Source organism: Muntiacus reevesi, chromosome 9 (genome assembly GCF_963930625.1).
Source record: "Muntiacus reevesi chromosome 9, mMunRee1.1, whole genome shotgun sequence".
Taxonomy (NCBI): domain Eukaryota; kingdom Metazoa; phylum Chordata; class Mammalia; order Artiodactyla; family Cervidae; genus Muntiacus; species Muntiacus reevesi.
Genome location: NC_089257.1, coordinates 4,295,462 through 4,367,550, shown reverse-complemented (window position 1 = coordinate 4,367,550; position 72,089 = coordinate 4,295,462). Strand labels below are relative to the sequence as shown.

General features: G+C 39.4%; 4 protein-coding genes and 3 pseudogenes across 4 annotated transcripts; 2 read left to right on the top strand and 5 right to left on the bottom strand.

Moving 5' to 3' along the window:
* Positions 1-9,044: 9,044 nt before the first annotated feature.
* LOC136175322 (olfactory receptor 4C46-like) lies at positions 9,045-9,974 on the top strand. The gene has a single exon (XM_065945656.1). The coding sequence runs from the start codon at positions 9,045-9,047 to the stop codon at positions 9,972-9,974; it is 930 nt and encodes a 309-aa protein (XP_065801728.1).
* Positions 9,975-25,472: 15,498 nt separating this feature from the next.
* On the bottom strand, positions 25,473-26,405 carry LOC136174094 (olfactory receptor 4C16-like). The gene has a single exon (XM_065943920.1). It carries the CDS (start codon positions 26,403-26,405, stop codon positions 25,473-25,475), a length of 933 nt encoding a protein of 310 aa, XP_065799992.1.
* A 5,023-nt stretch (positions 26,406-31,428) lies between these two features.
* LOC136175321 (solute carrier family 25 member 3 pseudogene) lies at positions 31,429-33,512 on the bottom strand (annotated as a pseudogene).
* Positions 33,513-37,220: 3,708 nt separating this feature from the next.
* Positions 37,221-39,282, bottom strand: LOC136174252 (TP53-binding protein 1 pseudogene; annotated as a pseudogene).
* A 5,412-nt stretch (positions 39,283-44,694) lies between these two features.
* Positions 44,695-45,621, top strand: LOC136174255 (olfactory receptor 4C6-like; annotated as a pseudogene).
* A 7,736-nt stretch (positions 45,622-53,357) lies between these two features.
* LOC136175320 (olfactory receptor 4C13-like) lies at positions 53,358-54,302 on the bottom strand. Its single transcript, XM_065945655.1, has one exon. It carries the CDS (start codon positions 54,285-54,287, stop codon positions 53,358-53,360), a length of 930 nt encoding a protein of 309 aa, XP_065801727.1. The 5' UTR covers positions 54,288-54,302.
* Positions 54,303-61,087: 6,785 nt separating this feature from the next.
* On the bottom strand, positions 61,088-62,020 carry LOC136174254 (olfactory receptor 4C16-like). The gene has a single exon (XM_065944268.1). The coding sequence runs from the start codon at positions 62,018-62,020 to the stop codon at positions 61,088-61,090; it is 933 nt and encodes a 310-aa protein (XP_065800340.1).
* Between the last annotated feature and the right edge of the window lie 10,069 nt (positions 62,021-72,089).

The window sequence follows — 72,089 nt, the reverse complement described above, 5'->3', positions numbered from 1 at the left end:
ATTTACCAAAGAATACATCTTAAAAATTAAGCATGGCTCATGTAACTGATGCCAGGAAATGTTTCCTCACATGGAGAATACAAATCTATGCTCTTGTTGACATCCTCCTAAATATACATTATTAATATATGAGTATGTGCATGTAATATGTATCATCCTATTTTTAATTGGCATCATTCTAGCATACAATTCTATCCTCTTTTCACTTTAAAACAGACTTTAGATGGCATTGCTTATATATCTGCTTTGTTTTTATGAATGGCTCTATCAATGGATGGTATTACTGTAAGCATCCTTATTCATTAAACTCCTTTCAGATGTGTTTTAAGTCATTTTTTATCTTTTGCTGCCTTAGAAAGTGTTGCAATGATAGCTATTGTCCTTGTGAGCAAGAGTATCTGAAGGGAATCAAATTACTAGATCCATGTCTATGTGCAGTTGTAATATTATAGATGGTGAAAATTACCTCTTAGGAGATTGTGCCCAATTACACTCCTACAAAAGTGAGGCTGACTAACACCCACAACTCATCAGCGCCCTATGTCAACAGACGTGCACCACAAAGGACACTTCATAAAAATGATAGATGAAAATATCATCTAAATGGACATTAAATTTGAATGTATTAACTAGTGAATACAAATGAGCACATTTTCATGGGGTTAATTATCTGATTTTTGTGACCCCATGGACTGTGGCCCGTCAGACTCCTCTGTCCATGGGATTTCCCAGGCAAGAATACTGGAGTTGGGAGCCATTCCCTTCTCCAGAGAATCTTCCCAACCAAGGGATTAAACACTGGTCTCCTGCACTGAAGGCAGATTCTTTAACATCTGAGCCACCAGGGAAGCCCCTAATTATATGTAATAAGGAGAAAAGACTCTTTTAAAATGGATTATTTTGCCTATGATTTATTTTGTCATATTTTAAGCTTTAAAGTGAAATCCATTTATATTTGATAATTATGATCTTTCTGGCATATAAGTAGTAAACATACTTTTCCAGTTTGACATTTGTAATTTGCTCTTACCTTCTATTCGAATAAAATAAAGGTGCGAATGCATGCTCCTTCCCTTAGTCGTGTCCTACTCTGTGACCCATGATCTGCAACTCACCAGGCTCTTCTGTCCATGGAATTTTCCAGGCAGGAATACTGGAGTGGGCCATTTCCTTCTCCAGGGGATCTTCCCAACACAGGGATTAAACCCACTTCTCTTGAATCTCCTGAATTGGCAGGCAGATTTTTTTACCATTGAGCTACCCAGGAAGCCCTAATATAGGGGACATAAACCAATTTGTCTAGTGTTTGGCATTTAGCTAGATATGATAAATAAGAATTGCCTTTTAATTTCCATATTCTGTTACTTAAGATGAGAGTACAGGACTTTTAAGATATTTATCACACACACACACACACAAAAAAGATATACATCACAAAAATGTTAATGAAAAATTTCAGGTATGATTGGAGCTTCTTGGGTTCCTTTTATAAATTCCTGATGTTTGATTTTAAACCTGAACATTGAAACAGTGTTCTGATTTATGGGAAATGTCCTACTTATATTTTTCCTTCATTTTAGATTCACTGAGACTCTGTGTCTTAAGAAAGCATATTGAAAGACAAAAAAATAATGAAGTGGACAGCATATAAAGATTTTACATGTTAATAATAGGAACTGACTTTAAAACTGTAAACAACTCGAAATGTTTGAGACATAGAATAAAAAGGAAACTTAGTCAAAAGAAACCTATTAAAATAGGTGACATGATGGTCTGGACCAAATTACTGTGTATTCATTACTAAAATTTTATGTTTCTTGTTTCTTTCTCTCTGTCTCACCCTCTATCCTGTGTGTGTACTTATTATGTCTGAAGAATAATTTATTTTTCATTGTTTTCCTATTTCTTGTATTATTATTTTCACATGCAATCAAGGAAATAAAGTATTATACATTCCTTTTCATTCAGATAAAAGTAACACAGAGCAGACAAATGAGTGCCCACTGAATAGTGGCAGTCCCACATTATTTGGGCTCTGACCCTTGTATTCATAAGTACCTTTCCTGTTCTGCTTTGCAGAATGTTTTTCTAACCAGTGTCTTCCTCTCATCAAGTGAAACAATGCTGCAAAATAACAGTGTAACTGAGTTCATACTGTTAGCATGGACAGAGGATCCTGAGACAGAAAATGGTGCTTGCAATCTTCCTCATTTTCTATTTTGGAACCGTGGTGGGGAATTTACTTATTATCGTGACCATCAAGTCTAGCCGGACACTTGGGAGTCCCATGTACTTCCTATTTTATTTGTCCTTGGTTGATACCTGCTTTTCAACTTCCATGGCTCCCAGATTAATTGTAGATGCTCTGTCTGCAAAGAAATCATATCATACAATGAGTGCCTGATTCACGTCTTTGCACTGCATTTTTTTGGCTCCATGGAGATCTTTGTCCCGTCCTCATGGCCACTGATTGCTATGCAGTCATTTGCAAGACTTTGCACAATCCTACCATCATATGCTGGAAAACCTGCATCATCTTGATTGTTCTTGCATGGATAGTATCTTTTATACATTCTATGGCTCAGATTATCCTGGCCTTGAGATTGCCCTTCTGTGGATCCAACTTGATTGATCACTATTGCTGTGATATGCAGCCTTGTTGAAACTTGCCTGCATGGATCTTCATGTGATTAACCCACTGGTGGCGTTTAATAGTGGGTTCATTTGCACACGCAGTTCTGTAATTCTGATAATCTCATATATTGTTATCCTGCATTCACTAGGAAACCACAGGGCAGAAGGGAGGAAAAAAGCTCTCTCCACTTGCCCTTCCCACGTCATTGTTGTTGTCTTATTTTTCAGGCCATGTATATTTATCTATTCCCATCCCCCGACCACGTTTCCCACAGACAAGATGGTGACGGTATTTTACATGATTGGAACCGCCTTCCTCAATCCGCTCACCTCCACACTGAGGAATGCAGAAGTGAAACATGCCATGAGAAAGGAATGGCGTGTGAGAATTACCTCAGAAAGCGAAAGATGAACGGAGGGCCTTGCTTGATTATTTATTGAGTCATGATTTGACTGTACAGACATATGAGAGTATGTGTTTATGTGGGAATGATATATTCTCTCATAAAGGGTTATGAGCTGCTCCTTTACCTAGTTCACAAGTAAGATGAATGCCAAAGTTTCTCATTCTTACATGGACCAAACTTAACAATGCTAACCTTGTTCTCCTGTTTATTTTGAAATGAATTCAGTAAAATAATATGGGTTTTCTTTTTCTCATTTTTTTTAAAATTTCCAAGTCAATACAAAATTGACTGACCTCATATCATGCATAAGGAGGGCCATATATTATAAAAAATATTTTTAAAGCATTTTATAAAAATTAAAAATATATATTATAAAAAACAATAACGATTTAATCATAAAATCATCTAATTTACTCCTGTACAAAACCAGCACACACATATATACATACAGACACTGTACAGGTTGTCATGGTTATTTGCATTTTATATGAAAGAATGATGATGTTAAACAGATAAAGAAGAAAATAAAATCAATTAGCATGCAGGTGAAAAATAAAGTTAAGAAAATAGAATAAGAAGTTATACAAGGAAAGAAAATTTAGGATTTTTTATGTGTTTCAAAAGTATTTCTAGTTAAAATTTGGAAATAATGCAATTTTTAAACAAGTTTTAGAACATAATATACACACAATGCATGATTTTGAATATTCAGCTGCCCTCAAAAGTGAGTCAGAGAAAAGAGAAACTGTGACCTCTTAGCATCCTTTCACTTCTTTCAGGAAGATGTAGAATACCTGATATATATCCAGTGCTTTTTTGTTTTCATCCTATGTCTCAAAAAATATTACAAAGTTCTATATGCCTATTGAAAATATACAAACAGAAAATCTGAAGTTCAGAGAAGTGAACATACCCTTGAGGTTGCTCTAAGAAGTACCAGAAGGAAGACTTTAAACCAGATCCATATGTATTCTCTGTAAGAAATAAAAGCCTCTAATCCACTTTATCCCTTAATTCACACATCTTCAACATGACCTGCAACACAGGAAAAGCCAGGAACTGATGACGTGGTCATGAACTGTTTTTATTCTACCTTAGAGATGAGTAGTAGAACGCTATGATTAAGAGCATGAGCTTTGAACTCAGACTCTGTGAATCTAAATCCTGTCTCTACCATCTTATGGTCCTTCAATTTCAAGGAAAAGAGATGGAATACTGGGCCTCACTTTTGTGTGTAGATTGAAAATGAAAATAATTCCTATATTATAGGCTTGCTGTGAGGGTTAAACAAGTAGTATAAACATGACAATTTAGTAAGTCTATTATTTTCATCATAAAGTGGATTTTTTTAAAAAATCTACTAAAATTTATAAATTTTAATAATAGCCATCATATATATTTACCAATAATAGTTCTATTTCACTCAGTGAATGCACTTTATAATTATAAATGTTCACTAAATATGTCAGTCCAGTATTGTTAACAGTATTAAATATAAATCTAAGAGAATGTTAAACATATTGCTAATGCTTAAGTAAGACATAAAGAAATCTGTAGGGAACAAGCGTCAAGCTTTATAAATTTTGAGTCATCAGCTTTAACTATGAGTTAATGTGGAATCTGAATAAAAACCAAAACAATAGCAGAAAATAGTCAACTCACAGATGAATGGATAAAGAAGTCGTGGTACATACACGCAGTGGAACAATACTCAGTAATGAAAAGGGACGTATCTGAGTCAACTCTAAGGAGGTGGATGAAACTAGAGCCTAAGCAGATAGAAGTGAAAAAGAGAAAAACAAACATTGCATATGAACACGTATATACATGGAATCTGGAAAGATGGTACCGATGAACCACTGTGCAGAGCCGCAATGGAGACAGACACGGAGAACAGACTTATGGATGAAAGCGGGGCTGGGGAGGAGGGAGAGGGTGAGAGGCGTGGAGAGAGCAGCCTGCAAACACAGAGGCCACCGCATGTAGAACAGGGTCAGTGGGGTTTGCCTTTGGCTCAGGGGACTCAGACTGGGGCTCCGTGACAACCTAAAGGGCTGGGAAAGGGTGAACGTGGGAGGGAGGAACGTATGTACACCTATGGCTGATTCATGTCTGTGTATGGCGGAAATCAAACCCATATTGTAAAGCCCTTATCCTTCAATTCAAAATAAATTTAAAAAAATAGTCACCTCATAGAAACAGAAAATAGAAAAGTGTGTGCTAGGGGCTAGGGCTTGAGGAAATAGAAATAGGTTGATGACGCTCTGCAAGCTTTCAGGGACAAGATGAAAAGTCTTGAAGGTACAACGCAGCTGAGGATGACTGCAGTTGCAAGCACGGTGACTGACTGCATCACTGGAATGTAGGAGGATAGAACTTGGACACTCTCAGCAAGAGAGAGAAAAGGAAGCTGAGGGTACTGAGGGTACGGATGCGTTACTGAACCAGACGGGAGAAGTCATTTCACAATTTATTGCCCTTGTTGCCGTCGTTGCTAAGGGCTGAACTCTTGCTCGCCGTGGACTGTGTCCGCCAGGCTGCTCTCTCCATGAGCTTTCCCAAGCAAGAACGCTGGAGTAGTCGCCCTTTTCTCCTCCGGGAGGTCTTCCCTACCCGCCAGGGGTTGAACCTTCATCTCCTGCAATGGCAGGTGAATTCTGTGCCCCGACTCACCTGGGACGCTCAGGTTCCTCTGTCCATGGAACTCTCCAGGACAGAATACTGCAGTGGGAAGCCATTCCCTTCTCCCCGGGATCTTCCCAACCCAGGAACTGAACCTGGGTCCCCCGCATGGCAGGTAGGCTCTTCACCGTCTGAGTCACTTCCACGGTCCTCTGTGTGTGTGCTCAGTAGCTCAGTCCTGTCTGCCTCTTTGCAAATCCATGCACTAAAGACCACCAGCCTCCTCCGTCCGTGAATTTTTCAGGAATTCTGGAGTGGGTTGCCATTTCCTCTTCCGTGGGATCTTCCAACTCAAGAATCGAACCCATGTCTCCTGTGTCTCCTACACTGGCAGGTGGATTCTTTACCTCTGTGCCCCCATGGGAAGCCCATGGAACCCTCTAATGTATGAAACAGATTTTGAATTCAAGTACTTTGACGTGGCTTCCTTCAATTTTATGCTTGCGCTGCAGTCTGTGACTCATGTCTCATGCATTGGCAGCCAGATTTTTTAACACTAGCGCTACCTGGGAAGCCCAGTCAATACTAGATTTCCAGAAAAGTTTTAAAGTTGAAAAGAAGAGAGGAGTTCTCTCTCTGACATGAGTGTAGAAATTAACTACACTGCAGATCCCACACTAGAATTATGCCATTGCTGCTATTCACACAGAAACTCGGTTCCGATAGAGGAAGGGAATCCACATGCTTACGTTGCATGGGCAGGGATGCAAGTCACTACTCAAGAATGGGTGTTTTTCAAATATGTCTCTTCAGACCAGCCTTTCCATCAAGGAAGATAATTAATTCCTTGGAGAGAAAAGGAATCTATAAGACAAAGTACTTGAATCTTAGTGGAAAACTCTTTAAATATCCATGCATTACAGGCAACAAAGTTTCCTTAGCTTGCTCTCACCTACAGAGCAAGATTCACCAAGGGTGAAATGAATCCCTTGGTGTGTTTCCACCACACATTTTGCCTCCTGTCCGTGAGATGAGAGCCATCTATGGAAGAACATTTCTCCATAGTGTTCCAGCTGAATTCATTACGAAGTGAAGTTCCAGGTTTTCTGTGAAAGATTTTTGATGCTTTAGGCTAGAAGTGAAGATTTAAGCCTTATAAAATGACCTACTTATCCACTGCTGATGTGGTACTGAATTGTATGAATACTGTCTTTCTGAGTGTGTCATAGTTTTTGTACTGAAAGCTGTTTATCCCAAGAGGAGGTCTGTTTGCAAATGGGATTAGTTCTGAATACCCCCAAATATCACTAAGATCATAGAAAATCTGAAGGTAAGTTCTTCAATAGTGCTGATTCTTATTAAAGATTGTTAGTTTCCATATATAGTAATGACTATGTTTCATCGCATTTCAAATAGGGTAATAGAGCATTTAATCTTCACCCCATTCCTCTAAAGAGAGTTAATGAATATAATTAACCTAAATTAGGAGATGAAGAAATAATTGAGGCTCATAGAGATTAAGAAATTTGTGGGACTCAATTCTCTAACACCAGATGCTCTTCTTTTGCCAAGAGACATATCTTTTAATAATTAAGACTAATCATGAAAATGAAAACAAATTTTAAACACACTTCACACTCAAGACTTTTACATTTAACAATGTAAATACTAAAGAATGTAAATCATCATTTGTTTAATCCAGACATGAATAGAAAGAACTCTTCCTGTAATCAATCGTTATGGATAATGTGAGTCTCTCTGGTTTTTTTAAAAATAAAATTCCAAATGATTATTCCTCAGTTTATTTCATGGTTAAATATCTATTTGTATTATTGATCAAAATACCAATTCTGTCTGTCTCCTAAGTGCATAGACAGTCATAAAAATAAGTGAAGGTCCTCTGTGTGCCCTCTGCTGTGTGGTGGAGATATTCATATATGTTTGCTCAATCAATTCTCATAACAGCCTGTGAGGTGGACATTATCGTCCTCATTTGATACTAGAGGAAACTAGGATGTAAGTTGCCAAGAAATATACCCCAGAATCAAGTAGCTGCAAGTGAAGAAACACAAGATCCTTACCTGTTTGTTTGTTTGTTTGTTTTCTGATTCTCAAATCAGTGTTTAACTGCTGGAATCATCATTTCAACACTTTGCAGAAGAGTCGGTGGGGTAGTGCTTTGTAGGGAAATTGTGGAGAAAGGAAACAGGGGTGAGGAAGAGACAAAACTAAAATGGGCCTTCAGTGAAAGTAGTACCACAGGGTTATTCAAAATGAAGAATTTCAGTAAGTTTTACTGTGTGTATGTGTCTGAGGCTGTGTATGTATATGCATATTTGTATTTCTTCAATGACATTGCCGCATAGACACTTGCCTCTGGAGTAGCATTAATTATAAACATTGTGATAATATATAAAAGTCTTTATTAGATCAGCATGGTTTATTTTAACCTAACAAGATAGAACAGTATTTAAGAATTTGGAGGAACCAAAAAGAAGTAGAATTTGAACTAGTCTTAGATCTGCTATTAGTTGCTTGATTTTTGTCAAGATGCATACTTTCTCTAAGCTTCTACTCACTAGTGTGAAAAATAAGTTTACAAATGATAGTAGTAATCATTTCAGAGGTCTGCAGTGATAATTAAATAATGAAATTTCTGAAAAAGCATTTAGAGCACAGTAAGTGTTCATCATGATTTTAAAACTAGTTTTATTTTTGCTAGTGATTAGATTTTGCTGTAATTAGATTTTGTTGTTATCATTATTAGTCTTACTATTAACATTAGTCTCTGATATCCTTTAGTTTGTGCAAATGGATGAAATAATACCATGTACAGGTTACTACCATGCCATACACATAGCAATCAAACACTATTAGCTACGGTTAAGGTATTGGAATTAGGCAACATGGCATTTCAGTTCTATTACAGTATCCAGAGTCCCCTGTATTCATTCCTTTCCTATTATGGATGCCCCATAACACTTAATGTGAATGCTTAATTACTCTGATGCGCATAACACTTTGATCTCCATCTCCTGACTGAACCTCATCTAAGTCCACTTGGTCCAAGTCACAAAAAAACATCTTTACGAGAGTTATATGCAAAATTCACTCTTTCTCAAATTCGCCTTCATGGCTACACTCATGTGCTCATATTCTTACACTTAAATTCTAGCATTTAAACTCAAATCCTCATGCACTCATAATTGAAAAATCTTTAAGATATCAGAATATCTGCCATCTTAAAAAATCTTATTAGAATTTAGATATCCATAGAATCTAGGCAATTGCTATTTATTAGATGAAAAGCAATAAATTCAAGACTGTGTTTAAAAAAATGTGACTTTTTAAGGTACTGTGATCAACAAGAACATGAAAAACATGGAAAATAGGAACAATGTGACTGAGTTTATTCTACTGGGACTCACACAGAATCCAAAGATGCAGAAAATCATATTTGTTGTGTTTTTGGTTGTCTTCATCATCTCTATGGCAGGAAATGTATTCACCATGGTCGCCATCACTACCAGCTCATTACTGGGGTCCCCAATGTACTTCTTTCTGGCTCATCTCTCTTTTATTGATGCCTGCTATTCCTGTGTTGATACCCCTAAACTGGTCATAGATTCACTCTATGAAAAGAAAACCAGTACTTTCAAAGGATGCACAAATCAAATCTTTTGGGAACATTTCCTCGCATGTATTGATATTATCCTGCTCACTGTGATGGCCTATGACCGCTATGTGGCCATCTGCAAGCCCCTGCACTATCCAACCATCATGAATCGAAGGTTATGCTGGTTGCTAGTGGGAGTGGCATGGATGGGAGGCTTTCTTCACGGACTCATCCAGATCCTCTTCATCTTCAGGTTGCCCTTCTGTGGCCCTAATGTCATAGATCACTTCATGTGTGACCTGACCCCTTTGCTCAAACTTGCCTGCACTGACACCCACACTCTAGGGCGCTTTGTCGCTGCCAACAGCGGTGTCCTCTGTCTGCTGAACTTCCTTCTCTTGGCTGGCTCCTATGTGGTCATTCTGCGCTCCCTGAGGACCAAAAGCTCGGAGGCCAGACGCAAAGCCCTCTCCACTTGTGTCTCCCACATGACAGCCGTTGCCATATTTTTTGTGCCCTGCATATTTGTATACATGAGGCCTGCAGTTATGTTGCCTGTCGATAAATCAGTTGCTGTATTCTACACGATGATAACCCCCATGTTAAATCCTTTAATCTACACCTTGAGGAATGCTCAGTTGAAAACTGCCATTAGGAAATGGTTTAGTAGGAAAGCTATTTCAGATGAAATATAAATGTGGCCAGAACTCAAAATTGATTGAACAGAGGTAACTGTCAAAAGGACATTGCTGATAATCTCTGCAGAGAATAAAGTGAAATAAAGAACAACAACAACAAAATGACCAAACTTAGATTTTGTAAGAGGGGAGTAGAATTTGGTGCAAGAAAATGGGAAAAGCCAAACCCAGGACCATTCTTTGAATATGTGAAAATTTTACCAAATTGGGACTTGATATCACTGAATTCATCACTTTATATGCATTCAAAATGTTTATTCTAGTAAACATAAATGCCATAAAGTATATCTTTCTTATTAATAATCTCAGTAACAATCCATAGAGTTAGGCACTGCTATTTTTCCAACTAACAAGTGAGAGAATATATAGAAAGAAGTAAATTCCAAAATGAAAATATCAAAGAACTAATAAACAGAATCTAACTGATCTCTCAAATCATGCTGTTAACTGTCAGAAAGCAATGACAGAAGGGTAACCAGTTACCATTCAAAGGGACTGGGACTGTTTCACATATATCTATGTGTGTTATATTACATGTCATATATTATTACATAATAATATTACATATTATTAATATAGTATATGCTATTATTATATAATCAGTTATACTACATGTATAGTAATATTATATAATTACATATACAATTAGTTATATAACATATTATCATGTTGGTATGTATGTGTGTGTGTTCCCAGTCATGTACAACCCCGTGATCCCACGGACTGCAACCCACTAGGCTCCCCTACCCACGGAATTTTTCCAGGCAAGAATTCTGGAGTGGGTTGCCATTCCCTCCTCAAGGGATCTTCCTGACCCAGGTACCGAAACTGCATTTTTGTGTCTTCTGTATTTGCAGGCAGATTCTTCATCACTAGCACCACCTGAGAAGCCCGAGTATGTATACTATTATATAATAGGTTATTACATAGAACTAAATACTAATAATTTTATTAATAACTATGCCTATTTATATACATCATAGTAGATTATTAGACATTGACTTATCACTGTGATATGTAATTGCAGTAGCTAGTCCCTTCCCCAGGGTATCCTCCAAACCCAGGGATCACACCCAGGTCTCCCGCATTGCAGCGGATTCTTTATCAGATGAGCCACCAGCAAAGTCCTAGAATACTGGAGTGGATAGACTATTTCTTCTCCAGTGTATCTTCCCAACCCAGGAATTGAACTGGGGTCTCCTGCATTGCAGGCAAATTCTTTACCAGTTGAGCTACCAGGGAAGCCCTCATAAAAGCAACAGGGCATTCAATCTCTAAAGGGTAAATAAGGAATATCCCATCATGTGTCCAAATTTCCCTTTAGCATTCAGAATCCTTTTGCATTGTCCATGTGACCTTGTTATGTTTATGATCCATCACATAGAGCAATAATTCAAATCAAAGAATATTAGAATATTTTGAAATCAAACAAATTTCAATTTATTAAATAAATTGTCATACCCTTCATTTACTTACTTGATATAAATTGTTTCTACAAGTAGCATGATGTATGGTTTATAATAAATATCAAATGAATAAATATAAGTATTTACAGCAAGCAGAATAACAAACACCTAGAATGTTGTCTTCCCTGGTTGGGGAAGATCCCCTGGAGAAGGGCATGGCAACTCACTCCAGTATTCTTGCCTGGAGAATCCCCTGGAAACGGAAGCCTGGGAGGCTACAGTCCATGGGGTTGCAAAGAGTCAGACACGACTGAGCAATTTAGCATGTGTATGGCACTGTCTAATTGATCATGGAATTTTAGCTCAGGTCCCAGGTACTGAACACATGTGGTTATTTTCTCAGATCTATAGTTGAAGTAGACAAAGAGCAACCAACAGATTCTTATTGTTATTCACTGTACCATAATTCACTATGTTGATCCATTACATTCATTGATATTATGCTGACTGCATCTTCTGATCAAAAAGCAACGATTGCTTTAGATTTTTTGTAAGGCATTTCTGTGTGAGATGTTAGAATCAATCCAAATAAAATTCAGAGTACCAAACTCAGTGATTATTTATAGGCACAGTGGTATGGGGCATATCAAGGTATTCCTTTTAATGTGAAAGTTAACATTTTTCCCTCTGTCCTCTCCCATGAACAAAGAAAATGCACCGTGCTCAGTGGACCTCAACGTTCTTTGGAGAAAGCACATTTTTTGTGTGGGTGTATTTCAGTGACCCATTTATAAAGGAACTCAAAGAGCTGCTGGTCCTGAGTGAGGCCCAGAAAAGAAACAGCTCTCCACAGGTTGGATTGTCATTCAAGCTTCTCAGCCAGTAGGGACAAACAATCCAGTAGATCCGCGGTCCTTGATGTGCCAGTGGAGATAGGGCTGCGGGAGCCTTTGGCAGGCCTCCACATGTGAGCTGCCGTGCAGGCACTTAGGATCATGGAGCAAAATCTTGTGATCCTTTTCAGAGAACTACTCTCATTTTGAGAAATAGCTCTTGGTTGCTTAACAGAGACTGAACACTAAACCATGGACCACCAAGTTACTAGGCAACCTGGGCTGCTCATGATGAACTTGGTGCTGGACCCACCAAGGACATATTGCTTGGGTATACCCAGTAATAGTTCATTAGTCATTAATTTCATCAATGGAAGCACAGTATATGTAATCGGGCTAAGCTGGTATGTGTGTGTGTTCAGTCGGTCCGTCATGTCTGACTTTGGCCCCGAGGACTACAGCACACCAGGTTCCTCTGTCCATGGAATTTTCAAGAAAACTGGAGTGGGTTGCCATTTCCTACTCCAGGAGATCGTCCTAAGCCAGGGATCAAACCGTTGTCTTTTGCATCTCCTACATTAGCAGGTAGATTCTTTATTTTATTTTATTTTTTTGTTAATCATATTTTAAGTGATTTATTTGTTAACTAATGGAAAATTGCTTTACAGAACTTTGTTGTTTCCTGTCAAACATCAACAAGAACCAGCCATAGGCAGATATATGTCTCCCCACTTCCAGAACCTCCCTCCCATCTCCCTCCCAACCCCACCCTTCTAGATGGACACAGAGCCCCTGCTTGAGTTCCATGAGTCATAGCAAATTCCCATTCTTTACCACGGCACCATAAACTCAACAGTGGAAAGTTGCAGTGCTACAGCCCCATTCTGGGAAATCCCTAAAGGTCAGAAGGAAGGTAACCCCTCTCAATCGATAAAACTTCAAGCAGTGTACATGGTATTTTACTTTGCTTGGAAGGAAAAATATCCACATGTGTACTGTATACTGATTCATGATTTTAATCAATGGTTGGGCCAGATGGTCAAGAGACTTGGAAGGAACATGGTTGGAAGATAAGCAACAAGAAAATGAAAGGAATATATATCTTTACGTACTTTTTTAGATATATTAAAAAAAAATATGTGTGTGCCACATGCCACAGTGTAAAAATTGGAGTGACACCACTCGCTACTACCTTTAGAAATCTATTAGCAAAATCTGTGCTTTCTATTGCCATTAACTTAGGTTTCGCCTGCTTAAAGGTCTTATTTCCAAAGGCAGAAATGAGTCACCAGGAGACATAGCAATGCTATATTGATCTGAGAGTTAAGACTCTGCCTGATCACTTTGGGCTCCTCATGCTTCTGAACCAACAAGCAAAAATGTAAGGTAGTGTGATCCTGACTGCTAAGGAGAATTGGACTCCTCCTTAAAGGAGAGAAGAAAAGTCTGTCTGGAATAGAGTAGCTCCCAAAGGGCCCCTCCTGAGTTACCATATCTGATGATTAAGATCAATAAAAAACTGCAACTACCCAATCCATTTACAGCTACTAATGACCAAGAATTTTCAGCAATGAAGATCCATGCCATCCCATCAGGCAAAGATAATGAATAAATTATGTGATTATTGAAGGCACAATCATTCCTCTTTGCTAAAACAGCTCCACTTAATTTTATCTCCCTTTTTACTGTTTTCTGCTCTTTAATCTTCTTTGTACAGTGCCTCCTAATGAAAATAACTCTTGCATTTATATATTCTAAAATTCTTCCATTATTTTAACTGCATTTCTTTTCATAAAATCCCATTATCTAGTTCCTTCTCTATTATGATACTTTCAGTGATATTTCAGATCATCTTAAATGATCTTATTTTTAAAAACTAGTAAACTTGAACAAAAGATCTTTTCATAAAAGTGAAAACTGTGGGGTTTTTTCACCTTAATTTACTAGAAAATTTTTCTGAGAGTCTCTTCTTCACTTAGTTATAAGATTTCCTTTAAGTATTGTACCACAATATATTTGCTAATCAGTAAAACTTTATTTTAGAGAGGTTTTTGGTTCATGGCTAAACTGAGATTAAAGTACAAAGATCCCATATACCTCCTGTCCCCACAATGGGACACTCTCCCCCTCAGAGGGATACACTTATTAAAATCAAAGGAACCTACAATGATGCATTGTTATCACCCCAAATTTATAGTTTACATTAGGGTTCACTCTAAGTACTGCATATTTTGAGGGTTTTGACTTATACATTGATAAGATTCAAAATTATAGAAACAAGCAGAAGAATCTCACTCCCTTAAATATCCTTGGTGCTCCACCTCTTCATCCTTCTCCCTTCCCTAATCCTATACATTCATTTATACTTTTTCTCTCTCCATAGTTTTGCCTTTTTCAGAATGTCATATACGTGAAATTATATAGCAGGTAGCCCTTTCAGCCTGGTTTCTTTCATTTGGTAATATGCATTCAAGTTTCCTGAATGAATTTTCACAGTTTAATAGCTCATTTACTTTTAACTCTGAATAGTATTCCATTGTTTGAATGCACTACAACTTATTTATCTATTTATGTCCTATTGAGGGACATCTTGGTTGCTTCCAAGATTTGGTAATCACGAGTAAAGCTGCTATAAACATCCATGTGCAGCAAAACTACTTTCTGTATGTGTGTGTGTGTGTGTGTGTGTGTGTGTGAATCTGTTTATAGGCCACATTTTGTCTTTTTACTAGTTTTTGTTTTGTTTTCTCTTGGTATTTTTTCCCCTTCATTTTAACAACTCAGTTGGTAAAGAATCTGCCTGTAATGCAGGAGACCCCGGTTTGATTCCTAGGTTGGGAAGATCCCCTGGAGAAGGGATAGGCTATGCACTCCAGTATCCTTGGGTTTCCCTTGTGGCTCAGCTGGTAAAGAATCCCACTTGCAGTGCAGGAGACCTGGGTTCGATCCCTGGGTTGGGAAGATCCCCTGGAGAAGGGAAAGGCTACCCAGAGTCAGACACATCTGAGTGACTTGAACTTTTCATTTTTACAGGACTGGGCTTTGATTCTGGATACAATGACTAGCCACTTACTTATCAATTTAGGAAAGTAATTTTATTATACAAAAACTCCTAAATTAATATTGGAAATGGTGTTAAAATTATGTTATTAGGTGAAAAGCAAGTAACCTTGTTTACAGTGATCTGAATTATTGATTCTATCTTTGTATTATTATTATCATTTTCTGTAGGGCACCAAGAGAGTTGACTCACAGGAACCACATTAAAATAGATGCTACTCTAAATATCTCTTTGCTGCACAAATTGTTCCTTAAAGGTGTGCTTCCTTTGAAAACAAAGTTTGATACTAAATTTTTTCAAAGTATTTTTCATCTCTTCATTTCTTAGAGTAAGATTAAGGGATTGAACATGGGGGCAATGATGGTGTAAAATAGTGCAAATACCTTATCCTCAGGGAAAGTAGTGGGAGGTCTAAGATAGATGAAGATAACAGGTACAAAAAATAAGATGACCACAGTGATATGAGACCCACAGGTAGAGAGAGCTTTGTGTCTTCCTTCAGCTGAACGATTTTTTAAAGTGAATAATATAACGCCATAAGAAACAAACAAGACAGTAAATGTAACTAAGGCAACCATTCCTGAAAAGGCAATCACAAGCACACCAGTGATGTAGGTGTCAGTACATGCAATTTTTAGCAATGGAAAAATATCACAGAAAGAGTGATCAATTTCATTAGGACCACAGAAAGGCAAACCGATTGCCATAAAAAATTGAGGAAAGGAATGGATGGCTCCACCAGCCCAGGCAGCTAAGAGGAGAAGATTGCATCTTGTTCTGTTCATGATAATCACATAGTGGAGAGGCTTGCAGATGGCAACATAGCGGTCAAAAGCCATGGCAGTAAGAATAAAGATCTCAGTACCTCCAAAGAAGTGCATGATAAGAACCTGTAGCATGCAGTCACCATAGGAAATAGTCTTTCTCTCTACTAGCAGATCTCCAATTAATTTGGGTGTCACGCTGGAGGTATAGCAGATGTCTATGAGGGATAAGTGGCTAAGGAAATAGTACATTGGTTGGTTAAAAAGAGAACTGCATTGAATGGAGAAGAGGATCAGAAGGTTTCCTACCAACAAGACAAGATAACAGAATAAGAAAAACACAAAGCAAAATATTTGTATATTCTGGTCATATGAAAGTCCTAGAAGAATGAATTCTGATATGTTTCTCTGGTTTTCCTTTTGAGTTTAGTGTAGGTTATACACAAATGACTTATGTTTCTGAAAAAAAGAAAACATATGCTTGGGTGAATATGAGCACATTAATATAAACTTTACCAATAATACATTTACATGAATGAAACCTTAATATTAATTATTGATTTAGTAAATGTTTTTAATCTAACTTACTTTATACATCTATTGCAAAACAATTTATAATGAAAATGATTATATGATTTACCCAATTACTTGTAAAGATTTTAAATATTTAAACATTATTTTGAAAATAAAAAAGTTAATTGTTGCTAATAAAATATTTTACAAAACAAAGAAGGCTAATTGTCCCAAGGCAAGAAAATATTCTTTTGTATATTTTTCAATTCTTGTGGCCATATACATGAAGGCAACTTTCCTTCTTTTAAAATTATCTAACTAAATTCCCTGAATTATCTGGGATGAATCCAAAAGAAACACAAATTTATTTAAAATCCCAACTTGAACTGCTGAACATTAACTTAAATAGAGCATCCTAAGGTTTCTGTGATGGTTCAAGTGGTAAAGAATCTGCCTCAAAGTAGGAGACACTGGTTTGATCACTGGGTCCGGAAGATCCCCTGGAAGAGGGAATGGCAGCCACTCCAGTATTCTTGCCTGGAAAATCCCATGGACAGAGGAGCCTGGAAGGCAACAGCCCATAGCGTCTTGAAGAGTTGGACACAAGTCAGCGTGTACACATAGTCTGTGATCAAACATAGTTAATAGGTCGTGGTAAATCAATGTGATTGTTGTTACAACAAAAGACAAAGAACTTTTGAGAAAGATACAATAAGATTTACATTATAATTTATATTTTATTTATACACTATGACTTAAATTGCAAAAATCTACAAATTAATTTATTTCTCATATTTATATTTCATGTGTTAAGAAAATTAAAAAAATATATATTGATATTGAAGTTTATTTTGGATATTGGTTAAGAACAATAAATGTTGTAAAGTTGCTCAAGAGTTTCTTCCTGGAAACTTCATGCAAAAAAAAGCTACTGTTAAATAAAGATGATATAACAACTTTTGGTCTAGTTATCCCTCAGTGGCATGTGTTGCAGTAAAGAATTAATGAAATGTTTATAGATTTTCATCTTTTGTAACTGAGGGATAATCTTTAGACACTATTTAATCAGTGTAAAATAAGTGCAAGATAGAACAAGTTCACTTCTAGATGTTATTTTAACCACTGATGAGGAATTATTTGTCCACAGTGGGTTTGCAAAATTTAGCACACTTTTAGTGCTTGACAGTCATATCCAGGCCCCCAAATGTCTATTTAAAAGAAAAAAAAAAAAGCAAACAGAGAATGAACGCTTTTATAGCAAGTGCATGATTTTCATATTTAATAACTGTTGAGTCTAGGTCTTCACAAAATTATTATTAATGTTATTTATAGTCTCGGCGATGATTTTAGATGGCAAATAGTTAACAGATAGCATTTTAAATGGCCTGTATGACACCATTTCTATTTGAAACTATTATTCAAAACTGCAATATCACAGAGGTTAAATTTTCTCATTATCCTACTTTGTTTTCACTCTCACTATAAAGCTTCCAACCTGTTTTACCAGAACAAAGTATCAGTCACATATTGTTCATCAATTAGCATTAACTCAAAAGAATTTAAAAGGTTTTTTTGCAGGGGTTGCAGTACATTTAAAAGACTTTTGGGTGGGGGATTTCAGATATTGTAGAATAATGTCTTCTACATAATTGCAATTGATATGTAGATTTTTTTGTTTGTGAGGTGGAATAATATTGATATGTCAAATAAAAGCATTTATATAAAATTGATTTAAATAAATGTATTATAGAAGTAGACAAAAATAAATAAATAAATTAGAGAGAAATAGCTTCATTAACCTTAATCTCTGACTTTAGAAGAGACCTAGATAGAGAGTTAAAATAATTCCTCAGAATTGGAAAGTAATTCACTAAAATGAGAACAGACAAAAGCACTGATTCTTTTTTAATCTGAGGTTAAACAGGAGAGTTGAGATGAATGGGGAAGAAGATATCACAAAGAGCAGCAATGAAAATAATGAAATCTCAATTAGGAATCCTCATCTGAGCAGAAAGTAACATGCAAATATCGGGTTAATGAACGTCCAGTGTGTCTTTCTGAGTATTTGAGCTTGTAAAAAATATTATGTATTTAAAAGAAACACATTTAATCAATAATAGATTAAAACAACATCCTACATTCTGAGCTGTTATAATGTAATGAATGCTGTTAACAGAGGTAAAAGGAAATGTGAAAAGTCAGGTGAGGACAAAATATTGTCATAAAACAACATTTTGAACATGACATAGTAAGGAAATCTATACAAAATCTGAAGACACAATGGATTAACTAAAGAATACCAGGCTCCCAGTAAACAGATGGTTCAAGTAACGACAGCAAGTTCTGGGAAAGTTGAGGAGTGCTAAATTAACTAACCAGTGTGATTCTCAGGTTAATGGTTTAACATGTTTGAAAGTCTCATCGCATTTATCTTAGAATTAAGAAATTATTACCTAATTCAGAAATTTGATGAAGAATATAAAATACCCAGTGATATATATGGTTCATAACACACTTCTTTTTAACACTCATTTTTGTTTGAATAAGTCGTTTAGCTGTCAAAGAAACTGTCATGCCTACATAAAAGTTTAACAAAAAGAAAAACATCCCACATAATTTTAACAAGTACAATCACATAAGCATCAATTTCAACAATATGGTGATGAAAAACTTTCAATGATTTTTGAAATTTTGGTTGGTTACTTTAAGGCAGTTTTTAACACCTATCAATCGTCTGACTTTCCTTGTATCATGAAAAAATTTCTCCAAAATTACCTTATTTCTTCATTTGGAAAATATCTTTGCTGTTCATTATGCTGTCAGCATAAGAACAGGCCCTCTCATATTTAACTTACATTCCCCAGAATATACTTAAATTTTCTCTTGTTTTATTAAAACATTGCATGTTACAAACTTTTTATTGATCTAGATGAAACTAGTCTATGTTAAAATGGCAGATGCTTTAAATGAAGAATTACTCATATTTATGGATATTCAAGTTGAAATTTGGTCTTATCTTAAAAGTAACAAGGGAAAATGCACACAAGTAGGTGATGAGGCGCAATGAAATGCATTGCCAACTCGAGAATGTGTTAATTCCGTTATTAAAGAGAACTTTCCTTTTAAATGACACATGATTAAAATTAAACATGCTGTGACGCTAATATAGTAATTAAATTATCACACTACAAGAGAAGTAATAGCTTTTAGAAAGAAACTATATCAAACAAACATACAGCATTGAATCAAGCTAGCACATGGCTGTGGGACAGTACCCAAACCAGTGCCACAGACATCAGACCTGAGTGGCTGTCAGGTTAGTTCTAGGATGCAACTAGAAAATTCCTCCCCCAGATACTTACTCTGTCAATTTGTTCCTTGTATAAAAAATCTGAAGTTAATACAGAGAATAAAAACCAGTAATTCAAACATATCTGTAAAATATTTTGGAAAATCAATACATCTTAAATTTTCCACAGGTTTACAAGGGAAGCAGGATTAAAATATTCACTAAAATTATCAGTAATGAAAGAAGTGTGTCTTTATCCCTCAGGAAATCACAGTTAGGTCCTGGGTATCATCTCTTTTATACCTATGCCTGAAGAAAATTTGGTTGGGAAGGACAGAATATAAACTAAACAACTAAGCAAAAATGAATGTCTTTGAAAGCTCTAAGCAATTATATTCCCAAAGGTGTTTGTAAACATATCCAAAGCAAAGACTGTCAAGCCACTGTCCAGGGTAATGTCCCTGTTCCTCTGGTTGTTTACTTTCCAAATTTATCTTATCTTGCCTCAGATAGTATTCACTTGGGGGCTCACATGCTGTAGACAAGGCATTTCAGAAAACTCTGCTCTGTCTTCATCCAGTTTTCTGAAGGCTGGGAGGGAAACTAAAGTAGCTTTCAGGAAAGCCTGAGATGACATAAGACAAAGAGAACCGCTCATGTGCATTCCAAGAATCAAACGCATGGACAATCAAGGTCCTACTGTGTAGCTGGTGGCTCAAACGGTTAAGAATCCACCTGCAATGCGGGAGATCTGAGTTCAGTCCCTGAGCTGGGAAGATCCTCTGGAGGATCACAAAGAGTCGGACACGACCAAGCGACTTCACTAAGTCACTTAGACATTTAAGAGATGTCTGAGATCAGAATCCTGACCTCAGAATTCTCTTCAAACTTCATGAAGATTGAAGATTCTTGTGTAAATTAAGGAAACACCTGAATGTGCCAAAAACGATTTTAGTTTAAGCCCTAGTTGTCAGCTGGCTATACATGTTTCTTAGTCTAATCACCTTTTTTCTCCGTAGAATGAAAACCTGATGGAGGGAAAATAAGACAGATTTACCTAGTTTGACTAATGGAAGACACCATCAAAATACATTGTTAGCATGATGAGGGTGAGGACTAACAAAATGCATCCCAGGAGCATCCATTTCTTCAGCTCTATGCCTTCTTAAGCTCATGACATTTCACAGAATGGGAAATATTCCATCTTGCACATTTATGAAAAACATCAGTTTTATATACTCATGAAGGTTGTTTAAATACAGTGATAAATAAGGTCATAGAAATGCATTTATAACAATGAAAAGAATTGCTCATTTTTCAAGACTTTTAATTACCTGTAATAAGGTACTAAGTTTTACTTACAATTTCTGTAACTGTAATGTAAGTAGGATAATTTTATCAATTACATTGTTTTAGATGCAGGATTTGTATGTAAAAAAATTATACAACACTTGTAAAACCTTTGACATTGCTTTTTGGAAATTATTGCTGTGGAAACCTCAAAATAAAATGGAAGTGTTTTAAGAAAGCTCTATGAGAGCTGTCTCACTCAAGATTATCTGTTTCCTGAAAGAGGTCAGAAAAGCCAATCATGCAGTCTTCACAACTTTCCCTGAAAAAAAAGTGCTTAAATGCATTCGTCATGTCAGGGAATACAAAGAACAGAACGTTCCCGAATGTCAGAGCTGGAAAGGACCCGAAGCGCATCTGATCCACTCCCCTTGTGGGCAGTCTCAGTCAAGTGACAGAGGGAGGGTGGCTGAGGGGGCTTCACTCTTCAGGGTTGCAGATTTGAATGACAGCACCCGCTCCTTCCGTATCTGTTGCACTTGTCAACATTAACGATTGTGTGGATAAAATAGATCCTGCAAAGGGCAGGACAGCCAGATGTTCAGTTTCCCGCAGAGTGTTTATCTCGGCCCCACACTTTCCTCATGGCATTCTTCGTGTCTGCGTTTCTCAGGGTGGAGATGAGAGGGTTGAACATGGGGGCAATCATGGTGTAAAACAGGGCAAAGGCCTTGTCGTTCCTGACAGAATCAGCCGTGGGGACATAGGTGAAGATGAGGGGCAAGAAGAACATGAAAGACCACAGTGATGTGTGAACCACAGGTAGGGAGGGCTTTGCGGGGGCCCTCGGATGAGCCAGTCTTCAGGGAGGCCAGGATGATGATGTAAGAAATCACCAAGGCAACAAAGGTCAAAACGGACAACCCCCTGTGGTGGTAATGATTGCAGTCACCCGCAGTCTAGTGTCCGTGCAGGCCAGCTTCAGCAAAGGGAATGCATCTCAGAAATAGTGGTCTATTTGATTGGGGCCACAGGAAGGAAGTCCAGTGATAACACTTGCATGAGAATGGCTAAAGGCTCCCACAGCAGAAGCCATCACAAGGACAGAGCTCACCTGTCGGTTCATGATGACCATGCAGTGAAGAGGTCTGCAGATGGCGGCATAGCGGTCATAGGCCATGGCCACCAAGATGAAGAGCTCAGTGGCTCCAAAGACGTGGGCACAGAACATCTGGGTCATGCAGCTGGTGTAGGGGATGGCCTTCTGCTGGGCCAGCAAGTCAGTGATCGATTTGGGTGCCACCGTGGAGGTGGAGCAGACCCCCATCAAGGACAAATAGCTGAGAAAAAGTACGTGGGCTGTTCACCGAGGCGCCTGCCCCTGATGGTGAGAAGAACGAGCAGATTCCCTGAGAGGATCGCAATACAGCAAAGTAAAAACAGCACGAAGCCGGCAACTTCCGCATTCTCATCAGTAAAGAGCCCCAGGAGGGTAAATTCTGTGACATCTTCATGTCCTGTTGCTTCTGTGGGTTTGATCGTTTAAAAGGGCAACTTAGTATACCTGAAACACGCAACTTTTTCAACTTATTTAAGTATTTCTAAAGTCATTCATCTAGTCAATAAATATAATTGATGTTTCCAAATGATACAAACACTACAACTGCTGCTAAGGGTACCGCAGTATACACAATACACACATCTCACCCGCACATAAAGTTTATTAGAGAAGACATACAGTGAGAACAATAGCAAAAGGTAATCGACTTATTGAGGTGGAGCCAAGGAGAATGCAGAGTCTGCATCTCCCCACAGTAGGGAACCTAGATGACAGTGGTGGGGATGTTGACACCCAAGCAGATGGGAGGAACCTCTGAGTGACTGGAGAATATTAACTCGAGTGAGGTCTCCTGGAGGTCCACATTTCAACACCAAGACCTGGCTCTACCCAACTCTCTGCAAACCCCAGTGCTGGAAACCTTGGGCCAAATAATCAGTAAGACAGGAACACAGTCCCAATCAAAAAAAGGCGGAAAAAAATAGCAGAGTAACTGAGGCTTAAAAAAGGAATAATTGAGCTGGAAGATAGAATGGTGGAAATGACTACTGAGGAGCAGAATAAACACAAAATGAAAAAAAAAATTGAAGACAATCTCAGAGAACTCTGGACAAGAGTAAACACACTAACATTCAAATTTTAGAGGTCTCAGGAAGAAGAAGGAAAAAAGAAAGAGCCTGAGAAGATATTTGAAAAGATGATACTTGAAAACTTCTTTAATGTGGGAAAGGAAATGGCCACTCAAGTCTAGGAAGCTCTGACAGTTCCTCCCAGACAGGATAAACTGTAGGAGAAACACACCAAAACAATATTAGCCAAAGTAATAAAAAGCAAATGCAAAGAAAAAAATATTAAAACTGAAAGGGAAAAGCAAAAAAAAACAGTGTACAAAAACCCCCCATAAGGCTATCAGCTGTTTTTTCAGCAGAAACTCTGCAGGCCAGAAGGGAGTGATAGGATCTATTTAAAGTGATGAAAGAGAAAATTCTACAAACAACATTACTTTGCCCAGCAAGGATCTTAGATTTGACAGAGAAATCAAAAGCTTTACTGACAAGCAAAAGCTAAGAGAATTCTGTAACACCAAACTAGCTAGCATCTGTATCATAGCACAGATGACTTATTTACTGTAGCAGACGTGATTAATAAAAACTGAAAGATTAGCCTTGAAATTCTCAGAATCTAAAAAAAAAAAAAAAAAAAAAAAAAAAAGATATGTATAGAAAGGGTCTAGAGTTCATTGCAGAATTCACAAGTTTCCATTTCCACACTGATCTTTTTCTCAAGATAGAGAATATAAACTTCTGGGTACAATGAAAGTAAAACAAATTTTGTGCTCATAATAAAATTATTAACATGTAAATAGAAATAGAAGCTCCAAATAAGCAAAAATACTCGTATTGAATTTTCTGTATGGATGAAAATGCAAATAAGAAATCAGACAAATTATAAAATTTCTTAATGACCATGTAATTAGAGACTTCAGTGATAATGAATGGTGAAAGATGATATCCATCTCCACTGGATACATTTAATTTTCATCCAAATAGCTTAGGCTTTCTTAAGATACTCTACTTCCTATATTGTTAAAAACTCACTTAAACCATTCATATATGTGGTATAGCTATGTTTCAAAGCCTAAATACCCTCCCCTGGGTTAGAATGCTCTTTATTCAATTAACACTTATTTATAAATTCCCTACCATTGACTACATGTACACATTTCTTTTTTTTTTCCATTTATTTTTATTAGTTAGGGGCTAATTACTTTACAATATTGTAGTGGTTTTTGACATACATTGACATGAATCAGCCATGGATTTACATGTGTTCCCCGTCGTGAACCCCCTCCCACCTCCCTCCCCATCCCATTCCTCTGGGTCTTCCCAGTGCACCAGATTTCTTTAAAGCTCACATAAATATATCTTCCTTAATTTGCAACTTCTATGCTATAATCATAATAAACTAATATTTAAACATAATGTTTTAATTGGTATGATTCAAGAGAAAACTTAATAGATCCCTCAAAATAGAAGGAATCATTTTAATAGCAAAAAGGTTTTATTGTTGTTGTTGTTTTTACAGAAAGAATGTTAATATGAGGAACCCCAACAGTCAGAACTTCCCTTAGTAAAATATACTACAAAAGGGTGAATTTTCTCATAATGTTCTGTCACTTTTCTAGAACAATTAGGCAAATACACAAAAAAATTTTTTAACTGTAACCCAAGAAAAAGAAGAGAGGTTTCCTAGCTTAAATATTTTTCTTTAAAAAAAATATTTTCTCTTTATAATATGTATGTACTATTATTATTTGAACCTGGTGATTTCTGCTGAGCTAGTAAGAACAACCAAGTTTGAAAGTCCATGATCAGACATTTGATCACAGTATCTAAGAAATAAACTCTTTGAGACAAAAATATGTCAGGCTGTAGATAAAAGCATAGAGTGTAATGTTAAACAGAAAAATCCGGAAGTCAATACAAGGGAGGAAAAGAGGAGATCAAAACCACAGTGATATTAGACAGACAAGAGAGGCAGAGACAGCAGTGAATAGCTAAGACCATGATCTTACATGACTGTGTGTACCTGATGCTGTGCTTCTACAAATATTTGACTCAATGCTAACTAGCATGTGTGGTCAAATTGCCTATTTTACTAAAGGAAGTAATCTTCACGCTCTGAGTTAGTGTTATATTAACTCCACAAGAAGAGGATATTATTGTCTATGGGCTTCTTTAAGATCAATCCAAACTCTGAAGAAAACTTTGAAACTTCCATTCATCTTTTGTCATCTGAGACCACCTTCTTGCTCCATAACTTCCACATGGCATTTTTCACTTCTATATTCCTCAGGGCATAAATCAGAGGGTTGATCAAAGGTGTTGCAAGTGTATAAAACACAGCTATCATCTTATCCATGGAGAAGGTGGTTGCAGGGCGAGTGTATATAAATATGCAAGGACCAAAGAACAAGATGACCACGACAATGTGGGAGATGCAGGTGGAGAGGGCTTTTTTCCTCCCTTCAGTGCTGTGCTTTCTCAGAGAGTGCAAGATGATGGCATAGGATAACACCAGCATTAGAAACCTCTCTGTACAGATGGCCCCGCTGTTGGACACCAAGAGGAAGTTGGTTACATAGGTGTCTGTACAGGCAAGTTTCAACAAAGGCTGCAAGTCACAGAAGTAGTGATCAATTACATTGGGACCGCAGAAAGGCAGACTCAAGGCTAGAAAAATCTGAGCTGATGAATGCACACAGGACCCCAACCAGGCCAGGGACATTAGCACACCACAGACTCGATGAGTCATGATGGTCGTGTAGTGTAGAGGCTTACAGATGGCCACATAGCGGTCAACAGCCAAGAGGATGAGGATGAAGATCTCCAGGCAGCCAAAGAAATGGAATGTAAAGATTTGGATCATGCACTCACTGAAAGAGATAGTGGCATTCTTCAGAAGGGCATCAGCAATCATCCTAGCGGCTATGCATGTAGAGAAGCAGGCATCAGATAAGGATAAATGGAAAAGAAAGAAATACATTGGACTCCCAAGTGCCCTGCTGGTCTTGATGGTAACAATAATCAGAAAGTTCCCCAACAAGGTCCCCAAATAGAACATCAAGAAGGTGGCAAACACTATTTTCTTCCTAACAGGATCTTGTGTGAACTCAAGCAGAATAAACTCAGTCACATTATTATTCAGTTGCATGATTTCATCAGTGAGGGGAAGGTGTGAGTGTTAAATGCTTAATCTGAAAAAAATAGAAAAGAATTAATTTGTGATGTGATGTGTGATTTTTAGGACTATTTTAAGTGAGATAAATATTCTTCATCATGGATAGTTTAGTTGTGGTTTCTTAACAAGTCACTTCAACACTTGATTTGTAATGACAAATTCATGGGGTCATTATGAGTCCCACATAAGATTGTGAAAAGTAGACTTTTCTGTAGCACACTTCAAATGCAACTGTTGGTTAATTTTACATGATTCTCATTAATTTTGCTCAATGAATATTAAGTTAAGGAATACAGTTCCATTTTATTAACTTAATTACTTTCCATGTTGATTTAATCGGGGTGGGGGGAGGAAGCATGTTTGGAGAGTGTATCAGTTGGCATTTTGGATATATTTTACTGCTTGTGGAAGTTCATAATATAAATGTAAAAATTACAGCCCAGTCCCATCCCCTAAATATGTCTCCATATATCATTCATATATATATATTCATATATATATATATTATGCTTGTTATACTTACTTATAGAAATGTTTATTTTTATTACTCTATAATATGATCCACTTCCCTGTGCATTCCCTTCCACATGTGACAGCTTGAAAAGAGGAAGATAAAGCACTTTCAAATATAACGTCCTTATTTTGAAACAACTTTATGATATTCACTACTTGACATACACTAATGGAGAGAAGTGAATGTTCTCCAATGGTTGATAATATCACAAATATTTGCAATCCCTCTTTTCTTTTTTCTCATTTCTGGAAACACCCTTCAAAACATGCGAAGTTCCAGAACTTACTTGTAAATTACAAGGGGTGTTCACTCAATAGTTTATATGTTTAAACTTTAAAAGCTTTGCTTAAGCATTTTAGAACTGAGGTCCTTTGAAGAGATGTCAGCAGGTAGCTCTTTTCGGGTCTAATCATGGTTGTAATCCCCACTATAATTTGTTTTATCTGGGTACCCGGAATCTCCACATTATTGTAACAGAACAAATATTCAGAAGAGAGAGAGGAACATATAATTTTAGTCAAGAGGAACAGCAGATAGTCAGTAACTGCCTATATTCAAATTGCTTTCTGTCTTTGCAAAATCAATGATTATTCAACTTTGAAACGTCATTTCCTTCAATGAAAAATTAGTATTTTTTCATGTGTGGAAAGAAATATTATCACTGACTTCACTTCATAGAACAAAATCTTTCCTCTAGGTTTTTATTGCTAATATGATGCTGAAAAGAACACCATTTGCAGGTAAATATATAAACCGAGTGTGACAGATTTAAATATAATTTGGAAAACATCCCCCACTGCATCCTTCCTCAGCCCCACCCGTATCTTCAGTGCATCATCGTGAAAGCTGCGAGCCAGCAAAGCACAAACTGATGAACCAAACAGACAATGATCCCTGTTTATTGCTTTTCTTCCCCTCAATAGATTTTCTTTTCCTCAAAGTAGTTGAATCACATATTATCTTCCTGCAAATAAAAACCCCTGCTCTAAAATGTCAAAGTTATTTAATATTTCTGATATTTTAGAAAATAGTCTCTTTAGACCGTGCAATCTTTGGCAAAGATCTTAAATGGTCAAGGAACTGTGTCTTGGGATTTCGGTCAGTGCAATAATCTCATGCTTTCCTTATGCATCTGGATGAGTGATCCATCATGAAGGATTTGTACTTGAAAATATGGCCTGTGATTGTGGCCACTCTTTTGGGTATAAGGCTTTCCTTTTGTATGTTATCAATCTCTTGAAATTGTCTATTTCTAGAACAATTTTATTTATACATTAGGACATACACTTGTAAGATAAATTAAGAATCATAAATACATGTGTGTGTGTGTTAGTCACTCAGTCATGGCTGACTCTTTGCAAGTCCATGGACTGGCGCCTCTGTCCATGGAATTTTCCAGTCAAGAATACTGCAGTGGGTTGTCATACCCTTCTCTGGAGGACCTTCCCAACCTAATGATCAAACCCGGGTTTCCTCCCTTGCAGGCAGATTCTTTACCATCTGATCCACCAGGGAAGCCCATAAATATACATGATTAATCATTAACTTGCAAATAATTGTGAGTTTTTATCAAATATTCACTCAATAGAGGATTCAGTAGTCTCCTTCCTTCCTTAATTGTAATTTTATTTCTAGTTATGCTGTCTTGAAATTCAGGACCCAACTGTCAAGAGCACCTATGGCTGATTCATGTTGAGGTTTGACAGAAAACAACACAATTTTGTAAAGCAATTATCCTTCAATTAAAAAAAATAAACTAATTAAAAAAAGAAAAATAATCTCTTCTGAAAGCCATCAGCAATCGCTTTGAGATGAAGGAAATTCTCCAGTTCTCTAAGAGTTTCTTTTACAGCTTATCTTATACTATCACATATTATACTTAAAATCAAAATTGTCTGAGCTTCCTTTAGCTTCTTTCATAGATATAGAGTTTTTGAAGCCTTCAGGATTTTGCTGTCCCCAAATCCAAACCTGATGCCTTGCACAATGTACATGCTTAATGAGTTTTTTTTTAATTTTTTGTCATTTATTTTTATTAGTTGGAGGCTAATTGCTTTACAATAATGTAGTGGGTTTTGTCATACATTGACACGAATCAGCCATGGATTTACATGTATTCCCCATCCCGATCCCCCCTCCCACTTCCCTCTCTACCCAATCCCTCTGAGTCTTCCCAGTGCACCAGGCCCGAGCACTTGTCTCATGCATCCAACCTGGGCTGGTGATCTGTTTCACTATAGATAATATACATGTTTCGATGCTGTTGTACATGCTTAATAAGTGTTTTTAAGCTGAACCTTCGAAGTTACTTCTTGTAATAAACATCTGATTGTTTTAGTACTACTCTGATTAAAAACACATTCACATTATTAATTTGCTGTGGCCATCTGTATAGTATGTATGGTACGGTAAACAGATAAATGTGTCCCCAACTTAAATATTTGAAAAAACAAAATTGCATAAATTTTAAATAATTTAATCAGCTCCACAACCCGGAGTAAAACATATTGTACTCAGAACAGCACCACTTGGCCCTGTAAGATTTTAGAACTTTGGCATGCCTGAGATGATCATTGTGAGTTTTCTACACTTTTTACATGAATCCTTGGCCCTTCAAGAATGCAAGGACAGCCTTGATATTCTTCCTATCCTTCTAGCATCAACGGGTATTTTTCTATACTTTTCTCCGTATGACCATATGTCGACTTTTCCCAGAAGTGTTGACATCTTAAATCAGATCCTCAGAGGTATCTGACACAAAAATGAATTGTAATAATTGAGAGACAAAACTGCACTGATAAAACAGCATTATCTTCTACTAACTACTGTACTTTAACTCTTCAAACAAGTTTGGCCAATTTTAGAACAGCTAAATTTCTCAAAACAGTAATAAAGGGATATTATTGTTATGCCCGATGTCCGAATCCCCGAGCGGGAAGAGAGAAGGCTTCCAAGACAATGCAACTCGCAGGAAGGGAAGTTTATTACTGACTCGAGTCAGGACTCCCTGCGCAACCAACACAGTGGTGCGGGTCAGAGAGCCCCGAGCCCAAGCTGTTTCACAAACTTATAGAATAAGAAGCGGATTGGTTACACGTTTGCAAAACAATTTCATTGGTCAATACTTTCGCGCCGGCAGGACTTTCCTGGGGGTTTCCACCCAGTTCCTAATTTCCTAATTGGCAAACATCGGTGAAAGCTAATTGGTCCTAATTGACAAACAGTGGTCATTGTTAAGCGAAAGCTACCTGATAGTAGGAAGGCCTACTCCTAATCTAAGTTGCATTACTTCTGCTCGCCTCACATTCCCCCCTGTCTGTTGTTCAAGGAGAGGAATCTTCCGCTTTTCCATCTTGGGCCACTGACACTATAAGTGGACCCAGGAGGGTGGAAATTAAGGTAGTTGAAAACAAGACTCAAACCATCTCTGCTGGGCTTCCCGTTCTCTTTCTAATCAAGACCACCTCAGACAAGGAAGTCAAAGACTTCTCTAAATGACTGATTGATTCTCTTACCACTCTTGTATGGTCCACATAGAAGCCTCGAAGACCCTACCCTGTTGGAGAAAAATCAAGTCATCTACAGCAGCTCGTAGGAAAACCCTTGGCCTTGCAGAGATAGTAAAGCTTGATTCACCCATATCTGAGGTACTTGGCCCTGTGGGTTGCGCCACACTCGGGTCTACCAATCTCTGTTTCCTACGTCCCATTCCCGGGGCCCATCAAAAGAGGTTACACAGCTTCAGCTCCTGCAATAATCAGCAGGAGAATTAGGAGACCTCCCGGCAGACGAGTAGGGGTGAGGTCTTGCCTTCCATTATGCTCCTGTTCTTCCGGTGTGGCTTGCCGCACGTGATTGCAGTGAACCCAGGGTCCAATCCCGTCGACCTTTACAGCAGTAGGAGTGGTAAGGAAAACAACATAAGGGCCTTTCCATCTAGGTTCTAATACACACAGGAGGGGTCTTCTATACAGAATCGCAAAAGGGCAGCTTATAAGGGGTGTTACGTGCCTGAAAGAGTTTGAAGAGAAGGACGGTCACCCAGTCCCCGCCAGTCTCTATTGCCAACTTCGTTCTGATTCATTTTCTCAACCTGTCCTGAGCTCTGGGGATTATATTCACAATATAACTTCCATTTCATCCCCAGAGCTTAGGCTAGCCCTTGTACAATCTGGTTCACAAAGGCAGGACCTTTATCAGAGCCCATAATCACCGGCAGCCCATACCTAGGCACTATTTCCTCTAAAATCTTTTTAGCAACCACTATTGCTGTCTCTCCCATAGCGGCGAAGGCTTCCACCCACCCTGAGAAGGTATCTACCAGAACCAACAGATAGCGATACCTGTACTTGCCTGGCCTTACCTCAGTGAAATCTCTCAGCTTATAAGGGGTGTTGCCCTGGCGCTTCCCCTCGGTACCTCGTTCCCGTGTGCTGCTTTTTTCTCCTGTCCTCATCAGCTGGCACGCTTTGCAAGCCTGGATTATCTCTCGTTCAGTTGTATTTTATCAACACGCAGATTCAGTCCATACCCAAACTTCTTCTTCAGAGACTCTGGCATCTCAGGGGGAGGAGGGTGAGGAAGCCTGAAGTAGACCTTCACAGAGTGCAGTCAGAGTGCCGATCATGATGATGCGGGCAAAGAGCCTCTTCCATACACCTCTAAATCCAAGTCTCTTGAGGACCTGAGAGGTTCTGCTACCCTTCTCTTTATTCAACACTGACACCACGGAATCAGCAACAGTACGTTCAAAGCAGGATCTGTCTCATCCAAAGAGGAGCAACCCCCTTGTATACATTTTGGGAGCTGCATCCCTCAGAGTGTAACCTGGTTGGGTTTGAATTCAAACCTTAGCAGCTTCCATAGGAGCCAGAGCAATGTTCAGCACTGGCAGAGGCAGCCAAATACAGTGATGTGCGCCACAGATAGGCATTTTCTTCTCCAAGCATGTTGCTGTACAAAACCTTGAAGACTTCATAAAAGCCAAACTTGCAGAGCCCCTGCAGGGAGTAGCCAATGAGGCTCGGGGCCCATCCTTTGGCCAAACCACGGAAACCATCCTCTTTGAGTGTAACTGAAAATCCATTAAGAATGCCCTTGTACTTCTGTGGGTCCGCCTGCATACGGCATTTCGCCAAATCCAGAGGAACAACAGCAGTGTGTGTCAGACCACAACTTAAGACCCCACGAAAGCCACACAGTGCATAAAACTTCACAGAGCCATATTCTACCGCGGCAGCTCCCACTTTCCTTTGCCCATCTTTTACATAGCTGCTCCCATCGGTGAACCATACTAGCTCACTGTTGTCTAGGGGTACATCAGTTAAGTCTTTTCGTGCCGCCACGGCCTCCGCCAGTATCTCGCTGCAATCATGGAGCTACAAACAGCTGGAATGGCTTATTTGGGTTAGGCAGGGCAAGGGCTGGGGCTTCTAGTAGGGCCCGTCTGAGTATCTGGAAAGCCTGTTTCATTGGCTCAGTCCAAGTCCAGTTTGGGGTCTCTCTACTTCCCTCATACAAGGGCCGGGCCTTCTCAGCAAACCCCATGATCCACAGTCTGCAATATCCAACATTCCCCAGAAACTCTTTCAATTGGCGGGGGGTCTTGGGCTCTGTTATCTGCAATATTGTTTCCTTCATGGCCTGGGTTAGCCACCTTTGCCCCTGCCTGATCTTATACCCCAAACAGGTGACCTCTTGCCGGGCTATTAATTGTGCACCAGAAGGACCTCTGTGTGGCAAGTCCAATATTCGTAGAGGTCCTCACTCACAGCCTCTTGAACCTCTGTGGGATTACCAGTTGGCCTTCCCCCTCGGTCCACTCAAAGGCAAATACCTCCTGGCTCTGGGCCGCCAGGGTTAGGCTGAAAAAGGCATCTTTCAAGTCCAACACAATGTACCAAGTGTACTCAGGCAGCAAACTGCTCAGGAGGGTATATGGGTTAGAGACAGTGGGGTGTATGTCACTCACCCGTTTGTTGACTTCTCGCAGGTAATCTGTCCCCCCTAGCTTCTTCACCGGCAGTAAGGGGGTGTTCCAAGGGGATTGACACCGCTTGAGAATTCCAGCATCCATGAGACGTCGAATGTGGGGAGTGATCCCCCGCCGAGCTTCCTGGCTCATGGGGTACTATCTCATCCTCACAGGAGTTGCCTAGGCCTTTAGCTCGATGATGACCGGATGTCTGTTTGGCCAGTCCCATCCCCGCCGTTTCAGCCCAGGCCAACGGGTATTTATTCATCTCTTAAGGCTAGGGATAAGACGTGTATCGGCTGTCCAAGTCCATAACCATTCTCTCCCCAAGAGTTCTCACCTGCTTAAGCCTCTCTAGAAGAGACAGATGTTTTCAATAGCCCACCACTGATCAGCAAAGTAAAGTGCCACAGCTGTGAGTGAGTAACTTTCTGGGTCTGATCTCCACCATAGAGAGGTACAAAGCCTACATTTGACAGGCTAATTCCAGATTTTCAGGGTCCCCATACCTCAGATCCAACACGTAATCTTCAGCAGAATTTTCCAGTTCCTCATGACTGCAATTATCCAACATATCCACAGGGAATGCCATCAGCCACAACATGTCTCTTCCAAGTAGAGGGGCTGGGCATTCTGGTATTACCAAAAACGAATGGGACTCCTGGTGGGTCCCCAGATCTTTTTGTCCCTGTGGCTCCTTGCACCAAGCTTGTCTACCATGAAGTCAACAGGTTTCCCTTCCACATATATGGTTACCCAGGATTCGGGGAGGGGTGCCGAGTCTTGACTCCCCTAGTCACTGTCTTCCCCCGCATATAGAACTCGAGTTCCAGGGGAGATTCTCAGTCTCTGGGTCGTACTTCTCCTCAGGTCCCTCTTAGGGCACTTGTTTTTCCAGTGCCCCTGTTCTCTGCAGTAGGCACACTGATCTTTCTTTAGGGCCTGCTTTTTTGGTTTCTCCTTTTCTCTCATCCAGGGGTCTCGAGGTTCCCTCAATTCTGTCTGGGCTAGCTCCCTCTAGTTCTTCTGCTTTCCCCTCATTCTATATTCTCTATCTTCCTTCCTGATCTTCTCAGCTAATTCCCTTTCCTCCCGTCGAATTCGTTCTTCCCTTTCTTCTGGGGTCTCCCTATACCTTTTCAGCTGCTTTCAATAAATATCGTCTGTTTTGTAATTTCTTCCTAATATCTGGGGCTGCCTGATTTACAAATGCTAACAGAACTGCAGCACGTGACTCCTCAGCCTGGGGGTCCATAGGTGTATATTGCCTGATAGCTTCCATTAGCCTCTCTAGGAAGGCTGCCGGGCTCTCAGTGGAACCTTTGCCAAATTTGTCAGCTTTCTTGCTGTGGCCCGCAGGCCTGCCATCAGAGTCTGGCGGTACACTCGGAGACGCTCCCTACCTTCCGCTCGCTCAAAATCCCAGTTAGACTGCAACAGAAGAAACCCCTCGTCCACGAGATGAGGCTGGGCAGTTGGCCTCCCGTTGACCCCTGGGACCCGTTTCCGTGCTTCTGCCAGAATTCGCTCCTGCAACAGTTGCTGACAATCATAGTGAAAGGAGAGTTTCACCTGGTTGGGCTCTAGTTACTGAGGCTCACTTATTGTAGGGCCTTCAAAGTCCGCCAGAGTGTAGCCCTGGCCAGGACTCATCAATTGCCCCACAACCATTTGCCTGTTCACTGAAACTCCTGCTGAAAAGAGTCTAATTAAAAACCAGAGACAATGCCGGCACACACACAAACACGGACAAACACGGAGAGCCGAAGACAAACACACAGACAGACAAACATCGGCCGACAACACAGTTTCCGGCCCCCTGACCAGACCAGACTCGGGATCAGGAGAGGAATTCTCTTTCCCACAGAGCCGGCTGCCTTCCAGCGTGCTCTCTGGCCTCGGCCTTACACTGGCTAGAGAAAGCTTTCTCCTGTGCCAGATACCTCCCTTGCTTTACAGCAGGGCCCCGGAATTACTCTGGACTTTCCCTGTGCCAGATACCTCCCCTTGCTTTATAGCAGGGCCCCGGAATTACTCTGGACTTTCCCTGTGCCAGATACCTCCCCTTGCTTTACAGCAGGGCCCTGGAATTACTCTGGGCTTCCTGTCTTGAGACAATGCCGGCACACACACCAAAGACAAACACACGGACAGCTGACAACACAGTGCTGGGTTTTCGGGCCCCCTGAGTTTTCCTGAGCACCGGTGCTATTATCTATCCTTCCCTTCTGTCCTGGAAGTGTTCTCTTCCCCTGGTAAAGGGATCCCGGACGAGCCCCCAAATGTTATGCCCGATGTCCAAATCCCCGAGCGGGAAGAGAGAAGGCTTCCAAGACAATGCAACTCGCAGGAAGGGAAGTTTATTACTGACTCGAGTCAGGACTCCCTGCGCAACCAACGCAGTGGTGCGGGTCAGAGAGCCCCGAGCCCAAGCTGTTTCACAAACTTATAGAATAAGAAGCGGATTGGTTACACGTTTGCAAAACAATTTCATTGGTCAATACTTTTGCGCCGGCAGGACTTTCCTGGGGGTTTCCACCCAGCTCCTAATTTCCTAATTGGCAAACATCGGTGAAAGCTAATTGGTCCTAATTGGCAAACAGTGGTCATTGTTAAGCGAAAGCTACCTGATAGTAGGAAGGCCTACTCCTAATCTAAGTTGCGTTACTTCTGCTCACCTCACATTATGTTGGGTTGGGAGCTAAAAGAGATGAGCTGAAAGAAAAATCACACAGAAAAGGTGATGAACAAAAGAGAGTGAAGCACGAGGTGTCATGTTGATCCTTCTACCTGACGGGGTTGTGTGTGCTTAATACTTTAGTCATGTCCGACTCTTTGCAGCCCCATGGACTGCAGCCCGCCAGCCTCCTCTGTCCACGGGATTCTCCAGACAGGAAATTGGAGTAAGTTGCCATGCCCTCCTCCAAGGGATCTTCCCAAACCAGGAATCGAACCTCCGTCTCCCACATTGCAGGCAGATTCTTTACCATCTGAGCCCCCAGAGAAGCCCTTCTACCTGACAAATCTGTTTTATTGCAGAAGCCACAGTGAAAAGTTTGGTTTCCTTAGGACTCTCTAAAACTATACCACCCTCTCTGATTTGTTTCTCTTTCACTTCTATCTTTAGGAAAATCTCTATACACATTTAATTTCTATGAAAAATGTACCTTTCTCTGTGGGAAGGTGAACAGATCTACCCAAGGTTCTTTATCCCTCAAAAGCCTAAATTAGAGAAAGATGGAAATTTCCCTCCCACATATATGGCACATTACCCTTCACCTTCATTATGCAATTATTAACTTTCACTTTGTTATGTTTCCTCTGAATCTTCCATCAGGTGTAGTTATTCGTTGTTTCAAAATAAATCCGGATGCATATCAACTACAAGTTATATTCTTAAAATATCATTTTAGAAACATGCAAAGAGTAATACTTTTAATCTGTGATATACAGCATTCTATTTAAAGCTGTCTCTTGGATGTGGAGTGGCTGGCATTCTCCAAGAAGCTTATGTCACAGTCATTATCTGTATTAGTTTCTATTTCCTTCTTCAAGGGAAAAAGTCATATGGAAATATATTTTTTAAATTTGTTAAATTATTCTGCATGATGCCTTTCTCAGTGCAATCATGTAAGTAATCTCTCACTTACCTGATAGAACCCTCTAAATTAGTGTCAAATCTTTCCATCCTTTTTCAAAACAGCCTTCTCATGGAATGCTGAGAAAAAATAAACCTTTCTGCATTCTAAAGGGAATATTTTAAGACATAATGACATTAGGTATTAGCATTTAGTAGTATTCCCTAAAGTTCCCCTTCCTTTCTCATGACTAACATCCCCAATGTTGTAATAGGTGTAGCTTTTGGTTTGTCCACTTAGCCAATAGAAAAATAAATTACCCTTCCTTATACTCAGGAAGGCATTAGGTGCCTTGGGCTGACCAAATTTACCAGAGAAAAAGAGGAAAATTCAAATGGATGGCAGGAAGAGTGACAGAGGAGAGGAAGAAAACAAATTGACTTTAGTTAAAAAAAAAAAAAAAAAAACCCAGTGGATCACAAAAAAGCTACTCTGCTCCACCCAGTGCTCTAGGGTGCTCCTTTGTTCTTTTTACTTTTTTTTTTTTTTTTTTTTACTACAACCAAAGAGATTCAACATTTATTTTTTCATAAAAGCCCAGCAAATAAAACTATATACAAGATCCATGCAAGGAATCCAGTTACACACAAGACACATTTCAAACCTGGTAAAGACACAATCACCACAACAGCAGGGAATAAAACCGGTGAGACCAAGTATCCTTAGTGAGAAACATAACCGTGTTTATACTTTGGATGCTGCTTGAATCCAATTCTCTGCCCAACAATGATGCACTGGATCACCTACTCTTGTGCCACCACAGGCAGCTGCAAGGCGTCAGCACACTTCCGCACCGAGGCTGGGCATGAGGGGTCCGTCACCACCACGGCAAACACCCCTAAAGCAATGTCTTTGTTATGGGCATGTGCATGGTGCTGCTTCACAGAGGCTGCCCCCACCCCAGTCATGAGGATCTCGGACCAGAGCTCCAGGAAATTGTGCTGTTGGTCTGATACCAAGGGTAACTTCAGATTCTGGAAAGGGTTTTCACGGGGGTGCCAATCCAGACTCTTTTGCCCCTCAAGGCTGCACCCAGCTGGCAGCAGGTAACTGCGGTAATTCTGGAGCTGGCTGGCATGGCAGCTGTCATGGACGCAGACAGGAGCCACAGAAGGAATCCCAGTGGCACAGGAAGTACTTCCGGGTTCGACAGCGCTGACCCGCAGTTAGGGGACCCTGGTGGGCTGTTACACTGGGCTTCACTGACCTCCTCAAGAATGTGGCCAGCTCCTGCTCGAAGCTGGCATTCTGTGTACTGCTTGTTGAAAGGAGGAGCTTCTACAAATTCCTCCTCTCCTCGCTGCTTCCTGTAGGACCATCTGGCAATTTGGAGCGGCTAGCCAGCTTGTCGCTTGCTGTGGCCTGGTGAGGAGAAAGGCGTGGCCAGAAACAAGGTCTTGTTGAGGGGCAGAGGCCCTCTCTGCTCTTCCAGGGCAGAGCTCACCGGGTTGTCGCCACTCTCAGGGGCTCACAAACTCTCCTGCCCCCGCCGCACCAGGCTTCTCAGCGGCAGATTTCCGGCCTCGCTTGGCAGGGGCCGCTCCTCTTCAGGGGTGACGAGCTTCCTTTGGCCCGAGGGGCCCCCACGGAGGCACGAGGGCTCTCCGGGACCTTTCGGGTAGGGGTGGTACTGCTGCTGCTGGACGTGGTGGGGTGGCTGGGGAGTTGACATTACCTCGCCGTCCCCGTTTCCCGTCCACCACACTGTCCAAGCTGCCGCCTGCTGCCTTGGTGCGGGCGTTACCGCCTCCCATGGGCCCAGGCCATACCGCTCTCGCAGTCTGCTTCCTTGCTCCAAGGACAGCGTGACAGCCATCCGCTTGGACCACTTCCTTTGGCCTTCTTTCTCTAGGCTCTGACGCTCTCCAGACTCCTTCTGTGCCGTCTTACCACTCCTGCCCTGAGATACCCATCCTCCGAGAGGCGGGCACGTCCGTGTCCAGGGGGATGGGGCCACACAGCAGGATCTCTGCCCAACACGCCAGACTCGGGCCCATCATCAGAGAGCAGCTTACACTTCCCGGCTCTGACATCTTGTGTGACTTTTCCGGAGTAAAAATAGCCACTGGATGACCACTTGGCTACAACACGGAGCCCCACAAAGCTGTTCCCTGCAGAGGAGACATCTAAGCCTTCTGAAGGGCCAGCAGCAGTCTGGAATGGAACCTCGGGAGAGTCGCGTGGATGCAAAGCACCAGCACCCGCGTCTGCCTGTCCGCTGGAGCCTGGCGCGCGAGGCCTGACACGGGTGAAGGATTTATCGTCCGGCGACATGCTAGGTGAAGTGTCCTCTATGCCCAGGGGCCAGGCACAGCTGTCTCCCTGGTTCCAGTGGTTCGAGAAGGCGGGCGGCCCCTTGGCCTCGCCCACGAGGCGTGACTGGAGCCTTCCCTGCCTGTCTGATGCCAAGGCCCGCATCACCATGCTCCTCACACACTGGCGTCCCTGTCTGACTGACCCCTTTCTAGGACTCGGCTTCCCTGGGCCTCCTCGGGAGCTGGGCAAGGCACACTCGGCAGGCTCTGTCCTGCTGGCTTTCCCTTTGGGTTGAGCGGCCCCTCTCCCGGGGCTGCCGCTGCTGAGCATGGCGGACAGGCTCGGCCCGCTAGACGTGCGTGTGAGCTGGAGGCCTTGGAGGAGAAGGAGCTGGAGCCCCCCAGGACACCTCAGAGCCGTCAGTCTGTGAGGGGAGACTTCCGGTTCGCACTCCTGACTCTCTACCATCGGAGGGGGCCCCTTTGTTCCTTTTCGCTATCCCTTGTAAACTATCTGTAATTACATCTAGGGAAGGCACCAGGGTGCTTGAAACAACATTTTATTTTGTGTGCTAGAGCTTTCCTTCACCAAGAAACCACAGATTTGCAACAAGTAGTCTGAGGATTAAAATGTATACGAACAATGAGTAGAAATCTCATCTTTCTCTAATTCATTTCCATTTGTTTTGATAACTAAGAAAGAGACACTTATTCAGGAAAACATCTCATTAAAACAATTTTTCTTCACTTTTGAGAAAAGTCACTACCTTTTATTTTCCTAATAGAATTACCAAAAATGGAGACTGGGAACTCCTGCCTAATTTTACCATAATGGAGACAGCCTGATTAAAAATGAAGTCAACAAAAAAGGAAGCAGATTCAACCAATAGAAGAGACCCATTTTTATAATAAATTTTCAGCTGTAGAATTCACCCATGTCCAAAAAATTTTACCATCTTTCATTTATTCATTTTATATTATTGCCTTTTTGTGCATGCACGCTTGCTCAGGTGTGTCTACTCAGACATGCGTGATTCTTTGCAACCTCCGTGGACTGTAGCCTGCCACTCTTCTCTCCATAGAATTTTCCAAGCAAGAATACTGGAGTGGGTTTCCATTTCCTACTCCATACTGCTTTTTGGCATTCATGTAATAACAAAATAAATCCTAGTAAACTTAGTACCATCTCAAGAACTAAAATATTACCCATAATTAAACATTTTAAACACTTTCCTATCTGCTGTCCACCTCTTCTTAAAGGTAACATTTTAATTTTGTCCTAAAAATAAAATATTTTTTATCTATATATATTTTCCCTGGCTTTGAATTTTACAGAACATAACATCCTATATGCAGACTTCTTGGAATTGCTTTTATTTTTTTATCCAGCCCTACTATATTTCATTTTGGTTGTTGAATTTAGTTGTAAATTCATTTCCATGGCCTTATCACACTCCATTATGGGATTATTTCAAAACATGTTTATTCAATATCCAGTCAATAGATATTTGACTACTATGAACAGCAATTATGAACATAAAAATATGTTTCCTAAGAGTGTAATTGATAGGTTTCAGGATGTGCCAGTATTAAGATTTACAAAATAATATCATAAATTTCAATAAGGAGTAAGGAGATGCAATCTAGTTATGTGCCAGCAAAGAAGACAAATAGAGTATTTGTGACCAGAGATGAAAACTTTCACAAGATTAGCAAAGAATTAAATAAAAGTTTGTTCTCTTTTGTTGTTGTTGCTTCAGTTAAGAACATGGATAAAATTATAATCCTCAAAACAACCTGAGTTCATAGCTTTCAATATCAGTTTAAAAATGTCAATTCTTAACCTCTTTTTCCTTGTCATTTGTAAGACAATTTTTTCAACACTAATGTGGACCAGAGTCCTGTGAAGGAAAGAAAATTTCTTTGAGGCAGAAAGACTTATTCTTTTTTATTAAATATTATTAAACTATGTGATTTATACAGTTAGATTAGAGGTTTATGATGTTTCTATTAATATGGAAAATACTTATAAAAGTATTTCCATACACCAGCATGCATACCTCGGTTAGAGACCACTTTTAGAATTCAGGAGAAGAGGCATAATAATGAAGGATCTTTATTAGAGTGTTGCATGATATCATAGTTCTTTGTTCAACTGAATACGGCCCGGATTCAAAACCCTAACAAAGTAGAATAATATATTCTATTGTTTAAATGATGAGATGTATCATATTCACTTTCCCATCGATTTGTTAAAGAGCTCTATAAATAGATTAACTTCCAGGACCTTGAGTCCTAAGTAAACCCAGTACCTGGTACCATATAATGGCAGGCACTGTCTGCAAGGACTTTAAACTATGACAGATTCCTTACACTGAGTGAAGAACTCAGAAAGATAGATTACCTTTATTCTATCACATAAATCAGAAATTCAACATGAGTCGGTGGGCGAGAGGTGAATAGGTGAAGTGCAGAGGATCTTTAGGGCAGTGCAAACTCTCTTTATGACACTATTGATATAATGATGGATGCATATCAAAAGTATATCATTATACTTTTCTCCAAATTCATGAAACATACAACCACAGGAGAGAACCCTAAGGTAAACTATGGACTTTGGGCTATTACGTGTCAATGTAAGTTCATCATTCGTAATAAATTTGGAACAAATCAACTCTAGGAGAAGTTGATAATGGGAGATACTACATATGAGTAGGGGTAGGGTTATATGAGAAACCTGTACATTCCTTTCAACTAAACTGTGAACATAAAACTGCTCTAAAAATAAAAGCCATTATTAAATTTAATCCAATGTATTTACTCCCTGATGTAGAGACTTCTACATGAAAATGCCAGGTGTTTCTCTAGAGTGTAATTGCTTGGAGTCATGAGCTACATTGAGGCAAGGACTATGATGTATTCTTTAGATCCACCTTACTTAGAGATGCCCTGGGGCTCCAGTTCCTGCCTTTGGCTCATGAAGCAGGTCAGGAAAAGTGCATTCTCTGAGGTTACGGCAAACCGTGGTCACTGCCCCCTTCCAATGCGATCCCTCGGTGTCCATGGATGATGCAGTGCTTTAATTATTCAGAACACTTGGTGCCAAAACTTTATCCACACTAATGGACACTTTGGTTTATCAGCTCTCCAATGACAACTTCTTTTAGCAACAGTGGTTTCTTGGAAAAAGCTTTGGAGCTGAATCCTACTATCAAGCTACTGAAAATGGCTCCCGTAGCAGGCTGCAATTCCCGCAACATAATAAAAGGTTCTCTGAAGACGTTACATCAGCCACCTTGAATGGTGCCTCTGTCTCTAGCGCCCTGCGCAGTCAGGGATGGAGACCAAGGCCCCTTTCCTTTCTCCCCATCTGTAAGTTCATGCCCACTCTCTGCTTTCATGCAGCGCATCTTCCTAAGATCACTATTCTCCCACTTCCTGTCCCTCAGGGCATGGGCACAGAGCCATCTTCACATTCAAGACATGGTGTCCTTTGTGAAGTGTTCTTTGTCTGTATACTTGGCACCTAAGGGTGCCCTTTCAATGTGTAGCCAATTAATTCTCATATTTGAGTATCTTTCAAAAGATTGTTAAATAGGTACTTTGTGAAGTTAGGTTTTGTGCTTGGTCTTCGCCAAAATTATTGATCACCTTAGAATTCAGCATTTGAAAGGTAGAAGAGCTAAATGCCTACATTAGTGTCATTTGTGACCTCTCTCCCCCTCTGGGACATGACAGCATAATTTACTGCCACGTACAATCTCCATAATGATGCGTCCACAACCCAGTCACAGGACTCAGATTTATGTTAATACACACGTATGTGCACTCAGTCTGTCAGGCATGTCTGACTCTTTGCCCCCATGGACTCCAGTCCTCCAGACTCCTCTGTCCATGGAATTCTTCAGGCAAAAATCCTAGAGTGAGCTGCCATGTCCTACCTCAGGGGTTCTCCTGACCCAGGTATCACAGCCATGCCTCTGTCTCCTTCATAAGCAGGCAGATTCTTTATCACTGTGCTCCCAGGAAGCCCTAAGAGAACATTTACTCTCAATATTGGTGAATATTTTAGGTGTGACTCGGAGACAATATCTCCTTATTCATTTCATTTTTTTTTCACTTCAGGTTCTTGCTGCAAATTAATTAACAAAATTACTCAATAGAACTTTCACAGTTCTGTGATATTTAATTGGGTGTGTGTGCATAAACACGCACACACACACACAGAAAATCCTTTAAAATATATGACATTTATCTCTAAAAATATACTTTTTGTTTGGTTTGCAGATTTTTATATAATGATGATCATTGGAAGGGGTGTCTGTGAATTCTTCTAATGAGATATTGGAAAATAACTACCAGAAATGGGCAGGAAGAGGAGAAAGAAAACTTAGGATATAGGATAGATCAGGTTAAAAATGCATGGCCTTTAACAGGGAAGGATAATAAGTTCTTCTTGGAATGAACAGAGAATGGCAGATGCCCTAGGTACAACATCTGGTGCCTACAAATATTTTGAGAATCATCTTTCTGCATTGTTTCTCACCAGGGCATTCTGTAACAGAAATTGGCCTGGTGTTCCCAGCTACTGAAATGTGACTGAAGAACTGACAGCTGTCAAGATTTCCATTCTTGCTGTGGGGTGTTGGAGAGGGATGCTGGCCCATCTGAGTATGTAGGGAGAATACTGTAACATCAGTGGTGTGCGGTAAAGCTAACTCATCATGGGTGATCATCTGAACCAGAACTGAGGAACATTTTGTGGTGACCCGGTCTTCTGGGAACATGTGATGAGAACTCCTTCCCTCAACTGGGTCATAAAAATCATAGTAAAGGGTGCCCTCAGATTAGAGTGGCTTTTGATTAGATTTGAAGACTTCCGGAGTTGACTTTTGGTCATTTTGATGTTATCCCTGGCAAACTCTAACCTCAAGGCCTGCAAGTTCAACATTTTGGCATTTCTAAAAATTAGTCTTAAAACTAATTATTGAAATGTCACTATTGTATTCCAGAATCCTTAACTCCACTTAGGGAACAGAGAAAACTAAAAGGATTGACTAGGACTGACTAGGCTTGAGTAGATTATATTGTGACCTGGGTCTTTGCTAGATCATCATGCTTTGTGATCTTCATTAATGAGCAATATATTATTCAGAAATTATAGTTTTAAATGTATTCCATTAACTTAATATTTATAAGTAAGGCACTGAATTACTGAAGAATCATCATAACATTTGAGAAGAGCACAGAAAGAAGAAGCTACTTCATATTTATTTGAAGATAAAGCAGGGTTGTATGGTATATTGTAATATACTTAGTACCATGATTGGTAAATGATAAAATCACAATGCAATGACCAGGGGAGAAATATTGATGTTTGAGGGCACTGATTCTGGAGTCAGAAAATATGGTCCACATTCTGGCTTCACCGCTCACTTGCTGTACAACCTTGGCTATGTTGCCTCAAGTGTGTGAGAATCAGTTCTCTGATTTGTAAAATAGAGTCCGTTATGGCATTATTCTAGTGCCTGGAGAAGGTAGGTGCAGACAATCAATAATAAGAGTAAAAGGGAGAAATGTATTTCACATGGAAACACCGTTTTAAAAGAGAACAAGAAAAAAAAAAACCTAAGAAGAACATACCATTAATGAAGTAGCTCTCTTTTAAGCTCTTTATTTAGCAGGTTATTAAGAGCCAAATGCTGGAGAATGAATAAATGGAAAAATAAACGACACAAAAAACACAACAGACAAACGAAAAACCCATAAGTTCCCTGAGCTCCCAGAAATACTTGAAGTCAAATAATCACTAGTTATAAATCAGGTGCTGCTTTTTCAGGTCTTCTAACTCTTAGCTGGAGCTCATATCAGCAGCTGACACATGGGAAATCAAAACAGTGTGACAGAATTCATTCTTCTGGGCATTACGCGGTACCCAGAGCTGCGGAAAATACCCTCTGTCGTGTTTCTAATCATGTCTGTGTCCACCGTTTTGGGAAACCTCCTCATTGTGGTAACCATGGTTAGGAGTCAGAGTATGAGATCAGCAATGTATTTTTCCTTACCTCCTTGTCCATCATGGATGTCACCTACTCTTCCATCATTGCCCCAAGTTGACTGTGGACTCCCGCTCTGAGAGCCCTGCCATCTCCCTGGAAGGCCGCATGGCCCAGCTCTTCGCTGAGCACTTCTTCGGTGGAGTGGGCATCCTCCTCCTCACCGTGATGGCCTGTGACCGCTCCGTAGCCATCTGTAAGCCTCTTCACCATGTGACCATCATGAGGCCTCGGATGTGCTGCCTGTTGCTGGGAGGGGCCTAGGTGGGGGATTTTTCCATGCCGCAGTGCAGCTTCTCTTCATGTGTCAAATTTCCTTCTATGGTCCCAATGCAATAGACCACTTTATATGTGATTTGTTCCCACTGTTGAAATTGGCCTACATAGACACCTCCACCCCGGGCCTCTTAGTCATCCTCAACAGCCGGGTGATGTGTGTGGCCATCTTCCTCATCCTCATCACTTCCTATGTGGTCACCCTCTGCTCCCTGAAGTCCTGAAGCTCTGAAGGGCAGCGTAAAGCCCTCTCCACCTGTGGCTCCCACCTCACTGTGGTCATCGCGTTCTTTGTGCCTTGTATGTTTCTGTATGTCAGACCTGTGGCCACCTACCCCATAGACAAGGTGATGGCCGAGTCTGATTCCATCATCACACCCATGTTAAATCCCTTCATCTGCACCCCGAGGAATAAGGAGGATAAAAGTGCCATGAGAAAACTGTGGATGAAACTGGGGAGTTTGGTTGGCAAGTGAACTGTCATGCTCAGAATATCATGTGTTGCCATTAAAGAGAAATCTGTTCTTTCAGAAATGTGGGGGAAATTATTAGTTGGAGGCTAATTACTTTACAGTATTGTAGTGGTTTTGCCATACATTGATATGAATCAGCCATGGATCCACATGTGTTCCCCATCCCGATCCCACCTCCCACCACCCTCCCCACCCCATCCCTCTGGGTTTTCCCAGTGCACCAGCCCTGAGCACTTGTCTTATGCTTCCAACAAGACTTCGACTGAACAAAATATTTTGCAATCAATCAATGATGTGTGTATCAGTAACTCATTGCTTTTTATGGCTGAGAAGGATTTAATTTTATATTTTTATTTCAACTTATCTTTCTCTTTGAGGCTTCCCAGGTGGTTCAGACAGTAAAGCGTCTGCCTGCAACGGGGGAGACGCAGGTTCGATCTCTGGGTTGGGACGATTCCCTGACGAAAGAAATGGCAACCCACTCCAGCACTCTTGCCTGGAAAATTCCATGGACGGAGGAGCCTGGAAGACTACAGTCCACGGGGTCACAAAGAGTCGGACATGACTGAGTGACTTTCTTTCTTTCTTTCCTTCTCTTTTATTAATATATATTTGGATTATTGCAGTCACTTGTCTATTATCTATCAAGCAGTTGTGAACATAATAGTACAAGGCTTTAGAAAGCATACTATTTCTCCAGGATATTTGGCTAAAATTAAACTGTTGAAATATATGCTAAGTGTATGTTTACTTTATGCTAACCATCTAGAACATTATCCAAAGTGGATGTGCCATTTTAAACTCCCATCAAAAATTAAAACTGAATTCATAGTAGACATTTTCTGACCACACACTGCTACTCACCTGGTTCAAACTATCATAGTCTCTTTTCTAGATTATTGCGGCATCCACCACAACATCCCTGTGTCTATTCTTAATGCTCAAAAGGCATTCAGAGTTATCTTGTCAAGTGATGTCATACCATGCCACTAAACAAGAGGCAGTGTGTTCATTAATGATATCTGTATAGCTTCCTAGGGTAAACAGAAGAGGACTTGTGGGCATTAATATGTAGCTTAATAAAACATGCACATATAGAATAAATTAAATAAAAATTCAAATAAAATATTTTAAATATGGTAGAGAGAAGTTGAGCTTGCTGCTGGCTACTTAGTCACTAAACTGTGCCCGACTCTTTGTGACCCCGTGGACTGTGGCCCACCAGGCTCCTCTGTCCGTGGGATTTCCCAGGAGAGAACACTGGAGTGGGTTGCCTTCTGCAGGGGACCTTCCCCACCAAGGGGTTGAACCTGTGTCTCCTGCTTGGCAGACGGATTTTTTAATCACTGAACCACCTGGGTAAATAAACTTTTAAACAGGCTACTTTAGAAAAGCTTTAAGTTTACAGAAAACTGTGCAATAAATACTGACAGTTCACAAATACCCATTCCATATCCCTCTCAATTTCCCAGTTTTCTGACATCTTGCATTTGTGTGGTATATTTGCTAAAACTGATGACCAAAATTGATACATCCTTAATAAAGAACATAATTTTCAATTTTCTTATGTAGTTTTATGAGTTTTGACACAGTGCATTGTACCATTTATCCACCATCACAAAATTAACCATAATAATTTCCCTTCCCTAAAACTGGTCTGGGCTCTACTATATACACCATTATTCTCCTTTGGAATTCCTAGAAATCACTATATAATTCTGCTTGCAAAGTGTTTTCCTTTTCAAGAAAGGAAATTCATAATTCACATATGTGGTAGAAATAATTCTCTCTCAAGCCTAAATAATTTTTCGTTGTCCATTGTATTGCTAAAATCTACTAATGTTTTGAAATTCACTAATATATGCTTTTAAACTGCAGTGGTAGAGAAGACTCTTGAAAGTCCCTTGGACTTCAAGGAGATCCAACCAGTCCATCCTCAAGTAAATCAGTCCTGAATATTCATTGGAAGGACTAATGCTGAAGGTGAAACTCCAATACTCTGGCCACATGATGGGAAGAGCTGACTCATTTGGAAACCTCCTGATGCTGGGAACGATTAAGGGCAGGAGGAGAAGGGGACAACAGAGGATGAGATGGTTAGGGCATCACTGACTCAGTGCTCAGTTCAACAGAATCTTGTGTATCTCTTGGTGGAAGCATTTCTCTCTTTGTAACTAAAGCCTCTAAGCAAACAGAACATAAGTTAATAGGAACAGGAAGCACAAATTTTGCTAATAGTTAACTGCAGTGAGTAGTAGAAACTGTTACTTCCATTTTCAACCTTTGTGATTTGGGAAGCAAGGAGTTTCATGTTTTTTGCCCATTCAAGCAAGTGTGTATATATTCCTCTTCGTCAAATTTTCTTGTCACCAATCTTGCAACTATACCCCTCGCCCCCACAAGCCTCTGACCACTCAGAGAAATCATAGACCAAAACTATAAATGAGTATATGTTGTACATTTGTACATTTCTCCTTCCAAGTAAAGTAATCAACTAGATGCACCCCTTGAATGCACCCACTGTGATGGCTTCCCTTCACTACTGAGCTTCAGGCATTTTCAGGATGAGGCTGCCTTTCTGCAGCCTCCAATCTTGGAGATCATTGCAGAACTATCCTTTTAGAAGTCTGAAGTCTTACATTCCTCAGTCAGTTGACCCCATGAATCCATAGGTGCAGGCAGGGGGAGAGAAGGGAATGTAGTGGGAGCGGGGACCATGAGCATTTTTGCCACTTCTCTCTGGAACTTTGTCTTCCAGTCCTACTTGGGCCAGATCATGTATGTATCACTTCATTTGATGATGGAGTACTGCTGTGCACACCCCACTTTATGACTTTGATGGGTTAGATGATAGATACCAAGTGCATGACAGAAACTTAGGTTGCATAGTGACTTGATGGCCCTTGATGAAGCATTCAGTTTCCTTTAAGCACCACTAGCAGGCTACAAGCTTTTTCATAGAAAGGGGAGTGGTTATCTTTCGAGGATGGCAAGAATTTTTCCACAAATCCTAAGTGTCTCACTGAAATTCACATATGGAGGGCAAATATTTCCAACATTCTTATCTTCCACTGACACATCAAGCACCATAGATCTACTGGATCATTTGTTCTAAGTGGAAGAGAAGCTTATGCGATGGCCCAAATTTTTGCAGAAACTTTTCTATTTCAGGCACCCACCTCAAGCTATCAGTTTTTTGAATAATTTATAAATCAGCCAGATTAATACTCCAAAATGAAAGATATGTTGACTCCCAAATACAATGATGCCCCAGGACACTATGCTTCATCTTTGGTTATAGGAGAAGCCAGATGGAACAAATGATCCTTCAGAATCTGAAAAGGGGTAGCTTGATATGCCCTATGCTACTGGGCCCCTAGAAATTTCACTGAGTTTGAGTCTCCTAATTTTAGCTGAACTTGTATTGCCCTGTAACACAGGAAATATTTTACCAAACCTCTAAAGCAATTTCTATTGAGTTCTGCCCCAAGGTCACAGGTGCGAGACCTTTCACCAAGCACAGAAGCGGAGCCCAGAACTGAGGTCACCTCGGAAGCTGGCTGAGCCCCATTGTAACTTTTGCTGAAAATACCCATGATCATCACCAGCAGGCTTCCTGACCTCAGATTATGCAAAAACCCACCCCAATAGTCACCCTGTATCACCCAAACCAATCACCTAATGCCAACTTTTCAGCAGGAATTTGCTTTGCCTGGAGGCTGTAAAAACTGGCTACTAACCCATGAAAACTCTTGACTTTCCCTGCTCTGACAGGAGATTGGCCCACTGCATTTGCAGTGCCTTCCTTATCTCTGCTTCATGCTCTTAACAAACTCACTCCCTTCTGAAATGATCTGTGTCTAGAAATTCTTTTCCAACCTGTGTTCCGATTACCTCAGCAGTTACTCCTTCTTGATCAGTAGGTCCAATCAACATGATGTCATCAGTACAATGAATCAGTGTGATACCTTGTAGGATATGACACCCAAGATCCCTATAAACGATATTATAGCACAGTTCTGGTGAGAGCTGATGCATTCCTGATGTAGGACCAAGGAGGGTTACTGCTGGCCTTTCGAGCTGAAATCTAAATGCTTCTGGTAGTTCTTATTGACAGGGACATGAAAGCAGAAGCTTAGCTACATACTAGGTACCAGCAGTTCTGATAATTTACTCTTGGGATGAAACTGCATCTGATACAGAAGCTGGTTAACCTTGGAATTATCCACTCACTCTCCAAGATCCATCTGTCTTCGACAGCAGGCAAAATGAGAGAATTGAAATTGTATGTTGTGGGAATCACCACCCTAGCATCTTCCAAAGTTTGGCATTGGCAATAATCTCTACAATCCCTCCAGAGATGTGATTCAGCGTTGATTTACTGTTTTCCTAGGTAGAACAGTAGCAGTGTCTTACACTTGGCTTTTCCTGACATAATGTCTCACTTCACAGGTCAGCCAAACCTTTCTGCCAGTTGCTAAGAATATCTATTCCAATTATACATTCTAGAGTTGAGGAAATAACCACGGCATGGGTTCCATGATCACTGGGCCCACTGTAAACAGACCTGAGCTAAAATTCCATTGATCGCCAGACCTCCATATGCTCTTACTCTGATTGAGGGACTACAGTGTTGCTTTGGATCTCTTGGAATAAGTTTCAGGTCAAAGCCAGTGTTCTGAAAGATCTGATTATTTGCTTTTCCACAGTGCATAGTTAACCTGATAAAAGGTTGGAGTTCCAGATCTGAGGGAAAAATACCTTACAAAATCTTAGCAAGGTACCAAAGTCCTTCTTCAAGGGTATTGAATCCCCCATTTTGTTCATAGCCTTCTGAATGCAAACTGGCTCGTGTCTGGGAATTGATTTTGATGACACGAATTTCTCTTTTAATGATTTAAGCTAGATATGTGTTTATGTAATCTTGAACTTTTCTACTGACAGTTCAACTGAGAACTGAGAAAGTGTCCTCTCTATTTCACTCTAGGAACACCACGATCAGCTGGACAACACTGTAAGTCCTCTTCTGCTGATTATTCTGATTGTCATTGTGGCTCTGTCTTTTGCTTTGCTTCAGAGGTTCTTTTACAGAATTCAAGTTGTAGTCCATAGGTTGGTAGCAAACACCAGTTTATCAAGTATTTAAGCTGGTACCATTCAAGGATCAAAGTGAAAGGAAAGAAGTGAATTTGAAATAGAACATAGTAAATGAATCGCAACAGTCAGGGGTAAAGCACCTTCATCTGGCTCTTAGCAGCTGTTAAGTCCAGTAATCAGCATGCCTGAGTCCCAGAGAGACCGCCATCCATGCATCCATGCATGGAGGCGACCTCACCATGAGTCTGAGAGCCCACCATTTTATATTTTACAAAGTTCTTTGTTCACAAAGAGTTCGAAGTGTTTGTGCAGGAGAGAAGTGGAAAATGACCTGGTCCCCCCCCCAATTGGCCAGTCAAAGGAGGAAACAGAGTATTCCCAAAACCCTTACTGTTCCTTATCTTTATATACTCCTCAAGTTTTCCCCCTTTCTTGGTTAATGTTTTTATGATGTTTCATGATGCTTCACTGTGTTTTAAGGACATAAGTTGTTTAAGTACAAGTAAAGTTTAAGTACACAAGTTGTGTGGGGAGAAGCCATGAACACAGTACATCAGGTCACCGTCTGGTGCAGGCATCATCACAACGGCCACCGAATGGGCAGTAACACTGAGTTATTAACAATAGCACTACCCTCTACTGCCTGTTACAATAACTAATCCCGCCTTGCCTTTGGCATTGAGTACCACTACTTGGCTCCTGTTCCCCAGGATCAAATCACTCGTAACACATTCAAATTTATAAACCAGAAACCAGAGGGCTGGCATATAGAAAGAGCCATCTCAGAGCTTCTCAAGGATGACAAACTCCCCCCTTCAAATTTATCTTTCACGGCTCTGATGACAGCTTTGTGCTCTGTACCTTCCCAGGGAGGTTGAGCGGATCTTCAATAACGAACTTGCTTATGTTACAGTCTATTCCTGTTGATTAACCAGGAATTAACTAATCCTCTGTATTAAACCAAAGCAGTTTGAGTATTTCTAAGCTGCTCACTGTGGGTTACCATTTGGTTCATAACTTAGACACCAAAAGAAAGCCTGTGAAAACCTGTCTTACCTCCTCCAGTTGCTACACCAAATGCAGGATCTCTGCTTAGTGCAGGCTTCCCTGGTGGCTGAGTCAGTAAAGAATCTACCTGCATTTCAAGAGATGGTCTGCAGTGCAGAAGACCTGGGTTCTATCCCTGAGAGGGGAAGGTCCCCTGAAGAAGGAAATGGCAACCCACTCCAGTATTCTTGCCTGGGAAATCCCACTGACAGAGGGGCCTACTGGTCTACAGTTCATGGGGTCGCAAATAGTCGGACACAACTCAGAGACTCAACTATTACCACTGCTTAGTGAGTCCACAGCAGTGAATCAGGCTGATCAAAGTTAGTGACTTTCTACTTTTATCCATTCCCTCATACATTTCCTGGATTTATGATACAAATTATTAGAGCCTTTCTTACTTGCCCCAGCTGTAATATTGAATATAAATCCTGGTGTGCAATGCTACATGCTGCTGTATATTTTATGTGAGTTTTTCATCTTCCCTTATATTTACACTGATTTATTCAGTACCTGTTGGGAGAGACTGAAGGTGAGAGGAGAAGGGGATGACAGAGGATGGGATGGTTGGATGGCATCACCGACTCAAAGGACATGAGTTTGAGTAAACTCCGGGAGTTGGTGAAGGACAGGGAGGCCTGGCAGGCTGCCGTTCATGGGGTCACAAAAGTCAGACATGACTGAGAGTCTGAACTGAACTGATTCAGTGTTTATCATAAAGCAGGTGTTGTGCTGCTTGCAGAAACTATTGTTAGCAAGTAGGTAAGTATTACAGAGAGTATGACATTTAATTTATTTCATAAAGCAACATTTCTGTCTGACATTAAACTATGCTTTTACTTGAATCCTCACTCTTTCTGATGGATTATCATGGTAAGGTCATGACGTAAGCAAAGCAAAATGATTCTGAAAGCAACAAGAGAATTTGGAAATGTGGTGCAACATAGCGTACGTACCCCTTAGAGGGCAAATGGCCTGTTAGTTTGAGCCCCTAAACCAGTTATATACCATATATAAAGTTGTATATATGTATATATGTGCGTGTGTTTCAGCACAGTGCCTGTCTCAAAAATGGAAGCAATAAAGTAGTCATGTGTCCTTTCTGTTATCATTGCCTGGCAGCACAGCTCAGCAGCTGAGAACTTGGTCTGAGAGGTCAGCTAAATTCAGCCAAATAATCTTCAGTATTTCTGTTTTGGAACTTTCCTCTTTCTGCTTGCTTTCCCACCTATAAAATGAGGGTAGTAGCAATATCGACTGCATTGGATTGTTACAGAGATTGCTGCTAAATATGAGTGGTTTCTTTTTAATTTATTTTGTTTTATTAGAATGAGTTTATTGATCCATATACACTGATGAAACTAGAAAACCTAAGTGTCAACCTGGTAGAATGTCCCAAACATGCAAAACTAGTCTCCTGCTAAGTTTTTCCTGACCTTCTTGTACTCATTTCTTCTCTCCACTGCAGAATGTATGATGTATACTGGCTATTTATTTTCCTTTTATCTCATAGGTATTCTCTGCTGAAAGCATCAGCAATGTCCATTTGACCTTTGCATTAGTAGAATCAATGCTGGGCTTCCTGTACATTTTATCTATCCATCACCTGAAATCACTTTTCTATTGCACAAATTCCTAATGGCATTTTTCATCTGCGCATTTCTTAAGGTATAGATTAAAGGATTTAACATGGGAGTTATCATGGTATAAAACACAGCAACTGCTTTATCAATCGGAAAAGTAGTTGCTGGTCTCAAATATACAAAAATGCAGGGCACAAGGAATATGATGACCACTGTGATGTGGGAGACACACGTGGAGAGGGCCTTGCGCTTCGCCTCCAAACTGTGTGTCCTTAGGGTATATGCAATGACCACATAGGAGCCCAACAAGAGGAGGAAGTTTAACAGACAAAGGAAACCACTGTTGGCAGCAACAAAGAGCCCTAGAGTGTGGGTATCCGTGCAGGCAAGGTTCAGCAAAGGGGTCAGATCACACATAAAGTGATCTATGACGTTAGGGCCGCAGAAGGGTAACCTGAAGATGAAGAGGATCTGAATGGTTGCATGAAGAAAGCTTCCCACCCACACCACTCCAATCAGCAGCCAACACAACTGCCAGTTCATGATGGTTGTGTAGTGCAACGGCTTGCAGATGGCCACGTAGCGGTCATAGGCCATCACGGTGAGCAGGATGACATCAGCGCCTCCAAATAAATGTTCCGCAAAGATCTGAGTCATGCATTCATTGAAAGGGCTAGTTTTTGTTTCATGGAGGGAATCTACAATCAACTTTGGGTTATTGACAGAGGAGTAACAAGCATCAATAAAAGAGAGATGAGCCAGGAAGAAGTACATTGGGGACCGGGATAATGGGCTGCCTGTGATGGTGACCAAGGTGAGCACGTTCCCCACCATAGAGACGATGTAGATGACCAGAAAGACGGCAAATGTGACTTTCTGCAGCTTTGGGTTCTGTGTGAGTCCCAGTAGGACAAACTCTGTCACATTGTTCCTATTCTCCATGTATATTATATTATGGTTAATTACATAACCTGAAAAAAATACATCGTATTAGCTCAATCTTGAATTCATTATTCTTTCCATGTAATAACTGCCAAATTCTATTGAGTTCTGAATTCTGAAGAGTATTTTTTTTCTTTTGATAAAGGAAGAAAATATTTCTGATCTCTTGAAGTTAACTCAAATCCTGTCCTAGGATGTGTTTATAGTTGGAGACATGAGGAGCCCTATGCACACTCAGCAGTAGACCATCTGCGCACATTTGATCATTTGAGCTGACCCAGAGCCTAATGTGAGTCATCAGGTCTTATACATAGCAGTAGCAAAGCTGCCCAGGTGGTTCAGTGAGAAAGAATTTGTCAGACGGTGCAAGAAAAATAGGAGAGGCAGCTTCGATCCCTGGGTTAGGAAGATTCCCTGGAAAAGTGAATGACAACCCACTCCATTTCTTGCTTGGAAAATCCATGGACAGAGCAGTCCGATGGTCTACAGTCCATGGGGTCATAAAGAGTCGGACGTGACTGAGGAAGCGTGTAGTCGTAGTTAAGCCCAAGAGGTTGAAAAGGGATGTAAAGGTCATGAATGGCTGATGGATTTTCTCGATACTCTTAGGAAATGGGAAGCCATGTAAGGGAATTAAGAATGTGAGTATAAGGATGAACAGAGATTTGAGAAACAGGGAATGTTGCATATAATTCCAGTAAAGGTATTTGTGTGATATTTATGATAGGAGGATGCAAGGCTGAAAAGAATACAAGAATCAGACTATATATGAGTTGACACAAACTGTAGCAGAGCTTTGGTATGGGAAAGTAATGAAAAGATACAGGAGTGACAGTAACAAAATTAACATCTTTCCTATAAATTTCCCTAACCCAATATTCTATAGATATACCTTTAACAATAGATTACTCTATGCATGGCATGGTTGAGTGCATGCTAAGTCGCCTCAGTCATGTCTGACTCTTTGCGACCCCATAGGCTGTTACCCAACAGGCTCCCCTCTTCATGGGACTTTCCAGGCAAGAATACTGGAGTGGCTTGCCATTTCCTTCTCCAGGCGATCGCCCTGACCCAGCGATCAAACCCACGTCTCATGTCTCCTGCTTTGGCAGGTGGGTTCTTTACCACTAGCGCTACTTCATACCGTGCAGCGATAGAAAAAAAGTGGACATGCCAAATAAACAGAGATCAATGCAGATTTAAGCTTAGAGCCTCAGCCTGAGATGTGTGGCTGTCAATACTGGTGGGCTGGTCCATCTGGGCAGTGACCCCTGGGACAGCTGGGAGGAAATGGATTCTCAACCTTGCCAATGAGACTTTCAGGCTGGCAAAGCTTCCTGGGCCCTCCACGTAATGGCCTACCTTTGCTCTAACAACCCCATTTCTAGGACTTTATCCTGAGGAAGCAGATAAAGGGACAAACAGCTGTGTGCAAAGATGCTGGCTGTAGAGCTATTTATAAGATCAGCAAATGTCCCATCATAAGGACTGGCTTTGATGACTCACAGAATAGGAGGCAGCTATCAAAGTGATGGACATAGACAGATAGACCAGACAACAGGAAAAGGACGGGGCAGAAATACACACACACACTGTTCAGTAACACTTAACAAATCAGCTGTACCTTATGACCTACTGTCATTCCAAAAAACACATTCATGCATACAAACCATCTACAAAAATGCACACCCAGCCATTAACTGCAGTTCATTATTTCTGGAGAGAATGGTGGAGGAGTTGGGGAGGGGTCAGAAAATAAAGGACAGTTCCTTTCCAACAAGTACACTTCTGGACTGTTAGTATATGAAGTCTCAAATAATCAGAGGCTAAATGTGTGATATTAGTAAACTGCTAAAAAAAATGAGTTTGCAAATGGTGCACAAATAAATACGTACATTATGAACGGACCATTCAGCTTTCAAACACAGAGCTGCCTGCGAGGAGTCATCCATGTAGAGAAGTGATCTGGGATAAATCTATGTGAATGGCATCATTCCATCCATATAGCGAAAATAATCATAGCACACAACAGCAATAATCATGTCATTAACTTAATTTAACAGATGAAAAATTGAATCTCATCAACATTAAGAAGTTTGTAAGACCCAATTATCTAACCTACATTTATTTTACTATCATATACCTTTTTTAATAATTAGGACTAATCAAGACATTGTAAACAAAATTTAAATACACCTCACACACAATAATACATCAACATGATTATTAACTGATACAAACCATGACTTGTTTAGTGCAAACATGGATATGTAGAACTCTTCTTTGGAGCAATTGCTATGTATAATATGGGTCTCTTTGACGTTTTTAAAATTGGAGATGACTGTTCCTCAGTTTAATGTAGGGTTAATTTTTTTCTGTATTATTGTCATAAAAGTCAATTCTTCCTAATCTTCTGTGAGAAATAGTCATAAAAATAAGTAAAGTTCCTCTGTGTGTCTTCATCAGTGTGCTGGATACATTTATATTCACATAGCAGTCTGTGAAGGGGCTTAATCTTCTCTCTTGATATTAGAAGAAATAAGAATACAAGGTTGCAAGAAACGCACCCCAGATCAAGAAGCTGCAGGTGGGAAAAGGCAAGATTCTAGTCTGGGTTTCTAATTCCCAAACTAAGATGCTCAGTCCCTGGGATTGTCATTTTCAACATTTTGCAGAAGAATGAGGTGAATTCTTTCTTTTACAATTAAAAATACATTTTAAAATTTAATTCTTTAAAATTGCTATTGTTTTTGAAAAGTGTTAAAACATAATTACTATATACAGAAACTCATGTCAACGACATGAGTCTGAGCAAGCTCCAGGAGATGGTGAAGGACAGGGAAGCCTGGCATGCTGCAGTCCATGGGGTCGCAAAGAGTCGGACACAAGTGAGAAGCTGAACAACAACAATATGCATAAAGCAACAATCTTTAGTAAGCATCACCACTATTGAAGAACTTACCTTCTGGTCTTAGATGATATTAATGATATTTGAGGGTATTCAGAACTAATCCCATCTTCAAACTGACCTCCTCTTAGGATAAGGAAGTTTCAATAAGAAAGATGTGACACATTCAGAAAGAAGCTATTCAGAGAACTCAATATCACATCAATAGGAGATAAATCATTCTGTATGTTTACATATTTCCTTCTAGCCTAAAGAGTCAGTGAAATTTCACAGGAAACCTGGAACTTGAACTTAGAATAAATTGATATAGAAAACCATGGAGAAATGATCATCCATGGGTGGTCTACTCCAAAAGTCAGCAGGCAGAAAATGTGGTGGAAACACCTTCAAATGGATATTTCAACTCTTGACAAGTCTTTCTCTGGAAATGTAAATAGCAAGTAAAGTCATTTTCAGTTGCATGTGTGGATGTTTAACAAGGTTCCAATACAGGTTCAAGGACTTTGTCTTATAGCTGCTCTTTTCTCTCCCAGGAACTAATTATCTGCTTTGATGGAAAGGCTTTTTCTTAGAAGCAGGTATTCTGAAGAGACATGCTTGAGAGGCACTCATTCTTGAGTGAGGAGTTGTATTCCCTGCACTTGCACCTAAAATAGGTGAATCCCCCTTATAGGAGCCTGGTTTTCTAAGAAGGACAAATACCATGTGAATGACAAGGAGAGCAGTGTTCCAGCCTTGGGACCTGCACTGTGGTTAATTTGTGCACTCATGTCAGAGAGAGAACTTCTTTCTATTATCAGCATCAACGTTCCTGGGAACCCAAAACTGATTTGCTGAGAGCTGGAGCAGTGAGGCCATACAACTAATGGCAGCCACTTAAAAGTATTTGAATACAAAACTTGTTTTTCACAATCATTAGAAGGCTATGACTATAGAGAGAAACTCTGAAAAGTTTTTCAATAAGTTATGCCTGGGACAGTTGTGACAGACATCATGGAATACTAAGTGACATTACACATCTGGATAGATACGTAAAACACAGGAAATTAGTACTGATTTCAAAGTTAATTATTGGACATCTCTGTCACTTGGTATCATTTTGGTCCTTGTAGGAAGTATGTAGTGAGAAACTATTGAGGTATTACTTTGATTTCTTGATAACTACTGAAGCTGATAATTTTTAATGTTATATTATAGGCTATTTCTATACCTTTCTCGGAAGTCATTTTTTTTTTAAGACCTCTGTGCAATTTAAAATAGGAGTTCTGGGTTTATCATCACTAAATTGTAGGTGATTTATATATATATATATTCTAGATATAATTCTTCTTTCATATATATGCATCATATATAAAATGAATTTACATATACAATTTTACACATAAATTTATATATAATGTAAAATTTTGTACATGTGAATGTAGATACAACTTTTTCCTATTCTGTGAATTGTCTTTTTATTTTTAAAGTGTATGATCTCTAATGATCAGAAGATTTCAAATATTAACAATGTTCAACTTTTTAGTTTCTTTATAGTTTTTGATTGTAGTTTTTACAGAATTTTTATAGGTTTAGCTTTGACTTCTTGATCTATGACTCATTTTGAGCTAATTTTCATCTATAGCATGAGATAATGGTTGAGGTTCCTTTTTTTCATATAATGATATCCAGTTGATGTGGTATAATTTGTTGAACAATATATTATTTCTGCTTTAATTAGTTTGATATCTTTGTAAAACTTTTCATCTATTTAAGTCTATTTATGGACTTTCTATTATGTTTCAATGATTTTTATGTTTATTCTTATATCAATACTTCACCATCTTGCTTTTGTTCATTTAGTTGTTTTTATATTTTTATTTTATGTTAAGATACAGTTGATTAGCAATAATGTGTTAATTGCATTAACAGCAGCAAAGTGATTCAGTTACCCATACAAGCATCCTTTGCTTTTTAAATTATTTTCCCAATTAGATTATTACAGAATATTAACCAGAGACGCCTGTGCCGTACAGTAGGTCTTGATTATCTATTTTAAATATAGCAGCATGCATGTGTCAATCCCAAGCTCATAGTCTATCCCTCCCTTCCAGCCCTTTTTCCCTGGATTATTATAATTGTGTTCTCAAAGTCTCTGAGTGTTCCTGTTTTATAAATAAGTCTATTTGTATCTTTTAAGATTCTGACATATAAGCCATATCATATGATATTTGTTTTTCTCTGTCTGACTTACTTTACTTAGTATGATAATCTCAGGTCCAACCTTGTTGCTGTAACTGGCACATTTCATTCTTTTTAACTGCTGGGAAATATCCCACTGCATATATATACTGTGCCCTGTTTCTCCATTCTCTGTTACGACATTTAAGTTGCTTCCAAGTCTTGGCTATTATAAACAGCACTGTGATGAACCTCAGGCTGTGTGTAACCTTTTGAACCATGGTTTTCTCCTAATGTATATGCAGGATCCGTATGCTGGGTCACACAATATTGAGTTTTCTAAGGAACCTCTATATTGTTCTCCTTAGCTATCGTATCATTTTACATTTACAGCAGCAATGTAGGAGAATTCCCATTTCCCCCTACCCTCTCCAGCATTTATCATTTGTCGACGTTTTTAATGATAGCCCTTCTGAAAGCTGTGAGGTGATATCTTAATGCAGCTTGAACTTGCATTTCTTTAATACTTAGTAACATTGAGCACTTTAATATGCCTGCTGTCCTTGAATATACATGTCGTCCTTGAAGTGTCTGAAACAGGATTCTTTTCCTTCACTAAAACTGGTGTGTGTGCTACCTATTCATCCCACTAATTCTCCTTTGGAATTTCCAGAAACCGCTATACTTTTTCCTGATTCTAGATTTTCGTTTTCAAGAAAGGAAATTCAAAATTCACATATGTGTACATAAACAATTCATTCTCAAGCATAAATAACTTCTGACTTATCTCATTCAGCATATTCAATATATTAGTATTTTTAAATTCACTAACAACTGTCTACACTCTATCTCCAACCCCACATAAATCTATTTATTTTATAATATATATGCTATAATTATAATAGTCCACCATTATTGTTTCAATACCATGATTAGTATGATTCAAGAGAAACCTTAATATTGTCCCCAAATTAGAAGAAATCATATTAGGAGCGCCATGTGCATGTAAATTAAGTCACTTCAGTCATGTGAGGAGCACAGTGCAGATTTTATTTAAAATGGTAAACTGAGAAGAAACTTAACAATTAAAACCTTCTTAAGACTGAAAAAAATTGACCTCAGAATGTTAACTTTCCATCTTAGAAGAAAGGGTCTGGTTAAATATATGGTGAGAATTTGGTGTGAACGATAAATAATTGAAAGAAAAAAATTGCTAGATTATATACTGTCTCTTACTACATGAAGCTTCTGCAATTATTAGAATCTAGTATTAATCAGGGGGGAAAAGGATAATTGAAGGACATTGAATAGATATGATGAAAGAGAAGCCTTTAATAAATGTTGAGGAAACAAAAACATACTAAGTTGTGTATGTAAAAATATAGGGCAAGGTTACATAGGGGCATAACAGTAGACAGCAAGGGGAAGAAGGGTGGGGAACACATTAGATGAAAACCACATAGACATTGATACCAGGCAAGCGAGAGACATAGAGACGCAGCATCTAAGCTACTGGGCCTTAGAGCCTGCTTATACCTGCTGTCCTCTCGTCCTCTATGTAAGACTGACCCAACGCTAACGAGTATGTGTGTGCACACTGCTTCTCAGCCTTAAGGGCAGGGGCTGTCAAGCCCGAAGATGGAATTATACTGACTTCACAATGAGACGAGAATGGTCTCTATGAACTTTTTCTAGGTCAGTTCAAACACTGAATAAATCTTGAAATTTCTATTCATCTTTTGTCATCTGACATCAACTTCTTACTCCATAACATCCTCATGACATTTTTCACTTCTGCATTCCTGAGAGTATAAATCAGAGGGTTGGACAAAGGTGTCCCAATTGTATAAAACACAGCTATCATCTTATCCATGGAGAAGGTGGTAGCCGGGCGAGTGTATATAAATATGCAAGGACCAAAGAACAAGATGACCACGATGATGTGGGAGATGCAGGTGGAGAGGGCTTTTTTCCTCCCTTCAGCACTGTGGTTTCTCAGACAGTGCAAGATGATGGCATAGGATAACACCAGCATGAGAAAACTCACTGTGCAGATGGCCCCGCTGTTGGACACCAAGAGGAAATTGGTCACATAGGTGTCTGCACAGGCCAGTTTCAACAAAGGCTGCAAGTCACAGAAGTAGTGATCAATTACATTGGGACCGCAGAAAGGCAGACTCAAGACTAGAAAAATCTGAGCTGATGAATGCACGCAGGACCCCAACCAGGTCAGGGACATTAGCACACCACAGACTTGATGACTCATGATGGTCGTGTAGTGTAGACGCTTACAGATGGCCACATAGCGGTCAACAGCCATGAGGACAAGGATGAAGATCTCCAGGCAGTCAAAGAAATGGAATGTAAAGACTTGGATCATGCACTCATTGAAAGAGATAGTGGCATTCTTCAGAAGGGCATCAGCAATCATCCTAGGGGCTATGGAAGTAGAGAAGCAGGCATCATATACGGATAATTGGAAAAGGAAGAAATACATTGGATTCCCAAGTGCCCTGCTGGTCTTGATGGTAACAATAATCAGCGAGTTACCCAACAAGGTCCCCAAGTAGAAAATCAAGAAAATGACAAACACTATTTTCTTCCTAGCAGGATCTTGTGTCAACCCAAGCAGAACAAACTCAGTCACATTATTTTTCAGCTGCATGATTTCATGAAAGAGGAGAAGAGATGAATGCAAAATGATTAATCTGCAAAAGATAAGGAAATAATTCATAGGATGTTACATGATATTATGAAATATTGCTTTTGGAGGCCGTTGTACCTGTGATTTCTTTATGACTCATGTTAACACTTTGTGTGATAATTTTTAATGGTCACTGCAAAGGTTTACTGTGAGTTTCAAATAAGCTTCTGAAAGTAATAATTTCCTATGATTTTCTTTTTAGAAAGCTTGCTACATTTGATATCATTATTGATTAAATTTTCCAATTTGTTGAATGTATAATTAAGAGATATGTCTTTGTAATTTTTTTCATTTGTTTGTCATTTTCAAAAATTTTATGGCACATGTCTTTCATGATATATCACTTGGGATTTAGGATATACATGACTGCCTATGGAGGTTCATGATATAAAGTCACACTACACCTTTAACTCTGTTAAAATCATCATACATAAACACTCATGTATCACATCATTGCTATACATAGAGATATACAATCATATATGTGTATACATATATTTAATATGTTCTACCTCTTCCTTGAACTCTTGTTCCAATTATTGCAGCTTGAGCAATGGAACAGGAAATACACCCTTTAAATAATCTGCTGTTATCATCTTGAATGTGAAATTTTGTATTAGACAAATACTAACAATCAGAAATAAACATTATTTCATATGCTATTATCTCATATATCCCAGTTTATCTTTTTTTCCAACATCTAAAAACACTATTTAGAATACTCAGAATTCCTGAAGTTATGGTATTAATTGAAGGATGGTGGGTTATTACTCAAGAGTTAGTATTTTTCTCTTAAGTATCTTAGATCTGGAGTAATTTTGGGCGATGGCTGTGTGTCATCAGATGGTTGGTAAAGGATCCAATCATGGTTTGATTCCCAGGAGAGTTTGTATTGTTCAAGTATCTGAAAATTTGCAAGTCTCAGAAAAAAGCAAAGAAGGAGAAGCCAGAAGATGTACTTTTAAAAAGAAGCAATGCTGGTTTTCAATAGATACGGTCTTCACTTCTACTCTTCAAATGGATGTTACAAATTTAAAATGACTATATTTGTTAAAAATAAAGAGAGAATCTTTTGACGTGGGAGCTAGGAGAGAAGAGCTAAAAGAAAAGCAGGCAGGCAAAGCTGCCTAATGCTATCTAGTTAGCATTAGGCAGCTTCTTCCATGCTTAAAGAGCTGTCTTACGGCAGAGGCCACAGGGAGAAGCATTGCTTAATTTAAGGAGGCTGTTTGTCCACTTCCCTCTGACTCAGTTGCCCTAGATGTCCATCTTTAGAGGAAATTCTACACTCACTTTATTTGTTTGCAGAACTTGCCATTCTTTGTGAAAAGTTTAACAGATTGTCTGAAGATTATTTATCACTCAATAGTCCAAGTAAAAGAGTATATAATCTACCCTCGTTGAGCTCCTCACTCTGTCCCCATGATTCCTGAATATCTGACCCACAGATACCTTAGAAAACAGCCGGTCTGGAGTCAAAAATTGCCCCCAAGGTGCTCATTATTCACGCCATATATATATATATATATATATATATATATATATATATATATATATATGTATATATATCGATAAATTAATATTTCTTTTCTTTTCAAATCTTATTAGACATAGAACTGGTGCCTGGTGGAGGGGTCAGGGTAAATAAGACCAGATGTGAAAGAATACTGACAGGTACAAGTATTGATGAAAAGGAAATATTTCTACCCAATATTTCTCAGCAGTGCTCATTCCACATAAATGGCACATTATTTTTCACCTTAATTATACTTTTCAGGCTCTTCATGGCCATGTTTCTTCCCAAAGTTTTCTGAGAATTAGGTATTCACCTTTTCAAATTAAACCTTTGAAATGTGGAAAGTGCCAATTAAAAACTTATGATGCTATTTGGGAGAATATAAGGAGTAATGATTCTACACTGTGATATACAATACTCTGTGCAACGTTGTCAAATGGAGATGGAAAATTTCCTATTCTCCCAAAGCTATGTGACGGTCACTGTCTCCATGAAACTTATGTCTTATTTCTAGGACTCCTAGCTCCTAGTGAGGGTTTATCTTGTCAAACTACCTTACATCAACATTATGTATGAACTTTCTCACACTCTGCTGTCTCTAGAATTTGTAATGAAAACAATAATGCATGAAATACATTCCTCTATTATTTAATTACAATAATGAGTTTTAACATGTCAAGATTCATTGAGTTCATAATATCATTTTTCCTCGTTTATGTTCATTTATTTCTTATATTAACAGTAAATCTTAAAAAAAACAACTATTTCTTTTGCAGAGTTCTGTGGTAAAAAGTGCATTCAAAATAGATATGGAAATATATTAGAAAATTGTGATGGCTAATATTTAATTACACCACTAGAGTAAAACATGGAAAATGTTTTTCACCTACCTGCTAGGGACAGTGAGTAAGTGTCGATTCTGACCATCCCTTTTGGTAGCAACCTTTTCACAGAGCAGTGAAAAAAAGACTCTTCTCTGAATTCCAGGGGGAATATTTTAAGAAATAATGACATAAGGTTTTGGCTTCATAGTGTTCTCCCTGAAGTTCTCCCCACTATGCTAGTCAGAAACATCTCATATGTAATAAACAGCTTTCATTTGACTATTTAGCTTATTAGGAAATCAAGTTAACTTTTCTCATGTCCTTTAATCACACATAAACAAGTATTTGGAATTCTTAGCTTCTTCACACTGAACAACCTTACCAGGGAAAAAGAGGAATAAAACAAATGAATGATAGAGAGAATAGGTAAAAAAAAAAAAAAAAAAAAAGAAGAAGAAGAAAGAAAGAATAAAAATAGCTATTTATGTAAATCCATGGCTGATTCATGTCAATGTATGACAAAAACCACTACAATATTGTAAAGTAATTAGCCTCCAACTAATACAAAGAAATGGGGAAAAAAGAAAAAAAAGAGGATGAGTTAAATAAATTATGGAATGTATAAAAAACTAGCTATCCATTAAAAGGAAAGTGGGTCATCCAGAGACAACTCTGCTCCCTGTTGGTACCTAAATTATCCTTCCTGGTGTTCTAGCTTAGCAGATCAGAAAAGTGTACTACAATATAGTCAAAGAAATGAGATATTTAGATAGGATCACGGACTCAATGGACATGATAATAATGACACACGGCATGAATTAAGTATTTGAGGTAAAAATAAGCATAATCTAAACTAACCTTAGCTCTGACCTTTCTAGCTGTCTGATTTGAGGTAGGCACTCTACACTTCTACTTCTTAATGTGTAAAATAAGTATAAAAATGATAGTAGTAACTACAGAGACAGCAATTCCAAGGCAGGTTGTTAAGAAGTCCGGGGTACCCAAGGAGGAGAAAGGGGTCTGGTGCTCTCAAGCAGAAAAGGACAAATGATTCTTTTCTATAGTCTTAGTCAATATTACAATGTATCTTGCTTGTTTCTCCTTAAGAAGAAATTTCTGATGAATCTTGATATCTTAAAATGTATATTATGGGAGTAAAAGTATATTATGGCAGTGGGTCTGGTAATATCTTTCAACTGTTAGTTCTAATCCTGTCATCTTAAAATGTAAATTGTGGGAGTGGGTCTAGTAAGATCTTTACCACCTTGAGACATCCTTTGGATTTATTGTAATAATCAACTGAAAAAGTACCTGATTGCCTTTTTCAAGACTAGCGAGGGGGGCACTCTCCGTCCCCCTCCTGATGTCTGTGTCAGAAGCTTTCTCTGTCTCTTTTCATACTTTAATAAAACTCTGTTACACGAAAGCTCTTTAGGGATCAAGCCTGGCACCCAGTCCTGAAGCTCAATCTTCTTCTTCAGAAATCACGAATCCGACACCATTCACGATAAGCTATCACCACCTTATGTGTTTTCTTTTTATTATTTTATTTTTTTTCCCAGTGGGTTTTGTCATACATTGATATGAATCAGCCATAGAGCTGCACATTTTCCCCATCCCGATCCCCCCTCCCACCTCCCTCTCCACCCGACTCCTCTGGGTCTTCCCAGTGCACCAGGCCCGAGCACTTCACTCATGCATCCCACCTGGGCTGGTGATCTGTTTCACCATAGATAATATACATGCTGTTCTTTTGAAACATCCCACCCTCACCTTCTCCCACAGAGTTCAGAAGTCTGTTCTGTACATCTGTGTCTCTTTTTCTGTTTTGCATATAGGGTTATCATTACCATCTTTCTAAATTCCATATATATGTGTTAGTATGCTGTAATGTTCCTTATCTTTCTGGCTCACTTCACTCTGTATAATGGGCTCCAGTTTCATCCATCTCATTAGAACTGATTCAAATAAATTCTTTTTAATGGCTGAGTAATATTCCATGGTGTATATGTACCACAGCTTCTTTACCACTCGTCTGCTGATGGGCATCTAGGTTGCTTCCATGCCCTGGCTATTATAAACAGTGCTGCGATGAACACTGGGGTGCACGTGTCTCTTTCAGATCTGGTTTTCTCAGTGTGTATACCCAGAAGTAGTATTGCTGGGTCATATGGCAGTTCTATTTCCAGTTTTTTAAGAAATCTCCACACTGTTTTCCATAGTGGCTGTACTAGTTTGCATTCCCACCAACAGTGTAAGAGGGTTCCCTTTTCTCCACACCCTCTCCAGCATTTATTGCTTGTAGACTTTTGGATAGCAGCCATACTGACTGGAGTGTAATGGTACCTCATTGTGGTTTTGATTTGCATTTCTCTGATAATGAGTGATGTTGAGCATCTTTTCATGTGTTTGTTAGCCATCTGTATGTCTTCTTTGGAGAAATGTCTGTTTAATTTTTTGGTCCATTTTTTGATTGGGTCATTTATTTTTCTGGAATTGAGCTGCAGGAGTTGCTTGTATATTTTTGAGATTAATCCTTTATCTGTTTCTTCATTTGCTATTATTTTCTCCCAATCTGAGGGCTGTCTTTTCACCTTATTTATAGTTTCCTTTGTAGTGCAGAAGCTTTTAATTTTCATTAGGTACCATTTGTTTAGTTTTGCTTTTATTTCCAATATTCTGGGAGGTGGGTCATAGAGGATCTTGCTGTGATTTATGTCGGGGATTGTTTTGCTTATGTTCTCCTCTAGGAGTTTGATAGTTTCTGGTCTTACATTTAGATCTTTAATCCATTTTGAGTTTATTTTTGTGTATAGTGTTAGAAAGTGTTCTAGTTTCATTCTTTTACAAGTGGTTGACCAGTTTTCCCAGCACCACTTGTTAAAGAGGTTGTCTTTTTTCCATTGTATATCCTTGACTCCTTTGTCAAAGGTAAGGTGTCCATAGGTTTGTGGATTTATCTCTGGGCTTTCTACTCTGTTCCATTGATATATATTTCTGTCTTTGTGCCAGTACCATACTGTCGTGATGACTGTGGCTTTGTAGTAGAGTCTGAAGTCAGGCAGGTTGATTCCTCCAGTTCCATTCTTCTTTCTCAAGATTACTTTGGCTATTTGAGGTTTTTTGTATTTCCATACAAATTGTGAAATTATTTGCTCTAGTTCTGTGAAAAATACCGTTGGTAGCTTGATAGGGATTGCATTGAATCTATAGATTGCTTTGGGTAGAATAGCCATTTTGACAATATTGATTCTTCCAATCCATGAACACGGTATGTTTCTCCACCTGTTTGTGTCCTCTTTGATTTCTTTCATCAGTGTTTTATAGTTTTCTATGTATATGTCTTTCATTTCTTTAGGTAGATATACACCTAAGTATTTTATTCTTTTTGTTGCAATGGTGAATGGTCTTGTTTCCTTAATTTCTCTTTCTGTTTTTTTATTGTTAGTATATAGGAATGCAAGGGATTTCTGTGTGTTAATTTTATATCCTGCAACTTTACTATATTCATTGATTACCTCTAGTAATTTTCTGGAAGAGTCTTTAGGGTTTTCTATGTAGAGGACCATGTCATCTGCAAACAGCGAGAGTTTCACTTCTTCTTTTCCTATCTGGATTCCTTTTACGTCTTTTTCTGCTCTGACTGCTGTGGCCAAAACTTCCTACACTACGTTGAATAGCAGTGGTGAGAGTGGGCATCCTTGTCTTGTTCCTGATTTCAGAGGAAATGCTTTCAATTTTTCACCATTGAGGGTGATGCTTGCTGTGGGTTTGTCATATATAGCTTTTATTATGTTGAGGTATGTTCCTTCTATTCCTGCTTTCTGGAGAGTTTTAATCATAAATGAGTGTTGAATTTTGTCAAAGGCTTTCTCTGCATTTATTGACATAATCATATGGTTTTTATCTTCCAATTTGTTAATGTGGTGTATTACGTTGATTGATTTGCAGATATTAAAGAATCCTTGCATTCCTGGGATAAAGCCCACTTGGTCATGGTGTATGATTTTTTTAATATGTTGTTGGATTCTCTTTGCTAGAATTTTGTTAACAGTTTTTGCATCTATGTTCATCAGTGATATTGGCCTGTAGTTTTCTTTTTTTGTGGCATCTTTGTCTGGTTTTGGAATTAGGGTGATGGTGGCCTCATAGAATGAGTTTGAAATTTAACCTTCATCTGCAATTTTCTGGAAGAGTTTGAGTAAGATAGGTGTTAGCTCTTCTCTAAATTTTTGGTAGAATTCAGCTGTGAAGCCATCTGGTCCTGGGCTTTTGTTTGCTGGAAGATTTTTGATTACAGTTTCGATTTCCTTGCTTGTGATGGTTCTGTTAAGATCTTCTATTTCTTCCTGGTTCAGCTTTGGAAAGTTATACTTTTCTAAGAATTTGTCCATTTCATCCAAGTTTTCCATTTTATTGGCATAGAGCTGCTGGTAGTAGTCTCTTATGATCCTTTGTATTTCACTGTTGTCTGTTGTGATCTCTCCATTTTCTTTTCTAATTTTGTTAGTTTGGTTCTTCTCTCTTTGTTTCTTAATGAGTCTTGCTAATGGTTTGTCAATTTTGTTTATTTTTTCAAAACACCAGCTTTGAGCTTTGTTGATTTTTGCTATGGTCTCTTTAGTTTCTTTTGCATTTATTTCTGCCCTAATTTTTAAGATTTCTTTCCTTCTGCTAACCCTGGGGTTCTTCATTTCTTCCTTCTCTAATTGCTCTAGGTGTAGAGTTAGGTTATTTATTTGGCTTTTTTCTTGTTTCTTGATGTAAGCCTGTAATGCTGTGAACCTTCCCCTTAGCACTGCTTTTACAGTGTCCCATAGGTTTTGGGTTGTTGTGTTTTCATCTTCATTTATTTCTATACATATTTTGATTTCTTTTTTGATTTCTTCTATGATTTGTTGGTTATTCAAAAGCGTGTTATTTAGCCTCTATATGTTTGAATTTTTAACATTTTTTTTCCCTGTAATTGAGATCTAATCTTACTGCACTGTGGTCAGAAAAGATGACTGGAATGATTTCAGTTTTTTTAATTTTCCAAGACCAGATTTATGGCCCAGGATGTGATCTATTCTGGAGAAGGTTCCGTGTGCACTTGAGAAAAAGGTGAAGTTGATTGTTTTGGAGTGAAATGTCCTATAGATATCAATTAGGTCTCGCTGATCCATTGTGTCATTTAAGGTTTGTGTTTCCTTGTTAATTTTCTGTTTAGTTGATCTATCCATAGTTGTGAGTGGGGTATTAAAGTCTCCCACTATTATTGTGTTACTATTAATTTCCTCTTTCATACTCGTTAGTGTTTGCCGTACATATTTCGGTGCTCCTGTGTTGGGTGCATATATATATATATAATTGTTATATCTTCTTCTTGGATTGATCCTTTGATCATTATGTAGTGTCCTTCTTTGTCTCTTTTCACATCCTTTATTTGAAAGTCAATTTTACCTGATATGAGTATTGCGACTCCTGCTTTCTTTTGTTCTCCGTTTGCATGAAATATTTTTTTCCAGCCCTTCACTTTTAGTCTGTATGTGTCTCTGGTCTTGAAGTGGGTCTCTTGTAGACAGCATATATAGGGGTCTTGTTTTTGTATCCATTCAGCCAATCTTTGTCTTTTGGTTGGGGCATTCAATCCATTTACATTTAAGGTAATTATTGATAGGTGTGGTCCCATTGCCATTTACTTTGTTGTTTTGGGTTCACGTTTATACAACCTTTCGGCATTTCCTGTCTAGAGAAGATCCTTTAGCATTTGTTGAAAAACTGGTTTGCTGGTGCTTAATTCTCTCAGCTTTTCGTTGTCTGTAAAGCTTTTGAATTCTCCTTCACATCTGAAGAGATCCTTGCTGGGTACAGTAATCTAGGTTGTAGGTTATTCTCTTTCATTACTTTATGTCCTGCCATTCCCTTCTGGCCTGGAGGGTTTCTATTGATAGATCAGCTGTTATCCTTATAGGAACCCCTTTGTGTGTTATTTGTTGTTTCTCCCTTGCTGTTTTTAATATTTGTTCTTTGTGTTTGATATTTGTTAATTTGATTAATATGTGTCTTGGGGTGTTTCGCCTTGGGTTAATCCTGTTTGGGACTCTCTGGGTAGCTTGGACTTTGGTGGCTATTTCCTTCCCCATTTTAGGGAAGTTTTCAGCCATTATCTCCTCGAGTATTTTCTCATGGCCTTTCTCTTTGTCTTCTTCTTCTGGGACTCCCATGATTCGAATGTTGGGCGTTTAACATTGTCCCAGAGGTCCCTGAGGTTGTCCTCATTTCTTTTGATCCTTTTTTCTTTTTTCCTCTCTACTTCATTTATTTCCACTATTCAGTCTTCTACCTCACTTATCCTATCTTCTCTCTCCATTATTCTACTCTTGGTTCCCTCCAGAGTGTTTTTGATCTCATTCATTGCATTATTCATTTTTAATTGACTCTTTTTTATTTCTTCTAGGTCTTTATTAAACATTTCTTGCATCTTTTCAATCTTTGTCTCCAGGCTATTTATCTGTAACTCCATTTTGTTTTCAAGATTTTGGATCATTTTTATTATCATTATTCTAAATTCTTTTTCAGGTAGATTCCCTATCTCCTCCTCTTTTGTTTGACTTGGTAGGCCTTTTTCATGTTCCTTTACCTGTTGGGTATTTTTCTGCCTTTTCATCTTGTTTAGATTGCTGTGTCTGGAGTGGGCTTTCTGTATTCTGGAGGTCTGTGGTTCCTTTTTATTGTGGAGGTTTTACCCAGTTGGTGGGGTTAGACGATTGTCTTGTCAAGGTTTCCTGGTTAGCGAAGCTTGCGTCAGTGTTCTGGTGTGCGGATCTTGATTTCTTCTCTTTGGCGAGCAATGGAGTGCCCAGTAATGAGTTTTGAGATGGGTCTATGTGTTAGGTGTGACCTTGGGCAGTCTGTATGTTGACTTTCAGGGCTATGTTCCTGCGTTGCTGGGGAATTTGCGTGGTATGTCTTGCTCTAAATCTTATTGGCTCTTGGGTGGTGGTTGGTTTCAGTGTAGGTATGGAGGCTTTTGGATGGTCACTTTTTACTTAAGGATCCATGTAGTCAGGAGTTTTCTGGTTTTCTCAGGTTTTGAGTTTAAATCTCCTGCCTCTGGATTTCAGTTTTATTCTTCCTGTAGTCTCAGGGCTTCTCCAACTGTACAGCACTGATAATAAAACTTCTAGGTTAATGGTGAAAAGATTCTCTCCCGTTAGGGACACCCAGAGAGGTTCACAGAGTTACATGAAGAAGAGGAGAGGGAGGAGGGAGATAGAGATGAGCAGGAGGAGAAAAAGGGGGACTCAAGGGGAGAGAGACAGATCTACAAAGTTGTCTGATCCCAGAGTGTTCTCCGTAGCCCAGACACCCACAAAGATTCACAGAATTGGATTGGGAAGAGAAGGGGAAAGAGGAAAAAGAGGTGCTTTGAGGAAGAAAACAGAGAGTCAAGATTGTGAGAGAATAATCAACACACTCCTGAATAAAAATGGGAGCTGAATATTGGATTCTTAAATGTTCACAATTTATATCATATACTGAAAAACAAAAATTAAAAATCTAGACTAGAGGTTAGACTCTTACAAATACTATATTAAAAATAAAAACCAAAACACACACAAAAAAATTTTAGAAATATATATGAAGTTCAGTTTAAAAATAGGCCTTCTCTTCTTTTTTTTTTTTTTTTTCTGTAAGGTTATAGTAT

What these genes read in the sequence shown, in the direction of transcription:
- LOC136175322 (XM_065945656.1), top strand. Translation starts at nt 9,045, where the DNA reads ATGGAAAATAGGAACAATGTGACTGAGTTTATTCTACTGGGACTCACA.
- LOC136174094 (XM_065943920.1), bottom strand. Translation starts at nt 26,405, where the DNA reads ATGCAACTGAATAATAATGTGACTGAGTTTATTCTGCTTGAGTTCACA.
- LOC136175320 (XM_065945655.1), bottom strand. Translation starts at nt 54,287, where the DNA reads ATGGAGAATAGGAACAATGTGACAGAGTTTGTCCTACTGGGACTCACA.
- LOC136174254 (XM_065944268.1), bottom strand. Translation starts at nt 62,020, where the DNA reads ATGCAGCTGAAAAATAATGTGACTGAGTTTGTTCTGCTTGGGTTGACA.